The sequence below is a fragment of the Homalodisca vitripennis genome, chromosome 4 (assembly GCF_021130785.1).
Source record: "Homalodisca vitripennis isolate AUS2020 chromosome 4, UT_GWSS_2.1, whole genome shotgun sequence".
NCBI lineage: Eukaryota > Metazoa > Arthropoda > Insecta > Hemiptera > Cicadellidae > Homalodisca > Homalodisca vitripennis.
The window spans coordinates 24,871,364-24,943,452 of record NC_060210.1 but is presented as its reverse complement, the minus strand read 5'-3'; the positions used below and the strand labels follow the sequence as shown (position 1 = coordinate 24,943,452).

At 35.2% G+C, this 72,089-nt stretch overlaps 3 protein-coding genes across 8 annotated transcripts in view; all 3 read right to left on the bottom strand.

Moving 5' to 3' along the window:
* The window catches only part of LOC124359053 (facilitated trehalose transporter Tret1-like), a 21,528-nt gene extending 9,585 nt beyond the window's left edge, over positions 1–11,943 (bottom strand). For 2 of the 6 annotated variants that reach the window (XR_006922098.1, XM_046811454.1), the window contains exons 1-3: positions 11,610–11,858; positions 10,149–10,477; positions 5,456–5,731 (exon numbers count right to left, since the gene is read on the bottom strand). Coding sequence is in view for 3 of the 6 variants with exons in the window: in XM_046811454.1 (XP_046667410.1) it covers positions 5,456–5,731; positions 10,149–10,477; positions 11,610–11,655 (651 nt within the window). In the remaining 3 variants the exon portion in view is untranslated. Of the gene's footprint in view, positions 1–3,468; positions 3,779–5,455; positions 5,732–10,148; positions 10,478–11,609 lie in introns of all 6 variants that reach the window. The other 4 variants (XR_006922100.1, XR_006922099.1, XM_046811455.1 and 1 more) reach the window with 4 other exon arrangements.
* A 7,579-nt stretch (positions 11,944–19,522) lies between these two features.
* Positions 19,523–68,852, bottom strand: LOC124360965. Its single transcript, XM_046815000.1, has 20 exons — positions 68,771–68,852; positions 68,398–68,726; positions 67,622–67,897; positions 66,194–66,502; positions 63,619–63,727; positions 62,513–62,798; positions 58,762–58,787; positions 52,393–52,721; positions 47,864–48,139; positions 45,615–45,923; positions 45,422–45,530; positions 40,607–41,466; positions 39,394–39,458; positions 34,993–35,096; positions 33,225–33,389; positions 31,190–31,518; positions 27,905–28,180; positions 25,581–25,889; positions 24,128–24,236; positions 19,523–20,097 (listed from the first exon to the last, which is right to left on the bottom strand). The coding sequence occupies exons 1-20, from the start codon at positions 68,850–68,852 to the stop codon at positions 19,766–19,768; spliced, it is 4,989 nt and encodes a 1,662-aa protein (XP_046670956.1). The 3' UTR covers positions 19,523–19,765.
* LOC124359052 (facilitated trehalose transporter Tret1-like) lies at positions 40,269–57,118 on the bottom strand. Its single transcript, XM_046811453.1, has 6 exons — positions 56,922–57,118; positions 52,393–52,721; positions 47,864–48,139; positions 45,615–45,923; positions 45,422–45,530; positions 40,269–40,926 (listed from the first exon to the last, which is right to left on the bottom strand). Exons 1-6 carry the CDS (start codon positions 57,034–57,036, stop codon positions 40,595–40,597), a joined length of 1,470 nt encoding a protein of 489 aa, XP_046667409.1. The 5' UTR covers positions 57,037–57,118; the 3' UTR covers positions 40,269–40,594.
* Positions 68,853–72,089: the final 3,237 nt, after the last annotated feature.

Sequence of the window (72,089 nt, the reverse complement as noted above, 5' to 3'; positions counted from 1 at the left end):
CATCGGCAATAGCAACAATAAAATGAGCAATCAAAACTGAATAAGTGATAATAGATAATGGAATTGATAATACAGTAACTTATTACAGTTCTAAAATATTTATATTTATATCTAAAACTCATAAGTTCGTTCAAAGGATTTTATGAAGTTAAATTACTGTTAAATTAATTTAAAAACTAAAACAAATAAATTAAATTAGCGAGTGTTAAAGCTAGCTTCTTAGCTGAACAATTACTTAGTTGATGTATATTGAATGCAGAATAGAATGAATAAAAATAATTAGACTAGCTTCATGACCATTATAACACACTGACGCTACAAATTACATTTCACTGCAGTCAATCACTAATTTAGTGTGTCAAGCTCTACATTTTAATACATCAAAGATTACACTTATTTTTTTATGCTTTTAGTTTGCATTTAGTGAATTAAATTTCTTTATTAAGAGAAAGAGAAAAGCTCAAAATATTTCTCTGCTATAGAAACTTTTAATTATATTCAGCGACTGTGTAGTAACCGCGAACTCGAGAGCTTTTATTGACGCAGATGAGAGCAGTTTTGTTTACTTGCTCTGCTGCAGGAGAGAGAATTTGTTTTTAAATATGTGGGTTTCTGGTGTCAAAGTTCATGTACAGTGCAATAATATATTATAGTTCCAATTAATGAGAAATTGAGTCATTCTTCTTTTACGCCTATGGCCGTTGTAACAAGATAATACTTCTCATAATAAGCCTAACATGGCTTTATAACTCCTGTTGCAGAAATAATAATGGTTTTTGTGTTACAATTATATGACACGGGAAAGAGTCATTAACCAATCATAAACCTACAAAGTACTATTATACATACAATCAACGATTCTACCTACCAGCGTCACTTTAAGAACTTGTCTAACATATCCGATAATGCATAGTGAAAAGCTATAAAAAACAAATGCTACTACATACTACCAACCATTCTACACACCAGCGTTATTCTTAGAACTAGTGTCTATAATATCCGACAATGGAAAGTGATAAGGCTGTAAGAACCAAATACTACCAAACACAACCAACCATTCTACACACCAACGTTACTTTTAGAACTAGTGTCTAAAATATCTGACAATCGACAGAGTTAACCCTGTTATAAACTAAATACTACCAAACGTACAACCAATGATGCTATACACCAACGCTGCTTTTGGAACTTCCGTCTAACATATTTTGACAAGGGACACAGTGATAGCAGAGTTATAAACTACGTACTATAGTAATACATACAACCGAACATTCTACACACCATTGCTGTTTTATGAACTTGTATCTAAAATAAAATATCTGACAATCGACAGAGTGATAACCCTGTTATAAACTAAATACTACCAAACGTACAACCAATGATGCTATACACCAACGCTGCTTTTGGAACTTCCGTCTAACATATTTTGACAAGGGACACAGTGATAGCAGAGATATAAACTACGTACTATAGTAATACATACAACCGAACATTCTACACACCATTGCTGTTTTATGAACTTGTATCTAAAATAAAATATCTGACAATCGACAGAGTGATAACCCTGTTATAAACTAAATACTACCAAACGCACAACCAATGATGGCACACACTAACGCTGCTTTTGGAACTTCCGTCTAACATATTTGACAAGGGACACAGTGATAGCAGAGTTATAAACTACGTACTATAGTAATACATACAACCGAACATTCTACACACCATTGCTGTTTTATAAACTTGTATCTAAAATAAAATATCTGACAATCGACAGAGTGATAACCCTGTTATAAACTAAGTACTAGCAAACGTACAACCAATGATGCTATACACGAACGCTGCTTTTGGAACTTCCGTCTAACATATTTGACAAGGGACACAGTGATAGCAGGGTTACAAACTACGTACTATAGTAATACATACAACCGAACATTCTACACACCATTGCTGTTTTATGAACTTGTATCTAAAATAAAATATCTGACAATCGACAGAGTGATAACCCTGTTATAAACTAAGTACTAGCAAACGTACAACCAATGATGCTATACACCAACGCTGCTTTTGGAACTTCCGTCTAACATATTTGACAAGGGACACAGTGATAGCAGGGTTACAAACTACGTACTATAGTAATACATACAACCGAACATTCTACACACCATTGCTGTTTTATGAACTTGTATCTAAAATAAAATATCTGACAATCGACAGAGTGATAACCCTGTTATAAACTAAGTACTAGCAAACGTACAACCAATGATGCTATACACCAACGCTGCTTTTGGAACTTCCGTCTAACATATTTGACAAGGGACACAGTGATAGCAGAGATATAAACTACGTACTATAGTAATACATACAACCGAACATTCTACACACCATTGCTGTTTTATGAACTTGTATCTAAAATAAAATATCTGACAATCGACAGAGTGATAACCCTGTTATAAACTAAGTACTAGCAAACGTACAACCAATGATGCTATACACCAACGCTGCTTTTGGAACTTCCGTCTAACATATTTGACAAGGGACACAGTGATAGCAGGGTTACAAACTACGTACTATAGTAATACATACAACCGAACATTCTACACACCATTGCTGTTTTATGAACTTGTATCTAAAATAAAATATCTGACAATCGACAGAGTGATAACCCTGTTATAAACTAAGTACTAGCAAACGTACAACCAATGATGCTATACACCAACGCTGCTTTTGGAACTTCCGTCTAACATATTTGACAAGGGACACAGTGATAGCATAGTTATAAACTACGTACTATAGTAATACATACAACCGAACATTCTACACACCATTGCTGTTTTATGAACTTGTATCTAAAATAAAATATCTGACAATCGACAGAGTGATAACCCTGTTATAAACTAAGTACTAGCAAACGTACAACCAATGATGCTATACACCAACGCTGCTTTTGGAACTTCCGTCTAACATATTTGACAAGGGACACAGTGATAGCATAGTTATAAACTACGTACTATAGTAATACATACAACCGAACATTCTACACACCATTGCTGTTTTATGAACTTCTATCTAAAATAAAATATCTGACAATTGACAGAGTGATAACCCTGTTATAAACTAAGTACTAGCAAACGTACAACCAATGATGCTACACACCAACGCTGCTTTTGGAACTTCCGTCTAACATATTTGACAAGGGACACAGTGATAGCAGAGTTATAAACTACGTACTATAGTAATACATACAACCGAACATTCTACACACCATTGCTGTTTTATGAACTTGTATCTAAAATATCTGACAACGGACAATGGACAGAGTGATAATGTTATTATCATTTAGACAAAGTACTACTATACATACTACCAACCATTCCTAAGACTAATGCTGCTTTTCAACAACAGAATTGGTTTCTTGTGTTTAAAAAGACAGAACGATAATGCCGTCATAAAACCAAAAGTAATGCGTACCATGCCTATTCCCATGCCTGTTGCAGATATCAACAACGGTTTCTTGTATCCCAAATGTTTCACAGCGACAGGCGTTATGAAACTAGAGACCGTGGTAATAACTCCGATAGTTATAGAGCATAAAACTGCTGGACAAGCTGGTTCCAGTCATCTGGAAGATCTTCTCCGTATAAAATACCAGCACCGAAACTCCAGTAATTTGTTGGAACACCAGCAGAGTCGCACATATCGTCAGAGCTCGTCGATTTCCTCTTGACGTGAACAGTTCTGCTACAGATCCTGACTGGCCTTTACTCTCCTGTATCATGTCCTGAAATAATTACAACAATATGAAACTGTTATTCTTAAAATCTATAATCTGATTTCCAAAGTTGATTGTTTTGTTAGTATTTAAAGTTACTTTTCGAATTTTTTGGTAACAGTTGGCCTACATTTTTTGCATTGGATTTTTAAAGTTTGGAGTATTCAGTTTAATGTTAAATCAATCATTTAAAATACAACCTCCTAACCATAAATTATAGATAAAAAAGCAAATCTTTCAGCATTAGTAGTATTTTTTAATGCCTAATTGAAAAATGAAATTGTACTTGGCTCAGTGTAATTATTGTATTTTAAGGGGTCTAACGTCACTGATTGTAAATTCACAATATTATTTTGTTTTTTTTTTATTATATAGCGAAATTTTATTTATGTATAATTTATTATTCTTTTAAGAATGTTTTATATCGTCATTCCCTTAAGCCATCTAATACATAATGTATAAAATTCGCAGCCTTATTTCTGTGGGTCTGGTTATAAAGTGGCCTTAAGTGTAATTTGAAATGTCTACACTTCCTCGTGAAATCATTAAAATTATATTAAGATTTTTCTGTTTACAAAAAAGTTATCTTATAGGTTTTGACTATAAAATGTAGAAAGATTTTGTTGAAGTAACTTAATCGAACATCGATCGTACAAACCTCTAACTGAAGTTGAGTCATTTTTAGTAAGTTTTGTGAAAACCGCTTGTGTATTTACTCAATGTACTAAATGTATTACCTTTTTATTTTGGATAATTAATCCTTATATTTCCAATTTCCAAGTAGGTCTCCAACTGGCCAGAGATTTTGAGTTGTAGCCTCTCTCAAGCGCGACTGTAATCACGACAAATGTGACATTTACGCGTTCCCAATGAACAAACTTAATTACTTGACTTTGACAACTTGTAAAGTAGTTGCATAGTTGGCGCCAGACGCAAAGTTGTAAGAAGGGTATAACAAGTACCTACATTTCCTAAAGAAGTTTAAATTATGTATTATGTATCAATAGAAAGCCTAAATTCTACATAATATGAAATTTATTGAATTTGCAAAAGTAATTTTTTACAAAACAATATCAACTTCATGAATATAAACAAAATATTTATAATTTTAAAGTTTATTTTAAAAATATTCAACTTTTTGCTCTTTGAATTATATTTGCATGTCCGTAATAGAACATAAATCCAAATTAGGTTAGGTTACTAAAATATACAATTGGCTACAATCGTATGTAGTAATATTTTATAGTAGCCTATCGAAAAAGATTGTATTTTTGTTAAGTTTGCTACTTTTTTTATATTTTAGTACGATATGAACATCTTATTTATTTTGAAACAATGTGTTATATTTAATTATGAAATGATAAATTCAGTGTCTTTTGGATTGTTGTTAAAACAAATTTATACACGACCAGAAAACTAATTATTTGTAGTTTTGTTCTAAAATTGCTTATCAACCACTAATTTTTGCAAGGAAACGTTTTTGATAAATATTTATGTATTGTTTCAGTTCACTATTCAAATTCTGTATTCATTGGCAAAAATAAATTTATATAATAAGTGTACCTCTGCATAAAGCATGTAGGTTTTATAGAAGTTAAGAAAAATCACCCGATATGGACTTGCTAGTATAGAGGTACTGTATGGGTTGGGGGGTGGGTGAGGGGGGGTTGCGGATGACATTGTTACCTGTATTACCAGCAGCTCCCTCTCAACTTGGGAAACAGCACTACCCTCTCTCAGCCACAACAGGGTGTCTCTGGCTTCACAGACTTTGTTCTTCTTGAGGAGCGAGTAAGGAGACTGAGGAAGAAGAGGGAACAGTAAGAAGAAGACGCCGCAGATACCGAGCATGATGTAGTGAAGGTCAGCGTAACTGATGTAGGGTCCTAGAGAGTACATCAGGAGAGACCCAAAGTTCACTGAGATCTGGTTAAGGGTGTTCAGAAACCCCCGAGCTGAATCCTGGAACAAGTTTTGTATAATTAGAATTAGAATTTTAAATAAAATAGCCATTGTCAATAGATGGGACAAGCAGTAGTCTGCTTTTATTATTTCAGAAAAAGTTGACATTAAATATTCTAAAGTTTTCGGATTTTTTCGGACTGATGATAAAAACTTGCAGTCCACGTAGCTCCTGAACCATTAGAGATATAGAAAAACTCTAAAATGCAAAAATGTCTTATTTTGTAGTGTAGAATATAAAAACAACATAAAATACAAGGTGTTCCATAAAATATTTTAAAGTTGGCCGCCATATTGACAAAAATTATGAAAACTTCCAGTCCACGTAGCTCCAGAACAATTAGAGATATTGAAAAACTCTCAAAAGCAAAAATGTATTATTTTGTTGAGTAGAATCTAAAAAAAACATAAAATACAGGGTGTTCCATAAGAGATTTTAAAGTTGACCGCCATATTGGAAAATGGCGGCCATCTTCAAAAAATTTGAAAGTGTATCCCTGAGTGAAACTTAAAATTGAGCAAGTTCCAAATTTAAAGTGTGGTGCTAAGTCGTGTAATTAAAAAGTTAGCTATTGGATCACTTTAAAAAACTCACCCTGTATATATAATTTCGAGCTCATTGACTACATACGTTAATATAAATGCAAGATGTCACAACATATTTTGAGGGGTGATAATGGATAATGGATAATGGTCAGCTAATGGATTTTTCAAATAACAAAACATTAGCTTAGCAAAGTTGCTTAGTTTCCGAGATATAAAATTTTTTTGACAAACTTGCTACTATTGGTTATATTTTTATAATATATCATGGACAAATATCACAGTACTATGCGTTTTGTTATAATGTTTTCATTGAATTAATGTCACAGTGATATAAAATCTGGCGCGATTGAAAAACAGATGAAATCGCGACTTTTTTCTAATTAAAATTAAACGTAATTCATTTTAAAGTATTAGACACGATTATTATTCTGATTTAATCAAAATAATAAATAATATAATAATATTTTCGAGTGTACTTCATGTTCCCGACAGAAACTAATAGTAAAATGTAATATTATAAACAAATGTATATGTTCTATAGGGATTTAAAATTTGTACAATAAGACTTTATAAATATGAATATATATATATATATATATATATATATATATATATATATATATATATATATATATATATATATATATATATATTTCATTTTATTACTACAGAATAAATACTGTAATGAGCTTTGAAAAATGTTAATAACATTTATCGAAGTACAAAAGAGTAGCTTTTTCCTTACGAAGTGTTTTTTCTGTAGCTCATCTCGCCTTATAATAAGTTTTCAAACTGCTGTCCCACACATTGGGTACATACGTAGTATCTTCTAATACACTCTTCCCGAACTTCTGGAAGCATTCAATTCTTGAGCAGCGTGTCAAATACGTTATCGGAGTTCATCAATTTCTAATGGTTCAGCAGAATTTTTGTTTGATAAGATTTCAATAGTAAATATCCAATGGATTCAAGTCAGAGATCTAGAAAAATATAGAGTTGGCTCTGATAGGTCGATTCACCTGCCTGGGAAGATCACATTCGAGAAGTTGCATAACGAGATGGGCAACCGTCGTTATGAAACCACATTTTTTGCCATGTAGTCAGACTCATATCATCCAAAATAATTTGAAAATCATTTTCTAGAATATCCAAGTAAACTTGAACATCTGGAGACCATTTGGCTGTAAAATATACTTGTCACTTGTCCACATATTTAGTTTTAATTAATTTAAACGACGTAAATTGAAAATTAAGGATTCTCAATTGTCCAGGTTATGGATTCTCAACTAAATGCACTTCCATCTGATCATAAAATATTATTATAAACCTTGGATCTTCTTTATGTTTTTGTAACGTTCGACGAAAAAAATATTCATGGGGAAGTAAAATTTGCACCCGCTGTACTAGACATTGACAGGCTTGTTGCTTATGTGAAAATTTGTGGACTGTAGATCTCGATATTCTAATTCTTTGTTGGAAGTTTGTTTTTGACGATGGAAGGATTGTGAAGGAAACAGGATTATTTACCATACATTTACCATCGTTTATTGATAAAAAAAATGAGTAATACTACGTTTAGAGATCTGCAATATGATCTCTTCTTCAGGTAAATAACCAACCTAACACATAATTACAAACTAGGTTAAAATAAACAAATAATACCAGAGTTGTGACACGCGTAAGTCAAGAATCACAACCACCATTTTGTGTGTCAACTTTACTAGCTATAAAACGTGCAAGTAATTAAAAAAACTAAACACAACACTGGATTTCTTGGATTAAAAGGCGAATTTAAGAAAGTTTAATAGGATCTTAGACGCAATGGATATCCTCAATTAGTAATAAATAAGTAGTAAATAATAAAAATCTGTTTTATGTAAATATTTTCAGAACCCCATAAACCAACAGAATGAGAGAGATGTGGACAAATAAGAGCATAGTACGTAGTGAGTATCATGTCAGTATTTGTAAAAGAAGACAATCTGCAAAGGACAAATAATCCTGAGCTCAACTTTGCAGCTACATTTTATTTGTGAGAATGATGATTTAGGTTTCTATCTATTAAGATCCTTAAGAATTTTACAAATTGAACGGATTCAACCACATCTCCAACATGTAGACTCAATGTATCAACTGATCGAGATGATACTTTAATATTGATTAAGCTGGTCTTTTCTGTATTAAAAACAAGATCGTTACTATAAAACTACTGTAGGATGTTGTTTGTATGATCGAAGGCATCCATCTCCATGACATTATGACATTTATCATTAATTACCAAGAAAGTATCATCTTCGAACATATATAATCCAGACCTGCTACGGGGCTTCTATTGTCATTTACAAAGATGAATGGTAAAGGCCCCAATATGGAGCCCTGGGTCACACCACCTCTGAGAAATTTGACGTCAGAGCAGCATTTCTTTAAAACATCATCCTCACTGGATTGAACGTTGACAGATTGACAACGACCAATCAAATAAGATCGAAACCATTCTCCAGCTACACCTCCCACACCGATCCCAGACTCTCGTTAAGATCCATGTTAAATACTTTTCGTAGGTTAAAAATAAACTTCTGATGTAGATTCATCTCTATCTAGTGCTTGGGAAATTCTGTTAGTTAATGCAAAAATCGCATTAACAGTTTATCTGTCCTTTTCATACAATATAAAAGTAGCAATGGTACAGAGCCCGATTAGGAGTTTTTTTTTTAATTGCTTGCCAAATAAATCCATATCATAACTCAATAGAATAATAGAATAAAAAATTCAGTAATTAATTAATATTCAAGTGCTAAATTTTTAGGCTATACAGTTTTAATTCCGTAAAATTTGTATAAGGTTTTTATTAACCAAAATCGAATTTTATTGTTTATTTATCCTTAAAGACAGTTTTTAATTCAGGATTATTATATTAAATACCTTAAAATATCATTCGTAATTTTATGAGAAAATAGTAATAGTAATTTAATAACTCTTTATTAAATACTCATCTTATTTTATATTACTACATTATTACATTATTCCAAAGAAAACATTATGTAGCAGTAGTGTATGAAATATTTAAGTCTTTTTTAAGTCTCTATATCTATGAAACCTAGCAACTTTTACAAGATAATAACTATAGCTTGTGTTACTATCTTATTATTATTTATATTACAACTTGCTCATAATTTTATTAATTTTCAGTAAGTCGAAAATTTGTAAAACCATTTTGATTATAGTAAGAGTGAAATATTCTGTATTTCGTATGATATGTTGTTTATGATTGGTATTTTGAATGTAATTCAAACCTTACAATCATAAGTTGTGAGTTGTCGCTAATGTCAAGAGTAATATCCCTACAATTTTTATGTCAACTCTATCTCCAGAAATCAGTTTTTAACGTTACCTTATAAATAATAGCACGCCTTAAAATATATATATATATATATATATATATATATATATATATATATATATATATATATTACATTTACCAGAAAAATAGTAAATGTGTCACTTTTGATTCCAGCAAAGCTATGCGAGATTGTGTTCGTCATCTAGAGAAAATGAACACCTTAAGGCATTAATAAACAAATTAATTTACAGAAAATGCCCTTACGATGCTTTATGTTTTTTGAAACTGTATACACTTGTTCGTGTTAACGAACCGAATTTGTTTTATGAGAATTTATTTACTCGTTCAGTAACACAAAATTAGTATCACTACGTTTCGAGATCTGCAATCAGATCTCTTCCATAGATGCGGATTTCGAAACGTAATCTGTTTCCTTCTCAATCCTAACATCTACTAGAGTCTGTGAAATCCATGACATCGTCAAAAGAAAACTTCAAAGAAAGAATTTACTCAATAAAAGCCAAAACTTACCTCAGAAATTTCAGCGATGTACATTGGCAAAGCAGAGAAGGCCATGCCGCAGGCCACACCTCCCAGAAACCTGCCCACAGACAAGACGATGACTCCGCTGCCCTCGGCTAGAGTGAGGTAGGACGCCGTCTCCAGCGCCATGGCGAGGCCCACGGTGTACTTGCGGCCCAGGGAGTCGAGGACGGCACCGGACACGAAGGGCCCCAGCACGCTGCCCAGAGACAGCATGGAGGCGACGGTGCTGCCCTCGGTGTCAGTTAGGGTCAACTTCACCAACACCGGAGACGACCACACGAACGTTGTCCCGCATATCAGGTATAAAATATTCACTAAAAAAAATTATTTTCCCTATTATGATTCAAGTTATACTCTCTCTGATACATAAGAACGTAGAATCTGTACCTTTTGCTTGTCAAGCATACATGACAGGACACGTGGCTCTGTGGTGTAATGGTAGCACATTCACCCGGCAAGTGAGAGATCCGGGTTCGAGTCCCAGCGGAGCAAGTACTTTTTGCGATTCAATATTTATTGAAAATAAATTAGGCTATTGCCACTTACACAAATTTAATGAATGCAAATAGAAGTCATTTGACAGGTATTTGGTCTTCCGATCATATTTAGTTAGTTTGGTTATTTAAACACATATGTGAAAGAAACGGCCAAATACAAAATAATTGAATCGTAAAAAGTGAGGGCTCTGTGGTGTAATGGTAGCACATTCACCCGGCAAGTGAGAGATCTGGGTTCGAGTCCCGGCGGAGCAAGTACATTTTGCGATTCAATATTTATTGAAAATAAATTAGGCTATTGCCACTTATACAAATTTAATGAATGTATGTATATATATATATATATATATATATATATATATATTATATATATTATATATATATACAAGTTGTTAACACCGTGGAAAGTTACAATTTGTAAATGACTGTTAAGATAAGATTACTAATTTTCTGCATTTAGGATAGTTACTATTACTATAGCTAATACTATAGCTAATGTGCTACTACTAGCTATACTACTATAAGAGCACAATTCGATTCCTAGACTGTGTAAAAAGTTCTAATATTGTAGTTTTAAATTAAACTAAAAATAAGAATTAATTGTTCTTCCCATCTTAGTCACTTTTCGTTCCTACATGTCTATCAATATTTAACACTGTTGCAGTAGATACACAGAGCACAGTTATGTACGATTTAACGCAATTAAAGTTTTCTTAGCACATTACAAACACACAAATCATTTGTTATAAAGTATCGTCACAAACAATGCTTCGCCATAACTTAGTGTAGTAGGTTGAAGAACTTTTTGGAAATTGTATTTCTTATTCAGCGTATTTATTTAAACATTTACGGTGTTTTAGTCATTGCTTGCAGTCCCTGGAGAGTCCGCTGTTTACATTTCTGTTAGGAAATCCAAACAAACACATTTCACCACAAAGTGTAAACTTACATATTGCGACGCTTATATACAAATGGGTTCGCTTGGGAGAGCCCATGTCGCTACCACTGGGTTCGGCCTCCTTACGGAACTACGATTTCCGCTTTGACACCGAGTCAAGATCGGCTTGTACAAACAAACACATTTCACCACAAAGTGTAAACTTACATATTGCGACGCTTATATACAAATGGGTTCGCTTGGGAGAACCCATGTCGCTACCACTGGGTTCGGCCTCCTTACGGAACTACGATTTCCGCCTTGACACCGAGTCAAGATCGGCTTGTGCAAACAAACACATTTCACCACAAAGTGTAAACTTACATATTGCGACGCTTATATACAAATGGGTTCGCTTGGGAGAGCCCATGTCGCTACCACTGGGTTCGGCCTCCTTACGGAACTACGATTTCCGCTTTGACACCGAGTCAAGATCGGCTTGTACAAACAAACACATTTCACCACAAAGTGTAAACTTACATATTGCGACGCTTATATACAAATGGGTTCGCTTGGGAGAACCCATGTCGCTACCACTGGGTTCGGCCTCCTTACGGAACTACGATTTCCGCTTTGACACCGAGTCAAGATCGGCTTGTACAAACAAACACATTTCACCACAAAGTGTAAACTTACATATTGCGACGCTTATATACAAATGGGTTCGCTTGGGAGAGCCCATGTCGCTACCACTGGGTTCGGCCTCCTTACGGAACTACGATTTCCGCTTTGACACCGAGTCAAGATCGGCTTGTACAAACAAACACATTTCACCACAAAGTGTAAACTTACATATTGCGACGCTTATATACAAATGGGTTCGCTTGGGAGAACCCATGTCGCTACCACTGGGTTCGGCCTCCTTACGGAACTACGATTTCCGCCTTGACACCGAGTCAAGATCGGCTTGTACAAAGAAAGATAACGTCTGAACTAGTCATCATAACTAGTCATGACCTTTTACTATGTAAACACTAAACTCGTCTTCTGTCGTCTTTCTGTTTTCCTCAACAACAATATACGCAAATCCACCCACCAAGTTCATCCTTTAATTACAAGTTCACCAGAGAGACCTCACCCTGCTGGCTGAACGATCTTGTGCTTACTTACGTACAGGAATTTTGTTGTTACAGTTTAACAGCGCTAATCATTAAAATGCTTTATCCTACTTTTTCTTTCCCTTTTCTATCTCCATTTTCTATTTTTATCATTGTCATACCTAGGATATACTATAGGTTTTCTTGATGTAGTATGTATACAGGTTAGCCTTTAAGTATTTGTCCTTTAAAAATATTTGGAAGCAAATTCCAAAGCTGTGACGTCATAGAGTTGGTGATGATTTTGCAGGCTCATTTAATTATGATGATTCTCTAGAGATCAAAGTTCTAAACTACGTAAATTTAATTTTAATCTTTTAACGAATACTCATTAGCCAATAACTCTTCCTACCAAAATAGAACGTTTATTTCAAACTGCAGAATCAACACAATAATAAAAATATTGTTGTTAACTATTAAAAATCATTGCAGAAAGAATATAATAAAGAAAATTAAATAAATCCTGTATCTTACAGATGACTTGGTCCAATTGTAAACTTATTCAATAGTTGGAAATTAAATTCAAAAGTGAACCTTAAAATTGTAATTTCAATGTATATATATATATATATATATATATATATATATATATATATATATATCGTTGTCACACAATATATATATATATTGTGTGACAACGCCTGTGGTAATTTCGGAATACTGTATTATGTCATCGGCAATTCTAAAACTTACTAGGCTTTTAAAAGCACTAACACGCCCGATATGCCAGTTTATTATCAAGCTCAAAGATACACTTGTATAGATTGTAATTTGTTCAAATCACGATTTTTGACAGATTTGTACTAATTGTGGAAGAGTGCTTGAAGAAAACAAAATCAGTTCGTGGTGTTTTGTTGTTAGAAAATGACCCAAGTATGAAGTTATGTTTTAAAAGTTAAAATGAAATCAAATTCTCCTGTTTTCAAGTACTTTAAACATGGTTTTAAAACACGATATAATTATATAATTTTAACTTAAACACATTTCTACTCTATTCTTTTGTTGTAATACAGTACGATGTATATTTTCAAGGTACAGTAAAAATGCATAATTTGTATCCTTTAGTTCATTCTTCCCTAATTCTGCGACCTTTTTGCACTTTCGACTACCGTTTGGTTCAGTAGTTGCCGGACAATCGAGGTGCTACTGTAATTAATTAAGAACTATTATACTGATCCACGATTTTAATTTCAGACTGCTCAAAACCGATGAATTGACTAGCGTAACCTAAAAGATTAATACTTTTGCCTTGTGGCTTGTAAGTTATAACACTGCACACTCACGTGCAACTGGTTGTGATTGCAATATGCAATAACTATTTAACTACTGTAGGCTTTTTATGTAACTGGGACTAATAAATCGCTCAAAACCGGTCGTGTCTGAAGAATATTTTATTTCAATCAATTTTTTATATCGTTGATTACGCTTTAATCTTACCCCGTGGCAAAATTTGCATCTTCACATCTCATAGAAAGTTCAAATCGATTCCAAAAGTATCGTTTTGTATATAATACAAAAATATACAACCAACATACAACAATACAGTACATGGAACAATCAAGAAGCGTCATATAAAACTTTACAAATCCCACGGACACTCTCCAAGAAAGACCGAATGATTTTTAAGACCCAGATAGATTGCAGAATACAATGAATGAGTGATGGTATTTCAGATTAGTCTAAATTTTATCGTAATGGTTTAGTTGGTAGACACAATGATAACTAATACAATATATTCCGTTATGTCGTTAGATATCTTCTACAAATGCAATCCAATTACTTTTTCCGTCTCTTCCAAGACATAAAAATTAATTGTTAATTGTTATTGGCTAACCGTTAGCGAATGTTAAACTGCTGTCCCAGGACAATTTGACATTGTCCAAGCTTTGTTGTACAAACTTGAAACGGCACGCTGTATGGATTCACGCGAGACTTTTGAGTGTCCTCTACTATTAAGTCCCTAATGTCATTAATGCATTGGGGTTTTGTTTTATAGACGTTGTTTTTAATGTGACCCCAAACAAAGTAGTCAAGTGGAGATAGATCTGGCGATCTTGGTGGCCACTCGATATTACCTCTTCTGCCTTTCCAGCGATTTGGAAAACATATTGTTTAAATACTCGCGGACATGCAGGCCATAGTGTAGAGGTACTCCGTCATGCTAGAACAGTTCATTACAGTTGTTACTTCATTACAGTTGTTGGTTGCTACTTGGATAGCTGGATAAACCTGATTTTGTAACATTTCCTGGTATACCTCGGCATAGAGACAAACTTTAAATGTAGAAAATGTTTATTTTTTAAAGACCTTTCTAATGATGTACAACACAACCTAGGTTGCTATTTGAGTTTTTTTAGATTGGGGCTGTTAAGTATTTCAAAATTCTATGTATTTTTAAAATGTGTAAATTTTGGGGTAGGGTGGCATTTGATGATATTTTTTTATAAGCCGTCTCATCATTAGTTTTGAATAAAAATATCGTCTCTCTACATTAGTGCACGTAATTGCAATAAATTTACCCACAAACCCCTGATTTTATAACGTTTTGGTGTACCCTGTACATAAGCGGCGAGATAAGTTCAAACTTTTTGCATCAAAATAATCAGTGAAGAAATACCTTTAAAATGTGGTATAACTCAACATACCTTTACATTTGAAAATTGTCCAAAAACCACCCCTACCCCCCAAAAACTACCCTTTTGGGGAGTTTTAGAGATTTCAAAATAATTTCTCCTAACTCTTTGGGATGGAAATAGGGGGGTTTAAGTTGTTACGAATAATTTACCTCGTTTGGTTTGGCCGCTATACGTACTGTACGGGTGGTCTGCCTCACCCTGTATAAATTAACAAGTAGCCAATACAAGCTCCATCTTCAACATTTCTATTGCTTCTAGTTACACAAGATTTCCTAAAGTTATGAGGAAAGTTATTGAATTCCATTTTTGCGTTATCAAAGAATGGTGCATGTATGATACTCGATCCATGCAGGATGCTTTGGGACAAACCAACAAATAAAATTTGTTTTAAATTGTTAAATATTTAAAAAAATTACGAATTACATATAGTTAAAACAATTAAAAATTTTAAAAATTAATTCAACTATACCTGAGTAAGCATAACTGTGCTGCAGTCAATCAAAATAGTGATTCCCGATGCTTTTTTTATCTAGCTGCCATGTAACAGTTAACGGACAGAAAAAGGCAAACCCTTGTGAGCAATAGTGTGATCAACTAGTGTCTTGCCTTCAATAAATGTAAAACAAAAGTAGAACAAAGTCTACATCTATTTCATTTTAAAATAGTATTTTAACCTTAACCAGTTTAGTTTAATTCAACTACATGTTTAATTCTGTATCTGCTTATTATTTTCTACTGTTTTTTAAATACATTTTGGCATGTAAACAAACTTAAACCGATAAAATTATATCACATATTCTGGAAAATTTATAATAATCTATTTAATTTATTTCATGTATCCGGGGAGTAATTTAGTAAGAAAGAGGTTTTGAGTAAGTGCCTCAATAAATGAAGCGGCGAGATAAGTTCAAAATTTTTGCATCAAAATAATCAGTGAAGAAATACCTTTAAAATGTGGTATAACTCAACATACCTTTACATTTGAAAATTGTCCAAAAACCACCCCTACCCCCCAAAAACTACCCTTTTGGGGAGTTTTAGAGATTTCAAAATAATTTCTCCTAACTCTTTGGGATGGAAATAGGGGGGTTTAAGTTGTTACGAATAATCTACCTCGTTTGGTTTGGCCGCTATACGTACTGTACGGGTGGTCTGCCTCACCCTTGTATACATTCAAACACATAAACCAATATTTAAAACTTTAATTTTGTGAGGTCTTTCGATAGCAAGGCTATCTTCGTCAGACACATTACACTTTTGTAATGCACTCATAGTAGTGTATTTATAATAACACCGTGTAGTGTTTTATTGAGGGGATAAAGAAGAGTATTTAGAAGAGATTGAGTGAGAGGAATAGACAAACGTGTTTGCGAAGATGAAGGAAGACAGAAGTTCAGGCGAGGCTACTTCATAGACTAGGCTTAGCTTACAGTGTGTTGTTTTATTTATGTGTAAAATAAACATTTTAAAAACTTAAATCTACTGTTTAAAAATCTCCTGATAAGTTATATAACTAGGTATAGTAAAAAGTATCAGAGTGTAAAACCAACTTAGACTGTAGGATAACGGTTGTACATCTTGCTATTATCCGAAAGTTTGGGTTTTTGTGTTTTCTTATTAAAAAATGTATATTTCTCTAAAATTATAAATCATAGAGTGTGAAATATTCTCGAATACATAGTTTAAAGTCCTATGAATTTGCATGATTCTATTCTTTATAGAAATAATTAACAATTTATAGATAAACATTAAAGGTTTTATTGACTATTCTTCACGGAATATCAATTTTAAAATATATATTTTACCCAAAATAAGAAACGCAACGTTTATTGTTATTGCACATAATACTAAAGATATATTTTTAAAACGTATTCAGCTTATTGTTTTTTATGTTGGAAACCTAATAAATAACAAAAAATATAAAAACTGTAAATAAAAAATTACCCTTCAAGAAGCAAAACATTTTAAATTGGAAACTTTATTTATATTATTTATATTAAAACAATTGAGATTCATGCTGATTTATATATGAATAGTAGACGTTCATTATGTTAAACAAATTTGAAAACATTTTTGACTCCAATAAAATATATAACATTAACGAAAATGGGTAACTTGAACGAACTTATTTTAGCGGCATTTTGAAAGAACTTCAGATAATCTAAGACGTATCCATTAAGTTAGGCAATGACGATGTGGAAATAGTCAAAGCGATTACCAAATAAATTAGGGTCCGAGGTCAGTCAGGGGTCAGAGGTTACAGAGGTTACAGATTTTTACTCAACTTGCCAGCCAATAGTTAGCCTATACAGATGTGAGCTTTATAAAAAATTATCATAACTAATGTAGAAATTAATCAATAGATTTTGTATAAAATCGCATACTTTTGAAAACAATTAAGTTTTGCAATCAATAAGTTGTGTACACATAAGAGAACTTTAAGGGTATTATTTATTTTGGACTAAAATCATTATACTTTAATATCGTGTTTGAAGCTTACGGTTGAAGTTTGTGAAGTTTAATACCGTTAAAACTAAAAAATGTATGACGATGTGCATAGAATAACACCCGTTACTAAATCTGATTACAAATATCTTGGCATTTACAGCATAAAACTCGGCCAAAAGCGATTCGTAGATGTAATCTTGTAACTGCTGTAAAGCAAGGCAAAGTTTTCATTGATACATTTTTTCCCCCATAATTAACCGTAAATATTCTAAAGTTTCTGTACAGAGTTTTGTTACTCTGTATATTTTATAATAAACCTATTTTAAAATCAAGTAAACTAATTTTACGTAATATCACTATTAACAGAAACAAATTTATTTTGATTCGCCTACGACTGATTAAACACAATAAATGAAGGCCGGCTTTAAAAACGTAAATACTATACTTGGGATTGTTATACTCACATTTGTGTTTGGTAGCCTATACATAATTGTGATCCAATACTAATGTTTCGTTACTTTGGTTTCGTTCTTTTAGTTCAGATGGACAGAGAAGTAAATATTTGTATGAAAGTTACAAGATTGATTATACTTTTAACCGATAATATTCATAATATTTTTGAAAACACCAGAAATCCGTGCTTCACAAACAACTGTAGTGTAATCTCAATTCTTACATATTTGAAAACTGCTGTATGAACATTCTAAAAAGAGGAATTAGCAATGCTGATAATTTTTATTTATAATTGACACTGATAATATACTTTTAGAGAATTTTATAAATTTTTTGGTTTAGGATATTTTCTGATCAGTCCAGCTTTTAGTTTGCGAAATATTAATCAATGGCGAACTGATTAAATAAGGTCACAGAGTGTATCAACATTCTAACAAAAAATAGCTGTGAAACTCGCCTCAAATCCCTTTTGGCATCTTATACATTCATTACTGATGATAGATGATGCATATATCCATTGTGTGTTTGAAGGAATGTATGATATGGAAGTATGGATGATTTTGAACGTTTGATGACGTTTATGATGAAATACTTTGTAGTTCTTTTTGAATATACAATATTCATTCAATAAAAGGTTCAAAATATATTTTAGTCACCATTTTACATGACCTAAGTCCATCTGAGCAAATCAGCAACATCTGCATCTGGACACAGCCTGCTTATGGCTGAGTCGCCTCACCAAGTTGAAATAATAACATTTTTGAGAAAAAATGCAAAGTAGATTTGAAAGGATTATCTACTCCAGATGTTGCATCGGTTTCTCAGAAGTAGACACTGTGCATACTGCTACACCGTTTGGTCTTCCCACTCTTTTATCAAGAAGTGAATGATGCAGTTTTATCTGCCATATTCCATCCCTCGCTCTCTGTCTCTCTTTCACTCCCCCTCCCCTCAACTCACCGCCCTCCCCCTCATTCCCCTATATCCCCTCTTACCACTCCTTTCTCACTCCCTCTCACCCTCTTACTCGCTCTCCTTCTCTCTCTCTCTCTCTCTCTCTCTCTCTCTTATTTTGATAAAAAATTAACACTATATAGATTGCGACTTTTTTATATAAAATATGATGTTTGTAACACACAGTTATTATTGAAATATTACTTACATAATCAAATACGCTAGGGTAGAGATTCAGAAAACTGTTCACGTTTGCGTGACGAACGTGCTCCGCTGCCTCACGTTCTGATGTTTAAAATGTTTCTATTACAGTCAAATAGTAAATAAGAAGTCAGTATCTATTACTGTATTAAGTTTGTATTATTTATGAAATTTTAAAAATCGTAAATATACTTACCCTTTATTTGAAAAATATCGATGACGTTAAAAGATTTATTAGATACAAATTATTTATCAATCACATTAAAAACCGCTAATGATTACTTTCAACCTATTTCGTTAAGCGGCACCGCGGTTATTTCGGTGTTGAAAGTCTACCTCTAATCGAGTTTGAAGTCACAACACATACACAGTTGACGTGTTACATATGCGTGGTATTGTCACTGGGCTCCGCAGGCCGTGATATCGTCAAGTGCTTCCTCTTGCGACCGTTCAGTATCTCTTGTATCTCGATGAAGGACAGGCCGCTGGTGTCCTGGACGACCAGCGTGACGAACAGCACGGTGATGCCGCAAAAGAACGAGCACGCCATGAACAGGAACTCGATCCCCAGGAGAGCGATGAGGTCGGGGAACAGTTTGGACGTGAGGAAAGCGACCAGACCGCAAGTCGCTGCGACTAGAGTCGTGGCTATCGGCTTTATGTTTCCGGGGAACAGTTCTCCAGACAGGGCCCAAGGGATGTTTGCGAACCCTGCAACAATATATAGTAATATCGGTACTGAATAATATTCATCTTTAGATATTTTCACTTCACAAAACAGGTATAACGTTGAGCGCGCAAACGTACACATGCTAACAAAACACTATTGTATTGTACTATTGTACGGCCAGGTGTTTTGAAAAGAAATATGTACTCGTACAGTATTCTGTACGAGTACATATTTCTTCAATAACACAAGAAAACGCTGGGACCTCCTCGGTCCATTAAGGCATTGATATTGTTCTTATACGAGTATTAATTTTGTATATTTCTTTACTTAAATTTCAAATGAGTAAATATTCAAAATACGGTGTGATATTCATATATGGTATATAACTGATAACCCAAGCTGATACCAAACCTTATTAGGTGAGGCGTGCCGCATCAGAACCAACAAGGCCATCAGCTGTTTATTTTAGTAAAATATTGTATGATTTTGTAAGAGAACTGCTGCGTTCTCAAACCGAAATGTACTCATGGCGTTTTGTAATTTTTCCTGACTGAGAATAGTTATTTTCGTGTACTACGAGAATTAACTTCCAAAACCAGTTGTTACAACCAACTTAAACGTAACCTCTATCCTTCCCATGTTAATTTTACCAACTTTATGTACCTTTTTCTCAAAAAATATAAAAAATGTGTGCTTGAAATTTTTACCCTATGTACTATACACCTTTTTGTACACATTTATAACTTTTTGTAATAATTGGTTCATAGTAGAAGTTTTGTTAATTTTATTTGTAAGTGTAAACAAAATTATTTAAAAAAATATGTTTTAATTTTGTAAAAAATGCTTAGGTATAATTTACAACAACCAAAAGTTATAAAAATGTAGAAGGCTATAAGACAAAACACAACAAAAAAAAACTGTATCTTGATATCTTGTATGGTTGCTGAGAAAAAGGTACATACATAATAAAAAAGTAAACTTTCGAAAAACGCAAAAGAAAGAAAACAAAGAGAATTTTTGACATTACTTATTTATTTAATACGGTCCAGATGCATATGATGGTTGGTCTGGCCCCTCTTCCTCAGCATACAACTCCTCCAGTTTCTTTTTAGATAGTTGTTTTGACTGTCTGGCTTTTTTTTTGAATTTCTGCATTTAGTCGATCCGCTCTCCATATGCGCTGGTCATCAAAGGTTTTGAATACTTTTGCAGAGTGTTTTACAACTTGAAGGCCCAAATTATTCAGAACCAAGCACTTGTTGATGTTTCCTTTGTTGAAGGCACTAACTGCATCATCAGCTCCCAGTTGAAGTGTTTTTAGTTGAACAAATGTATTCTTCGGAATTCGGTTCCATACTACATTGTTGAAGGATTCATTGGGGTTCTGGCTTTTTCCATGCAAGCATTTTTTTAGTAAATCAGTTGCAGCTAGATCCTTGTATATAGGCTTTACAACCTCCATGATAGCTTCAGGCAGATGAAAATGTGAAGTATGGTCATATTTTTCTTTATTTTACTGATATTTACACCATGATGATTCTCCTTTAGGACACAGCCCATGGCTTGGTTTATCGTGTATAGCAAACTTCAAAAAATTGTTTCAAGCATTTATACTTATCATATTTTTATAATTTATACATCATTTTAAACAGGAAAAAGAGTAGAATTATTTTAAATTATAACCTGAAAATTGACAATTTTTCGATTTTTTTGGTTACACGGTTCCCTTAAAAAACAAATATATTCTTGGTTCTTACTACAAATAAATATAGAATTTACTGAATAAATTATTTATAGAATAAATATTTAATTAATAGAAAACCTGTTCAGCTTAGTATAAGAATTAATAAAGGTAAATTTAATGAGATTTCAGTGCGAAGGAAAGTGTTCAGTTTTCACAAAGATGGCGATGAAAACAAGAAATTACAAGCATAAAGAGCCAGTCAATAGTTTGGCCAAAAACATGTCAAACAGCTGATATATATCTGTGATTGTGCGTGTGTTTTTATAACTAGCAACTAAACGATATATGTCCAACGAACTATACTACTGGAACGCGCACTGCCCATAAGCCACATGTTGTGTATTCCGGTCGCACACAGCTGTGCGTTACTGGTGTATCCATGGATTTGCAGGCGCTCGAAGTGGGCAAGAACTCACCGAGTTGTGCGGCGATCAACAGGACGATACGGCATCACACCTTTTCATGCCGAAACACAAATCATTGTTGTTATTTGCGTTGATGGCAACTCTTCCTGTTTATTACGTCAAAAAGTCTGATCTGAGCATCTCAACTAGTTTGTTTCCTTTTTATTTGTCAATGTTAGTAATGTTTGTTATTTCGTGACATGGTGAAGAGTTACTCTGCGTAAAACTGTACGTCCAGATGGACTAAAGGCAGCCACATTTCTTTTCACAAGTAAATTATTACTGTATTAACCATGTCAATATTTATTTCCATCTTTCAAAATAGTAATTTTCACCAATATTATTATGTGTATTGCCAAATTATTAAATGGGTTACCCAAATAATTAAAAGTACGGTAAAACATGCTTATCACTCAATTATTTCATCCGCATTAATCCAAGATATCAATGTTGGTCGTTATAGCATTTATAAATGCATAAACTTATAAATCATTGCTAAAAACAATATCTACTGGCCTACTCTACTTTATAATTATTGGATCTTTGCGATTTTCAGCTACCTGTATTTTATTATTTGTTAATTTGTTTGTTTTTGCTTTCCATTGAATGATGACAATTTACTAAAAAAGAGTATTACGGCGACAAAGAGAAAAAAAATGTTAAGCCAACAAACCATACTGTTTTATGCAGTAAACATTTTGCCGAACATGATCACCATTTAATTTTGCCTGACACACTAAGAAAATGTCTAAACAATGAAGCAGTTCCAACAATTTTTTATTTTCCATCTCATATGCATCAGCCGTTGGAGAAACGAAAGAGGATTATTGTCAGAAAGAAGCATCCATTGAACTACCTAATGCTGATAGGTGTGATTTGGATTTGTCTTTGGATGATGCAATTGAGAGTGCCATGTATATCATGGAAAATTATGATAGTTCTAGTGTTAAGAATGAAATGTTATACTGTATTTGTAGCGTCATTGTAAGACGTATTGAAAAATGCATTAAATGTAACGATTGTAGTTCTGTACTCCGTGCCAATGATTCTGATCTTATTATTGATCGTATCTGATTCTGAGCACATTCACTTTTTATTGATTTTAAATCTAAGGGTAAATTAAGTTGATCAAGAGATGATGTATTGAAAATTGTAAAATATTGTTATTTGCTCTAGTTATCTCAAACAAATGCGACCACTTCTAAATTGACATTGAGAGTTTGTAACCAGTTTACTGGTAATGTTTTCAAGGGGCATTGAACTAATGACGAATTCACTGGAAACCACGAGTTATTTTAATTAAAACTGTGACTAAACTATTTTTTTTAAATAATATTTCGTCACATCAAACATAACAAACATAAAACTTTTGATATTAAAAAAATCCAACTTAGGAATAAGGAAAAAATTTGTAAAAATAATTTTATTTCCTAACACGTAGATTAAGTATGTCATGTTTGTACATTTTACGTAGTTCACTTTAAAATAAAATACTGTCAATAAAAGAGTTGTTTTTTTTCACCTGGGAAATATTTTAATGTAATGGCAATACTATTTAAACGCTGTTATAAAAAATATCTTTTTGTACAAAGCTGTAAATGCACATAAGTTAATCGAACCTCGTCAGCTCCCTTGACATCGTGTATGGCATTTTTACTGTAGTTAAAGAAAATCAAATGGATAACACCCTCTTCCCCTTTTACCAGAAGCATATGCCCTTATACATATTTGTTGCTCAGTGAGAACGTCAAAATCACTTCAGCACCAAATATTAATCTAAGTTGAATTCCAAAATCAACAAATGTTATATTTTTCTTGGTCTGTGAAACAGTATAATTCAACTGTAGAACCGTAAATAAATTAGACCGGGAGTGAATTTAAACTGCTAGTAGGACTATATAAATAAAGTGTTATATGACTTGCCTGTGTTGAAGAAAAGGATGTAAATAACGATGCTAAACAGTGGAAGCCAACCTATAGAATCCACTTCGAAATGGTTGACCTTCAGTATGAAAAACATCGCAAGGCCACCCTGAAAACCAAGAAATAATATTATATAATACAATAGTTTTAATTTCAATTATGTATAAAGTATCAGTGTCAACCTATGGCAGCCGATAAGATCCATCCCTATCACGGCACTCTTGATGTCTGCGGACAAGTTGAAATGGGCCATTTGAGTCTTTATTCCGGTGAAGTTTCTATGGAGAATCTTATTCCTTCTTTAAATTTAACTTGGTTTCTCAAAAGGCTGTTGAAAACAAGAATAGCTTCTAGTACCAGGAAGACAGTTCGTGTTACACTGGGAAACTGTTTGTACTAAGCAAACACCTCACCTAGATTCAGCATGGTAGTTACCCCGGTGTACATTCAGTGAAGGCATCGCTTCTCAGCATACAAAGGGACATGGTGTGATTATCCGGATTCGAGTTCCGGCGGAGCAAGTACTTTTTGCGATTCAATGTTTATTGAAATTAAATAAGGCTATTGCCATTTATACAAATTAAATGTAAATAAAGTCATTTGACAGGTATTTGGTCTTCCCAATCACATGTTAGTTTGGTTATTTAAACACATATGTGAAAGAAACACCCAAATACAAAATAATTGAATCGTAAAAAGTGAGGGCTCTGTGGTTTAATGGTAGCACATTCACCCGGCAAGTGAGAGATCCGGGTTCGAGTCCCGGCGGAGCAAGTACTTTTTGCGATTCAATATTTATTGATATTATATATATATATATATATATTTATATAGTTTGGAAGTTTTCGGATTTTTTCGAACTGATGGTGAAAACTTTCAGTCCACGTAGCTCCTGAACCATTAGAGATATAGAAAAACTTTCAGAAGCAAAAATGTCTTATTTTGTAGAGTAGAATCTAAAAACAACATAAAATACAGCGTGTTCCATAAAAGATTTTAAAGTTGGCCACCATATTGGAAAATGGCGACCATCTTCAAAAAATTTGAAAGTGTATTCCTGAGTGAAACTTAAAATTGAGCAAGTTCCAAATTTAAAGTGTGGTGCTAAGTCATGTAATTAAAAAGTTAGCTATTGGATCACTTTAAAAAACTCACCCTGTATATATATATATATATATATATACATATATATATATATATATATATATATATATATATATAAAGTCCGTGTCATGATGAATATGTGATGCTTATAGATGCAAAATAGTACATGAAAACCTGTCTAAACGCAATCTGTGGACATAAGTTTCATAATTCTATTAAAAAAGATTAATTTTTTAATTTCAATTGGAAAATTAGCGTACCCTAGTGAAAATTTTCTAATGAAGGTGTTAGTTCAATAACTTTGAAGTTTCCCCAGCTATTTGTGTTCAGAGAGATCGACCGCACTCACCATTCCTATAGCCATGCCGGCAGCAGACGTGAGGAGAGGTTTTTTGTAACCGAACTTTTTGACTGCTACAGGACAAATGACGGCGGATCCTGCCATGACGGCGCCCACGATGATGGAAGAAGCACTGCTAGAGAGGCTAGATCCTGACATACTGAAGATCTTCTCTGAGTAGAAGAACACTATGGTGACTCCGGAGATTTGCTGCAGCATGAGAAGAGTGCAGCAGATGATCAGAGCCCGTCTGTTACCTCTGCAGGTGAAAAGTTCCTTCACTGAGCTCGACTCTGCCTCATTCTCACGTACGGTGTTCTGAAACCATTTTTATCAAGATGAGAAATAAGAAGAACAAAAAACTATAAAAAAATTCTGATTATTTGGTATAATATGTACTCAACAGACGAATCGCATGGGAGTGGAGATGTATGAGGTCGTAGTAATAAATACAAACATTGCAAAAATTTCTCGTATAAGTTTAATTGCGGACATAAAACTCACAAGCAAAAGTAAAATAAAAGTATAGCTTTGCCCTGCTGTTACCAACATTGAGTAATAGTGAACCAAACGGACAATCTGGTCGTAGTATGTCCAGTATTCTTTGGAGTTTTAACAAGGAAACTTAATTATTTAATAAAATTTAAAACAATTAATATTGGCGTCGATTTGCATACCGCGGCGTCTGCATTCTTGCAGTTATAGTCGCAATTGGGAAGAAACAATAAAAGTACTCAAATAAGACTCAAACTCTCGGACAAGGCGTGAGAGCTGTTCTCGATAAGCTGGCAATCGGCTACAAAGTTCAAGAGAGAAGATTAGGCTCGTTTCAATTTGTAGGTTATTATTACAGCAAGAATTTTGATCCAAGAACATCGGAGAAAAATAATGCAAACCAGTGACGAGTAACAGGGTTGCGAAAATGTGTGTAGTATAACTAAATAACGGTGCAAACATTTGAAAATTGGATGCTTGGCTATTATTTTTTGGTTTTCAAATCAAAAAGCTTTGATTACATAAAACTTTTTGCGAAAGATGTTCATATAACGCTAATATATCTAAGCATTTAGTTACGCGGTATCTAACAACAAAATACATGATTATGAAACGTATTATAGAAAAGTTTTAAGCATGATATATTGAGAAAATTGTAATAATAATAATAAAGAAAATATATAAATCATAAAAATTAGTTCTGTACTAAAAGATTTAAATGATTATTTTACACAAAAGGTTTTACGTTTTAACGCAGTCTACAGATCGTCACACGGAACAAACCTTTACGCACAAAATCCTCATTTAGGCGGAAGTTAAACCAATAAGTACACTGTAAAGGTATTATACTGTGAGACTGGTTGCTTTAATAAAACACACAATGTTACTTTGAGGTCGGTATCTTAGAAAATAAAGGCAGAGCGTAAGTATGTCACAGTTTGTTGGACCTTTGAATTTTCAATAAGACTTAATGGGCTCCAAAAACTAAACAACGTACTCCATCATCACAAAATAATTATTATTTATAAAAAATCTTTTCTATAAATCTGGCATCGCATACTCTACAGTTTTAGAATATGGATTTTTGGTAGTAGCATAATACGTTCTTGTGATAGTGAATACATAAACACTACGTACGTGTTAAAGGGTCCAAAAACAGGCAAACTAGTAAAGGCATAGAAGGGAAACCTTCAACACTATTAGTCTCAAAACGACGATTCAAACTAAAAATAATTTAGGCATCAATGAAATTCAGTTTAAATCACACTGCTTGTAACGAAGTGATGGTTTGTTATCAATTATGATTTTGGCTTGTTCACAGCAATGTTTTTGGTTTGTTAATATGACATGCTTAGGCTTAACATAAAAATCACTCACGTATTTTAGAATTTGAAATATAGCAAGGGGGTATATATAAATCTCTAAATGTTGTGTTCCGGTTTTGATCATAGTGATGACTCATATGTGTAATTCTGTTATACATTATAAATAATAAGCATAATATATTATGCTCATAATGATTGTTTGCCGTTGAGCCGCGTCAGTGTCGAATGTATGCTTGGAATAGGCGCCGAATTGATCTGGCTCTCTATAAACATTTGATAAATCTTCCATGTGAAGTTGTTGTTACAATGTATTTTAAGCTTTGAGATTTTATTTAAAACATTTCAGATTATTAAACAAACCGAATTTACAGTTTGTTTTACATTGAAAGACAATAATTTATGGAAATACTGAGTAAATTACTGGACAACATTAACCGCTGTTGATGTTACCACAGTTTCTTGCAGTAAACATAATAACGCGTTATCAAAAAGTACGGAACAGACAAAACCAACCTGAATGAGTTGTAGCTCCTTCACGACAAAAGATCGTGGCACGTTCTTTCTAAGCCACAAGAGTGTTTTCTCTGCTTGGGCGATCTGATTGCTCATGACGAGTTCGTACGGAGAGCGAGGCAGCAGAGGGAACAGCAGGAAGAACATAGCGCATATTCCGAGCATTATATAGTGCAGAGCAGCATAGCTGGTGTACGGACCAACCACGTACATCAGCAGTGACCCGGAGCAGATCGACAGCTGACTCAGTGTGTTCAGCAGCCCTCGCACAGAGTCCTGGGACATTGGACATATTTCATTACTGGAACAGGTTGCAATCAACCGGGGATCAAATCGACAGCTGACTCAGCTTGTTCAGCAGCCCTCGCACAGAGTCCTGGACATTGGAAATATTTCATCACTGGAACAGGTTGCAATCAACCGAGGATCAGATCGACAGCTGACTCAGCAAGTTCAGCAGCCCTCGCACGGAGTCCTGGACATTGGAAATATTTCATTACTGGAACAGGTTGCAATCAACCGAGGATCAGATCGACAGCTGACTCAGCTTGTTCAGCAGCCCTCGCACAGAGTCCTGGACATTGGAAATATTTCATTACTGGAACAGGTTGCAATCAACCGAGGATCAGATCGACAGCTGACTCAGTGTGTTCAGCAGCCCTCGCACAGAGTCCTGGGACATTGGAAATATTTCATTACTGGAAGAGGTTGCAATCAACCGGGGATCAAATCGACAGCTGACTCAGCTTGTTCAGCAGCCCTCGCACAGAGTCCTGGACATTGGAAATATTTCATTACTGGAACAGGTTGCAATCAACCGAGGATCAGATCAACAGCTGACTCAGCTTGTTCAGCAGCCCTCGCACAGAGTCCTGGACATTGGAAATATTTCATTACTGGAACAGGTTGCAATCAACCGAGGATCAGATCGACAGCTGACTCAGCTTGTTCAGCAGCCCTCGCACAGAGTCCTGGACATTGGAAATATCTCATTACGGGAACAGGTTGCAATCAACCGAGGATCAGATCGACAGCTGACTCAGTGTGTTCAGCAGCCCTCGCACAGAGTCCTGGGACATTGGAAATATTTCATTACCGGAACAGGTTGCAATCAACCGAGGATCAGATCGACAGCTGACTCAGTGTGTTCAGCAGCCCTCGCACAGAGTCCTGGACATTGGAAATATTTCATTACTGGAACAGGTTGCAATCAACCGAGGATCAGATCGACAGCTGACTCAGTGTGTTCAGCAGCCCTCGCACAGAGTCCTGGGACATTGGAAATATTTCATTACTGGAACAGGTTGCAATCAACCGAGGATCAGATCGACAGCTGACTCAGTGTGTTCAGCAGCCCTCGCACAGAGTCCTGGGACATTGGAAATATTTCATTACTGGAACAGGTTGCAATCAACCGGGGATCAAATCGACAGCTGACTCAGCTTGTTCAGCAGCCCTCGCACAGAGTCCTGGACATTGGAAATATTTCATTACTGGAACAGGTTGCAATCAACCGAGGATCAGATCAACAGCTGACTCAGCTTGTTCAGCAGCCCTCGCACAGAGTCCTGGACATTGGAAATATTTCATTACTGGAACAGGTTGCAATCAACCGAGGATCAGATCGACAGCTGACTCAGCTTGTTCAGCAGCCCTCGCACAGAGTCCTGGACATTGGAAATATCTCATTACGGGAACAGGTTGCAATCAACCGAGGATCAGATCGACAGCTGACTCAGTGTGTTCAGCAGCCCTCGCACAGAGTCCTGGGACATTGGAAATATTTCATTACCGGAACAGGTTGCAATCAACCGAGGATCAGATCGACAGCTGACTCAGTGTGTTCAGCAGCCCTCGCACAGAGTCCTGGACATTGGAAATATTTCATTACTGGAACAGGTTGCAATCAACCGAGGATCAGATCGACAGCTGACTCAGTGTGTTCAGCAGCCCTCGCACAGAGTCCTGGGACATTGGAAATATTTCATTACTGGAACAGGTTGCAATCAACCGAGGATCAGATCGACAGCTGACTCAGCTTGTTCAGCAGCCCTCGCACAGAGTCCTGGACATTGGAAATATTTCATTACTGGAACAGGTTGCAATCAACCGAGGATCAGATCAACAGCTGACTCAGCGCTTGTTCAGCAGCCCTCGCACAGAGTCCTGGACATTGGAAATATTTCATTACTGGAACAGGTTGCAATCAACCGAGGATCAGATCGACAGCTGACTCAGCTTGTTCAGCAGCCCTCGCACAGAGTCCTGGACATTGGAAATATTTCATTACTGGAACAGGTTGCAATCAACCGAGGATCAGATCGACAGCTGACTCAGTGTGTTCAGCAGCCCTCGCACAGAGTCCTGGACATTGGAAATATCTCATTACTTGAACAGGTTGCAATCAACCGAGGATCAGATCGACAGCTGACTCAGCGTGTTCAGCAGCCCTCGCACAGAGTCCTGGACATTGGAAATATCTCATTTCGGGAACAGGTTGCAATCAACCGAGGAGCAGATCGACAGCTGACAGATCGACAGCTGACTCAGAGTGTTCAGCAGCCCTCGCACAGAGCCCTGGACATTGGAAATATCTCATTACGGGAACAGGTTGCAATCAACCGAGGAGCAGATCGACAGCTGACTCAGCGTGTTCAGCAGCCCTCGCACAGAGTCCTGGACATTGGAAATATCTCATTTCGGGAACAGGTTGCAATCAACCGAGGAGCAGATCGACAGCTGACAGATCGACAGCTGACTCAGAGTGTTCAGCAGCCCTCGCACAGAGCCCTGGACATTGGAAATATCTCATTACGGGAACAGGTTACAATCAACCGAGGAGCAGATCGACAGCTGACTCAGCGTGTTCAGCAGCCCTCGCTCAGAGTCCTGGACATTGGAAATATCTCATTACTTAAACAGGTTGCAATCAACCGAGGATCAGATCGACAGCTGACTCAGCGTGTTCAGCAGCCCTCTCACAGAGTTCTGGACATTGGAAATATCTCATTACGGGAACAGGTTGCAATCATCCTAGGGTTATTATTTCGCCCGTACGTTGTTTGTTTTTTGTAAATCTATTATTTGGCAATCATGAAGTCTACTACACTCAGTGTTGTCCCTCAGTGGGATAAATCATCAATCCTCGTATAGACTAGCACGAAATAGTATAAAATGTAAACGTAGAGCAATAAATTTGTTATTTTAATATGGTTTAAATACTAAAAATTGTATTATGTGTTCTCATATTAAAAAACGGATGTTTTGTATGACGACTCACCTTACCTCAGAGATCTCCGCGATATACATGGGCACTGCAGAGAAGGCCATACCGCAGGCCACACCTCCCAGAAACCTGCCCACAGACAAGACGATGACTCCGCTGCCCTCGGCAAGAGTGAGGTAGGACGCCGTCTCCAGCGCCATGGCGAGGCCCACGGTGTACTTGCGGCCCAGGGAGTCGAGGACGGCCCCGGACACGAAGGGCCCCAGCACGCTGCCCAGAGACAGCATGGAGGCGACGGTGCTTCCCTCGGTGTCAGTTAGTGTCAACTTCACCAACACCGGAGACGACCACACGAACGTTGTCCCGCATATCAGGTATAAAATATTCACTAAAAAACATGAAAACATTTAGTGCTTACCAGATTATACCAAATGAAAGACGCAACAGATAAATTATATTTGCACGATGTTAATTAAAATTGTGTACCAAGTATTGAGTTACTTATGTCGAGTATGATGCTGAAGGTACAGGTCTAATTCATGTTTTAAACCTTGTAGTCGTGGTTATTTTGCATGTGTTCATAGACTGCAACGTAATCTTCCGCTATTGGAATTACTATTATATATTACGTAATTACTGCTTCAAGATCGCTGGAAAAGGTGGGCCTTGATGCTAACGTGGAGTTTAGTGAATTAAAGCAAGTATCTTACCGGACTGGCTAAACAATTTTCATATATACATACATTCATGGCATGCATCGTCATTGTTGTCAGCTAAGAGGCATCAGCTGTTCTGACGTGTTTGTTGCTCCCGGTTTGTGTAATCATGCATGTAAAGTCGTCGTGCCCGCTTATGCTTTTACAGATTTCATTAAAAAAGGTACGTTAGAATTGCAATACAAATTTGAAAATAGTTGGTATCTTGTAAGTTTCTTTATAATAGTTATAGTATTATAGTATATTACTGGGTTTTTGTTATTTGACTTTACAATTTTTCGACAAGCACTATTTTTTTAAATATTGAAACAAATAACATAATGGTGTTTTTGAATTTTCCTCTGATTTGTCATAACCTATCTGCAAAGTATGCTACCGGATCTGTAACTTTACTAGTTCTAAAGATGATAATTTTTTGATAAAAAATGCAAAATGGTGGCTAAAGGCTAAACGATAGATTTCTTGACCCATGTTTTTATGACACACTCTGACAACACCCTGTATTTGTATATCAACAAATAAACAATTTAAAAAGTAATATAACCAACCAATTATATCCTATCAAAGGACATATCAACTGTGACACTAAAAACCTTATTTAACAATTTGATTGTGTAAACTCAAATGATAAATATATAACATCAAACGTACAAATAATAATTTTAAATAATTAACATCTGAATTACAACAGGTGCTGAAGAACATCGAGTAATTAAATTGACCCAATATTGAGGCCATTTGGTTGTTCGTGATTTTAGAACGAGTTTCTGTTTGTGACTCAATTCTGTTGTACTTACTTTGCTTGCGTTCTTAAAATAATTTTCTTTGCCGTTACATTTTTTTCTCTCGTAGCGTTCAATCTTTTTACACTTTTTTAATTTCTATTTTCTTTTGAAGAGTGTTTAACAGCACTAATATGGTCCAGTATTATTATATCATAATTATTAAAATGACAGGATTTTACTTTTATACAGAATTGTAAGTAAAGTAATATCTTATATTAAGCAAAAACTATGAATTGTTTAGTAATAATAATATTGTAAAAATCAATTGTGCTATATAACTAATTGTTATCATTTGAAGATTCTACGATTGTGGAGATTTCCCACCAATTTGGTATAATATGTACTTTAAATTAATTAATTAATGCACATTCGTTCTGATATTTCCATGTGATACACATTACTTTTGATATTTCCATGTGATACACATTACTTCTGATATTTCCACGAGATACACATTACTTCTGATATTTCCATGTAATACACATTACTTCTGATATTTCCATATGATACACATTACTCATGATATTTCTATATGATAGCTGTTAAAGAAATGTTCGTTTCCCAACTACTCGTGACTCTTGAGTATAACTTACAGATAGCTACGCTGAGGTACAAGTGAGTACGGTCGGGCTGGGGATCCATGTCGTGGTGTCTGCTGCTCGGTGCTGGGGAGGGCTCCAACACAAACACTGATAACTTGTTCTCAGAACTCATTAGGTTAAGTAAACAAGCTTTAGGGAGTCGAGAGGAAGAGATAACTTATGAACTATGACTGTAGTAAGATTCGTACAGTGATACTCGTATAAATACCAGCACTAATTCTACTTTATTGTTTAACCTGTTCCACATAATTGGAAGAGGGAAACAAAACCTAGTCGATCAATTTATAGAAATGCTTCGTCTATTTATCATTGGTTTCTATTCCTTTTAGTACTCAAACTACTAAGTTAAATTTTCGATTGAAAAGCGTGCAATACAGTACAACTGTGAAATGTGTTTTGTAGATGGGATCACAAAAAGCAAAATACGTCACACAGCAAAAAGTATCCACACGTAATTTGGTCTTATCATTTGACGGAGTGAAAACACAATATAGTATATTACCCGATGTGCGTGTATGTTTTTTTATTACTTTTACAAACAGCTGTATATTGCATGGTTATTAAATCTCTTAAGAAAATAACATTATGACTTCATGAAAAAATAACTGATTTGTTATTGTTTAGTTAAAGGCATTCTATGGTATATGTATTTAGTAAGTAGAAAAAATTCGCTTTCGCAGTTAATTCCCATCTGATCCTCACCTAAAAATATTTCTCTTTAATAACAAACACATGAAAAAATGCTACAGTTTTCATGTGATAAAATTGTTTTTCATCTGGATTCCATGTTTTTTTTTTTCATTGCAAAAACTGTTTTCAATAAGACAATGTAAGTAGGTATGTTTCCTTGAGAGATAAAAATTGGGACTATCAAAAGCGTTTAAAACATTTCAACCCTAACCTTCATAGCAAGCCTACAGTAAAGAGATTTACACTGTAGTTTATTGACTGAGGTTACTGATAAAAACATTAATGGGATGGATCTTATTACTTTCAAATACAAATTTACTTTCATCATAACAGGTAGAATAATTTAAAACTATGAAAAATACAATTTTAAAGGCGGGGAGGGGGAAAGGATAATCTTTTTTATGCGTAGACCGTTTGGTTGCCTAGATGTTAAAATGTACTGATGTTTAATTTTAACATTCCTTAAATATCTTATATCAATCCTTGGTTTAGAATGTTATTTGCAAGTTCAATTTTATTATAAGTTTCTATTACGTTACAGCTATTTACGAAATTATTTTGGTTATTTAGATAAACAGATAATGTTCTTTCACAATTGTGATGGAGTTAGCCATTCTTGTTCTTAAAGGATTGATTGTTTCGTCATTTCTTTTTGGGGAAAGAATCCCCCTACGTGAGCTGATAGATTAAATGTTTATACATTTGTATAAATATTTACATTTAAAACGATATTATGTTTCCAGTTTACCTAATTCAAAATATTCAGAATTAACTAAATTTTATTCAATTCATTAATACTAACGTTAATATAAAATCAAAACTAATTACTAACATCATGATTAATATATAATATTTAACTGTTGATGAACAAAAAAGTTCTCGAACTACAGGGACTGAACAGGGTCTCCTGCTGGGAAGAGGTTAATAATTACACTACAGTGTTGGTTATTTGTTATTTCTAACACTCGAGATGAAAGGACCTAATTGGCTCATTCTAACAACAACAAAATTAAATGAAGCGAACTAAAGGCATATAAAATGTTAGAACGTATATTTGCTTACTACGAACAACACAATTTAAAAATTATATTCTTATTTTCCACAAATCGGACCTTCTCGTCTAGTATTGCAACGAGGTAACTGCTGCTGATATGGCTCTTGGTGTCATCCAACCTGTGGGCAATACATGACAATACTAATAACATGAGGCATATATTGTATTTAGAATTAAATGCCTCAGAAGTTTAAATTAACTAATCAGCTGTGTACAATGTAATTAATTTTTATTGTACCTATTTTAACCTATGTTTGTAACTGTTTGATATTCCATCCAATTGATTGTTTGTTCCTATTTATTTCATGTGCATATATTTATTACTAATTTTTGTTGTTATCATTGATACATTTATTATTACTGTTATGGATTGTTATAGATTTATTTATTCTCTTTTGTTAACTTATAAGTTAAAAGTTATAGATTATATAAGTTACAGGCAATAGCCTGTAGGTAAATTTTTTTTATGTTATCACATAATTTAAAACTATATATAAAGTGAAGTGAGTGAAGAACATTCCCACAGTCAATTGTTTATATGTAATAACTGCTTTATTTTAAATGGTCAATACTGTTATAAAGCATGCAAATAAAATAAAATAAAATAAAATAAAAATAAAATAAAATACTAACAGCCTAACAAAGATTTATAACTTAATGGCAGCAGAATGTTATTACTGGAGGAGACTCTGTATGTATAGAGTTCCTATGTCCGTTGTAACGCAGATGTTCTAATAGTTGTAATATTTCATTTAAAACCCCCAGGAAATTAAATTCCAACTTATTTTAGAGCAATGAAGATAGTTAGTAGTATTTATTAGTTGCGAAAGTTATTTGTCTTTTGTATTTGAGTTACGGTTAAATCTGCAATTTAAACATCATTTGGTCCTGTTTATTTGCTATATATAACTAAATATAAATAAAAAATTTGATCGTAAAGTCAAATATATATGTGTAATAAAACATGTCGTAATTATCTGAAAATAATAGTGTGTATCTTTATAAATTCCTCAGTTTATTTCGCCGTACGTACATCTGAACAAAACTTGTAACATTCTAGAGATTAGTAATCGCGAAATTTTAAATGTGTGAGTACACATTTAGGAAAATTGTTCATAAAAATAAATGGCAAAGTTATTCAAAATGTAGCGTTTTTTATAAAGGCAGAAATATGATACATCAGGAATTTCCGAACCTTTTCCTTCATTAATACGTGAAATCAGTAACACTATGTTTCGAGGTCTGCAAACGTATTTTATCCTTTTTTTTTCCTTCACATTCTTTCGTGTTAAAACAAACTTTAACAAGGAAGCAATTAGCTATTTATTCACGCGTTTAGCCTACATATGATCTTTCAGAACCAATAGGAAAAAAGTAAACGAAAGAACAGTTTCCTACAAGTTACATATAGTTTTAACATTTTTGTAGTACAATTGCATTCAGTTTTGCTATCAATGTGTTCAGATTTTATAAAAAAGGCTTTAATTTAAACAATAATCAATTCCCCAGTTTTAAAAAGTTATGTAAAGTGATTGATGTTGGCGCAGCCGACTAAGACTGTTCCTTAGTCCTCTTCGCTCCTTGGCCACCAAACACGTTCATTTTCTTTGAGAATAATTAAGAACTCTGATTTTTCTCGACAACATACCCCCAAAATGTATCAAAGATATTTTCATAGTACTTACCTGTAGTGATCCAGAAACCTAGGAACATTTCTTTAAATCTTGATAGTATTATATATAAACTTAGGTCATATTCATCTCTGAAAAAATCGCGCCTAGAAATATTTGGTAGAGAGAACCTATATTTTACTTAAAAATAGGGGTTTACTGTTCAACATAGTGAAAAAAGAGAACAACAAAGCAAATGTTTTTTTAACGATATTTAAAACTATTCCCCATACGATCGAGTTTACAAATATGCTGTAAGTAAGTGAACCGTTTCAATTCCAATTTCGGGAACACAATACGAGTATGGGGTAGAGTATGATAAGCGGACCCGGTATTTTATATCGAAGAATGTAATCATCGATACCTATTATTCGTATCTCAAATCCTAGACCATCAATCGATATAAAAGTATAGTCCTCAATAACAATCATATGTTTTATATTAAAATATTAACTTAATATTTACAGTGATTAAACAAATTATTATAACAAAAATTAGGAAAACTGAAAACAACCATATTTGCTCCTCTCACAGTTACAGTTGTTTCTTTCCCACAAATTTAACATAATGGATTTTTCGGTACGAGTCCAACATGATGAAATCACGTAAAATATGTCTTATAATTTTTCAAAGCAATGTCGTGTATTTTTCTAAAATTGACTGCCATTTGTAATGATCAAATGTCACTTATGTAAAATTGAAATATTACGTGTATTATTTGAAAGTGTTTACAGCTGTTGATATAGATTATTTATGTTAACTGTTCAAAATAATTAATCAGTATCGATTGATTATATCTATTGTTATGGTTAATTAATATCGTTTGCCAATTTCGATATAAAAAACCGAGTCCGCTTATCGTACCCTCCTCCGAATATGTCGTAAAAGTCAACATTTTTTTTATTGAACGAAATTTTTACAAGGACCATGTTTGTACTTAATCTTCGACTCTACACGTAAATTTTTAGTTAAATAACAGTAGATTATCTGTTTTACATTAGGTATATCAAAACTACAGGTTTGCTTATAATAAACAGAACCTTGATGATAATGATGTTAATAATCAATAGGTGTATTGCTGTTGGCGATATTATTATATGGCCAGATTTTAGCAATATGACGGTTATTCCAATTTTAAACTTATGTCTGTTTATTTGTTGTACTAAATACTCACTCACCCACTCACTGACATATAGATACAAATTCTAACATACTTCTAGTGCTAGATACTTGAAATTTGGCACAAAGATGCCTTTTGCCGTATGACCAAAATGAAAAAAAATACAACTGTGGAACACCTCAAAAGATTCGCAAAAATTCGAATATTTTTCAATGACTATTTGAATATTTGAAAATTGAATATTTTTTTCATTTTTTTAAAACCCGATAGCAGGTGAACCGTCAGACATAGCTCGGATCTGACGAAATACCGTTATTCAGGAATGACATGAACTACAAAAAGGACAAGTGACTTTTCTTTATTTTTTTTATTTCCTATAGATAAAAGACAAACCACTCGCATAATTGAATTCCAATGATTTTCAAGATGTATTAATGATTTCATTAAAAATAATGGTTTGAGCTCGATAGCCGCTGAACAGTTAGTAGTAGCTCAAATATAATTTACTCTTTAAATTAGCAAATGACGTGATCTACAGAAAAGGACTGGTAGCTGGTTCCCCTATCTCTATTTGCTAAGTCGCAACACGCATTTAAATTAAAACATTTTTTAATTTTAACGTAACAATTTTGTTATGTTGTCCGAAACCTTACAGTTTCCGAACTGTTGGCCGAAGCTCAAATTCAATTATTTTTTGGAAATTAGAAAATTATATAATGCATAAAACTGACCTGTGGATTTTTGACCTATTTATTTTGGTTTTCACGTTAAAATTATTGATTTGAGCCCGATAGCGGCTGAATGATCAGGAGTAGCTCAAATTTAGTTTTGCTGTTAATTAGAAAAATTGGGCGATCTGAAAACGGCATTGAGACTTCATTGCAATACAGCCAATTAGAAGGTATAAAAGTGGTAATATACTATTGCTATTGGTCCGAATTTACTTTGTACAGTATTAATATATAACGGCAGTGAGACTTCATTGCAATACAGCCAATTAGAAGGTATAAAAGTGGTAATATACTATTGCCATTGGTCCGAATTTACTTTGTACAGTATTAATATATAACGGCAGTGAGACTTCATTGCAATACAGCCAATTAGAAGGTATAAAAGTGGTAATATACTATTGCCATTGGTCCGAATTTACTTTGTACAGTATTAATATATAACGGCAGTGATACTTTACTCCACTAAAACCATAGTACATAGAAATAGAGGACTTTATTCAGTTTGGGTCACCAGAATATTTGTCATTCAAATTATTTCACGAACTTAACGCTCCGATCAAAGAGTGATACATGTGGCATTAATATACTCGTATAAGGACAAAACGTATTAATACTAAATGTTTCTTTCTTAATTACTTTCACCCAATTTCGTCGACTCCTGACGTAATTGTATTCCCCAGCATTAATTATATTAACTGCATTATTGTAATCCCCGTTTGACTCAAACACCATGTCCTAGTAAGGCCAGCCAGCCCCTAGCATGAACAACATGTGTTCTATACGTGGAAACCTTTCCAGTTACTTAATGTCGTAAGTCAACGGTTAAGCCACAAACCTTGGTTAAATCGAGAACATTGAACCAACTGCGGTCTACACACTTAATTCCCTGACCAACCTTATCTCCGGACTCTTGACAACCATACGAGTACGCATGGTCTTGTACCGGTCTATATGATCGGACTACAAGAATACCATATCACAATATCACATGATTTCATACCATTCGTTCGTCGTCCTTCTGCCGTACGTCGTATTCAGCGAGAACATTTATTAAACTCTTAAATATATTAAACTCCAATAGAGTCACATCTATTGGAAAATACATTTTGAAATCCGAATAGGCTTCAATATTTTTGCTTAATCATAGATCATATTGAACATAGCTCATACATTTGTCAATTAAATTTGGTATGCCAAGTGTTTCAAATTTACACATTGTATGATTTCGTAACTCTAGTTTGTTTATTTATTTTGGCGTATACACAACTAAAAAGTTATGATTACTACATGTTCTAAGGAGGAGGAAGTTCTGTAAGAGTTCTCAGAATTTTAAAACTATAATGATATCTAATTTTCGAGTAAACACAATCTTGCTTTGTTTGACAGAGGTTTCATTTGTTTGTTAACTTGCGCTATCTAAAGCCACGCCAAAAGTTAGCGGAATGCTTTCGTCGGAATTTGATGAGTGAACATGTGCTCAAACAAACAAACCTCTGAAAATCAAAACCCAACGACTACTAAACTCTTTACTCTTAAACTCAAAACATTATTTTGTTACAAAGGTAATTCCGCTGATCTCAATCTGCTATCTTTTCATTTATTATCATTCCTTCTAGGCCAATCATCTTCTACTTGAAAAGAAGGCTGATTTTATTTAAATAAAATCATAAATATAATTAAGGTGAGTCAAGATCTTGATGGCCTCATAAAAACCATTTGTAAATTGAAAAAATTACAGTAATATAGTATAACTAGAGATAAACAATTGTAAATTTTTTATAGTGTTTATGTATTTGTAGGCATTAAAAAAAACTCAAATTTATTTGTTAATCATGGCTTACATATTGGACTATAAACAAAGCTAAACAAATGATTGGATATAAACGTATAAATGCTTAAATGAGACATTTCTCACATTTCTGTTTCCTGTAATATAAGCTTGCGAGTGCTTGAGGTTCGTCATAATTCTTATGGAGTCGTTTTACAGCAGCAGGCCCATAACTACCATACCAAGATTCATTCCATTATAAAGCACAAAACCGATAACTTCGCCCCCCAGGCAAGGTGGTCACAGTTTATTGTTTGATGACATAATTTCAGAGTTCTACATCTGCAAGAGGACTTTTCAGTGGTTTATTGAGTGAAAGGTCTATTCTCTTATGGCCGTTCAACATGAGCTGGATCTCAACGAACGACATGCTACTCGTATCTTGCACGACCAGCCACATAAAGACGACAGTGAGCAGGCACATGAGGCTGCACACGCAGAACAAGAAGTGAAGACCCAGCAACAGAGTGAGGTACGGGAACAGTTTCACCGTGAGGAAGGCGAAGAGCCCGCTCGTTGACGCGATCATTGTCACAGCGTTGGACTTGACATTGTTGGGGAACAGCTCTCCTGCCAACGCCCACGGGATGTTAGCGAAGCCTGTGAACAGTAGATTCTTTATTACTAGGTGGAAGGCGAAGAGCCCGCTTGTTGACGCGATCATTGTCACAGCGTTGGACTTGACGTTGTTGGGGAACAGCTCTCCTGCCAACGCCCACGGGATTTTAGCGAAGCCTGAGAACAGTAGATTCTTTATTACTAGGTGGAAGGCGAATAGTACGCTCGTTGACGCGATCATTGTCACAGCGTTGGACTTGACGTTGTTGGGGAACAGCTCTCCTGCCAACGCCCACGGGATGTTAGCGAAGCCTGAGAACAGTAGATTCTTTATTACTAGGTGGAAGGCGAATAGTACGCTCGTTGACGCGATCATTGTCACAGCGTTGGACTTGACGTTGTTGGGGAACAGCTCTCCTGCCAACGCCCACGGGATGTTAGCGAAGCCTGAGAACAGTAGATTCTTTATTACTAGGTGGAAGGCGAATAGTACGCTCGTTGACGCGATCATTGTCACAGCGTTGGACTTGACGTTTTTGGGTAACAGCTCTCCTGCCAACGCCCACGGGATGTTAGCGATGCCTGAGAACATAAGTCTACAGTGACCAATAGTAAATGTGAACACATAAAAACTCAATCTGAAGTAAATAATTCAGACACTGTAAAGAAAAGATCAGGAGTGATCAATTTCAAGAATAAATATGTCAGACACAGAGCAACATCACATATTGCTTGCAGATAATGCAAAAAGTACTAAAATAAAAATATATAAATGAACAATTTAAAGGAAACCCCCTGAGTTAGTGCTGAAGGATATGAGATTAAAAAAGGGGGAAGGTCAAAAGTCAGGCCCGCCTGTACTCATTTGGGGCAATTACATTGGCCTCTTCAATAATGATATGAGACAACCATTCATGCCAACGTTTCTTACATATAAGTATGATTGTGTAAAGATCATATTCACAATGAGTAATGTAGTTTCATTAAAATGTCATGTTTTTTATTTAATAACAAAATAGGTACTAAAGTAAGCTATATATAGATACTTATTACTAAACGACCAAATGACTTTTCGAGGTTAAACAGAACACAATTGGAATCTAATAGTTTATAACCTCAAATAGACGTGGGCAGCATTAGAACAATGCAGATTTATTGTTATAGTTTTATTTTTACTTATTCAGTTGAAGCAAAATTTGAAATGGAATAGGAAAAACTGTAGCCAGAAAGAGTCTTTTCAGTATGAAAGAATTAATTGTAGCAACAAGGAAAACAGTATCCCGCACCATCTGAAAGAGTCTCTACAAACTGCAGCATTTTATGTATTCGCGTGGCATATTAAGCTTAGGAATTCTTTAGTATAATTGAACAAACTGCAGTCATCACAAAATCAAATTGAATAAAATTTTTAATAAGCAATCCCGCTTAATGGGACTTGAAAAAGTAAATGTTATTTAAATAATTGTTTATAAAATCTAAGGTATAGTTGTTTACTGATAAAACTTGTAAGTAAAGTATAGCATAGTAAATATCTGATAATGGCGGGATAATCTTGGAAATTTTATTTTACTTTAGATTTATACCGAAAATAGCATGAGTCTAGATATTAATAATGTAATATTATTATTATTATTATTTATAATAATAATATTATTAAAGAGGAGCTCTCCGGATTTCATCTGCCTATCGTACAGTTTCGGAGCCGGCCGTCCTTGTGATTGCGGGGGTAATTCCCATCGATCTTCTTGCTCTTGAGCGGAAGCGTGTATACGATGGGAATGGCACTGTCAGCCGTGCTACTGCCCGTTCACACACAATGGATGAGTGGCAAACTCGCTGGGAGACGGAGAGTCGAGGACGTTGGTCTTTTAGGCTCATAGGTGATCTGAGGGGATGGACCGAAAGAGAGCATGGAGAGGTAGACTTCTTCATTTGAAGAGGTACCCAGCTTCTCACTGGGCACGGTTGTTTCGGCTTCTACCTTAACAGAATGGGGAAGATCCCGAGTCCGGAATGCCAGTACGGGGATTCGGATGCGGACGATGCCTTGCACACCTTCTTCAAATGTAGAAGGTGGGAAACGGAGAGAAGGGAGCTGGAGGCAGCTATCGGGCATGTTTCGCCGGAGACCCTTATAGAAGAGATGTTGTCCAGTCCCGAATCGTGGAACGCTGTCGCTGCGTTCTGCAAGAGGGTGCTAAGGCAAAAAAGAAGAGAGCAGCTATAAAGCACCAGAATAGCTCATGCTGGTGGATTTTAGAATGAAGTAATGCCCATTGGGCGAACGATGGCACCCTCTTGAAGTAGTTGCAGAGATGCGTTCCCGAGAGGGTTTCCAATGCCTGGACCGGTAGGTTTTTAGTGGGTGAGAGTCCCACACACCAGGGCGAACACCTGTCCCTGACGGTGCATAATGCATTTTCCTATCGTAAAAAAAAAAACATACAGGCAGTCAGACAGAGAAGTGATATTTACAGCTCACAGACTGACACAAGAGAAATAAGCCAGCCTAATGAGCAATACACTTCAGTGAAGCTCAGTGACATCCTGTAGATTGAAATTTAATAGTACACCATGCCACGTGTCACGTACAGACAGGCAGTCAGACAGAGAAGTGATATTTACAGCTCACAGACTGACACAAGAGAAATAAGCCAGCCTAATGAGCAATACACTTCAGTGAAGCTCAGTGACATCCTGTAGATTGAAATTTAATAGTACACCATGCCACGTGTCACGTACAGGCAGGCAATCAGACAGAGAAGTGATATTTATAACTCACAGACTGATACAAAAGAAATAAGCCAGCCTAATGAGCAATACACTTCAGTGAAGCTCAGTGACATCCTGTAGATTGAAATTTAATAGTACACCATGCCACGTGTCACGTACAGACAGGCAGTCAGACAGAGAAGGGATATTTACAGCTCACAGACTGACACAAGAGAAATAAGCCAGCCTAATGAGCAATACACTTCAGTGAAGCTCAGTGACATCCTGTAGATTGAAATTTAATAGTACACCATGCCACGTGTCACGTACAGACAGGCAGTCAGACAGAGAAGGGATATTTACAGCTCACAGACTGACACAAGAGAAATAAGCCAGCCTAATGAGCAATACACTTAAAAACAACCTTCAATCTATAGGAAGCTCAGTGACATCCTATAGATAGAAATTAACCTTCATTGAATTAAATCTTGCCCATGTACACATGAAGTTTAATGCAAAACTTTAAGCCTAAAGATGAAACTTTTCTGGAGATACCGTAATAATGGTTATGCTAGATAGTCCTCACTAAACACTTCTTTGCAAAAAGTCCTTGGCTTAATTCTTTCCTGAGATATCCAGCGGAAACAGACACAAAGGCAGATAGATAAAAGGAATTGACATAAAAATTAGTGAAAGCTAACCAAAATGTACAAAATTTCATTTACAATTGTATTTTACTAACACTCCCTTGCCAGAGTCAACAATGTGACCGTTTGTTGCGTTCCTGGTCATGGGGGGATCCCTGGGAACAAAATATCTGATGCCCTGGCCAACCGGGGCTCAGCGTCAATTATAACGGACCCTCAATCGTTCTGTTCCAAAGTGTGAATCAAAGGATTCAAACCAAAAGAGGGCTGTATCGAAATGGGTTCGCCCGGAACATGAGAGAAGGTGGAGGTTGCATCCGGGCTTGAGAATGAGCAGAATGGTAATACAGTCGCCTTCCTCCAGAGTGGCGTCTGACCTTCTCTCATTAAATAGATTAATGTCTTCTCGGGTTATGGGTCTTATCAAGGGACATGGTCACCTGAAGAAGCATCTTCACAGAGTCGGCATCCTTTAGGAGGATCCGCTCTGTAGAATGTGTGATGAACAGAATGAAACTGCTGAGCACCTGCTCTTTGATTGCCCTTCAATAGCAAGGGTGCGGTATGCCATCTTTGGTAGTTTGGACAAAGGTTGTGTATTTCCCCAGGAGGACCTGATAGGTTGTTTTCTGCGGTTTTTTTAACTGCTGAAATCATAGACTGGTAGGCCTCATGGTGTGTTTCCGGGATGCGCAAAAAGCCCTTGAGGCTTAAGTGCATGGCAGTAGGCCGCCCCAAGCGAAAAAACCAGCCAAATACCATGAAAGGATATGCACAATCATAGAACTCCCTTTTTTCTAAATACAAATAATTTCATCAATGGAGAATTGAAGAACAAGACAAATTTTAACGAAATTCTTGCCAAACCAAATGATTTAGCTCAGTGTTAATACAAATTTGTTTATTCTATGATTTATTTGTTGGCAACCTTGTTAACCATGAGACTAAGTAAAAATCTTCACCGATGCTCAGACAAATACCTGTTAACGATTAGATGTAACAACAAATGTCCAGAGTTTATATACAAACTGTTACTGTTACCACGATTTTATATAACTCTTCTGTTGTAACACTTTATTTATTTACTTATTAATTATTTTGACATCCTTTTTGGACAACGTTATTCACAGTTGATTTCCCAGAAGTGATTCTTACAGGTATGCTCTTGATATACTTACCGATATTGAAGGATACAATATACACCACCACACTGAGGAGTGGTAACCAATTGAAAGAAGTCACGTTCACTCCATAAAACTTCATAGCTAAGTAAGCTCCGAGATTTCCCTGTAAGCAAGTAAGCAGATGTAAGCGAGTTTCAAAAATTCCAAGAAATAGTGAGAATCGGTGAAATTTTAGTGTGAAACATACCATTCCTAAAGCCATGCCGGAGGTGGATACCAAAAGAGGCTTTTTGTAGCCGAAGTATTTGACTGCGAGGGGGGAGATGCCGCCCGAGATAACGAGTATGAAGCCGACCACGGTGGAGCAAGTGCTGCTGGAGATGTTGGTCCCCGTCATCTGGAATATTTGCTCCAGATACAGGAAGACGATGGAGACTCCGCAGAGCTGCTGGGACACTAACAACACCAGGCAGATGGTTAGGGCCAGGCGGTTACCACGTGAACTGACCAACTCTCTCACAGACGTTGATCCTTCTTGGCCCTCAGTGATTGATTTCTAGAACCATCACCGATTAACTTTAGGAAATGGTTTTATGTTATTGCCACTTTGGATATTAATATCGCGTATAATACGTAAATTTAGCAAACGTCTTACGTTATACTTAATGAGGTAAGACCAAACCAATTTGTATGGAATTGGAGCTTGCCATAGTATTTGCTTTAATGGAAGTGTAACTTACATTCATTTCAAGGTCGTAAACATTGAAGTTACCATCACTATCTAAATGTTGTAATATCTCTTATCTAAGTTTCCAACAAAGAGGTCGAAATAAAAAAAACACTTCACAATTTATGTAAATAGCAATTAGATTCTTTCGGTTTTAATTTTGGATTTCAAATACATGAACAAAGACAGCCTATACACCTGAAAATAAAAATCTAGAAACATTCCTGTAAATCTGAAATAGTACATGTTAGTAAAGTATTAAATACATCCGTATACAATACTAAGGTGACTTTAAACTTAAAACAAATTAAACGTTGAACAAAAAAACCGTTATTTTGTTTTTATTTTTTAATTGACTACATCGCTTTTTCATCTTCTTACAACCATAATATGAGAAAGACTTACACGTCATTAATATTTTCGCAACAGAAGCTTTCATTCAACTAAATTATAACAAAATGGTACCATTTAACTTTTACAAACTTTCTCCAATATAAAAAATCCAGTATTTAGAAGTGGAACTAAAAAGGTCTAGAAGACAAATAAATAATAACTAAATAAATCTTTTAGTTATACTACATTTTCGCTTACCAGACTTCAGAGAAAGTATTGATATTACACAGGCAAAACTTAGTTGTATTAACAAAGCGGTAACTCCCAAAAGAGATACATAACTGAAGTCGAATGAGAGTTTAGCTCCAGTTCACCTTCCTCTTACGTGCAGCATCTGAAATCTAACGTGTCGCAGACTTGACTCCTGAAGTCTGGGGTCAGGTTCGTCTACAGGGATCCAAAAAATTTCTGACGACGAAGAACGAAGAAGTTCAAAACGAACTCGTTGCATCATTTTCACAATAGATACACCCATATTACAGAGTTTAGTGCAATCTAGGTGAATTGGCAATCTCATTGTCTCATCAGGTGCAATAGTTTCAATAATGATACTCTTATCAGTACAAACTAAAAAGTATAAATAAAGCACCTTCCGTACCTTCAAGTTACCCACGTTATGCTATATCACTGAAATTAACAGGCAGTTGAATGATATTTGTCGGCATTGAAAGTGACAAAACATGGCAACCAACATAGAGAAAATTTCAGCCATACTTCAAGTTGCCCACGTTATGCTATATCACTGAAATTAACAGACAGTTGAATGATATTTGTCGGCATTGAAAGTGACAAAACATGGCAACAAACATAGAGTAAATTTCAGCCATACTTCAAGTTGCCCACGTTATGCTATATCACTGAAATTAACAGACAGTAGAATGATATTTGTCGGTATTGAAAGTGACAAAACATGGCAACCAACATAGAGTAAATTTCACCCATACTTCAAGTTGCCCACGTTATGCTATATCACTGAAATTAACAGACAGTTGAATGATATTTGTCGGCATTGAAAGTGACAAAACATGGCAACCAACATTGATTCAATTTCAGCCATACAAACTGTTAAAGAAGGTAGAATTTTGTATTTGAGGATAACGTGATGTCTAAAGCACACACCGTTTAAAGGTGACATGGCAGCACAAGGGTGAAGAGTCAAGGAGACAAATACTACAGGAGACAACTAAAATATATGCTTTATACGAGTAGCTGTATTAAGGAAAAACTTTATTTTATATAGTTCCATCCAAGATTCAATGCTTCTTGGATCCTTAAAAATATGAGAGAAAAAGCAACGATTGCACCTCAATGTTCAGGAAATCGATTTACAAGGTCTTCTTCTATAGGTTATACTTTGCATGATCGACAAAACGAACCTGTATTACTTGGAGTTCCTTTTCTATCAACGATACCGATGAATTCCCTCTGAGCTTGGCAAGTGTTCGCTCTGCCTCCGTAACCTTTCCCCTCGTGACTAGAGAGTACGGAGAGTCAGGCAGGAGAGGGAAGAGTACAAAGAAGGTAGCACACAATCCCAGCAACATGTAGTGGAGGTAGGCGTAGCTGACGAGAGGGCCGACTGCGTACATCAACAGACTTCCGGACCCCACCGAGAACTGGTTCATTGTGTTCAGAAAACCTCGAACAGAATCCTGGGAAACCCAGTCAGTGGTCATTTGTTAATATAGAATCACTAAATGCAACCAAATTAATAATATAAACAGTGTTTCTGCCAAAGTTTTACGAGTGCATTAATACAATGTATATTTGTTTAAACTAAACGTGGGTCTGAAATTTATTTTTACCACATTTTATGTGTAATTAAATTTCTATTTGTAACAATTAAGAGTAATTTAAGTGGCATTTTAAAATGACAGTATGACAAAATGACAGCAGGTGACTTCATTGTCACTGTGTTGGCTTAAATGGTGTGCATATAAAGCCTTACACTTTTTTACTCCAAAATGTAATACCTAATAAAAAACGTAACAATTTACTTTATTTATAACTTCAATTTAAATGTCTTGTACTTATTTAACACAGAAGTTAATCCGGTTTACAAACCAAGGATAAATTTTGATCTTATATTTTCTCTCGAAACGTTAATGACAAATGAATATGAAACTTTTAATTTTAAACTTACCTACTATTCTGGAGGTTATTGGAAGTAAATCATATGAAACTAAGGTGCTGTATCAGTAAAAAAATATTATATTACTGCATGTAGGGTGTAGTTTGAGTTTCGTTAACTAATATCAATAATATGTAAAATACTAACTTCTTAGAAAATTACCACAAACACTCAGCATTTTGAAAATAATATTAGCATTTTCGATGGCCATATTATGTTTTCAGAAAACTCATAAAAGGTAAAATTTCTTGTGCATCTGTTACCTTTAAATATTAGAGTAAAAACAATACTTGTTTTGAAATTTTGTTGATGCTAGAAGCCAGTTACAACAGATAATACTAGAGCAATGTGCCATGCATGTCTGAGAAATAACAGCAATCATGTTGTGCAATCATGCACTCAAAACCAACACCGATTATTATAATCTGACCTATACTCTTATAATGCAGATCTGAATACACTTGTTCAGAATAACCAACCAGTAACAACAGATAATACTAGAGCAATGTGCCATGCATGTCTGAGGAATAACAGCAATCATGTTGTGCAATCATGCACTCAAAACCAACACCGATTATTATAATCTGACCTATACTCTTATAATGCAGATCTGAATACACTTGTTCAGAATAACCAACCAGTAACAACAGATAATACTAGAGCAATGTGCCATGCATGTCTGAGGAATAACAGCAATCATGTTGTGCAATCATGCACTCAAAACCAACACCGATTATTATATAATCTGACCTATACTCTTATAATGCAGATCTGAATACACTTGTTCAGAGAATAACCAACCACTTAACAACAGATAATACTAGAGCAATGTGCCATGCATGTCTGAGGAATAACAGCAATCATGTTGTGCAATCATGCACTCAAAACCAACACCGATTATTATAATCTGACCTATACTCTTATAATGCAGATCTGAATACACTTGTTCAGAATAACCAACCACTTACAACAGATAATACTAGAGCAATGTGCCATGCATGTCTGAGAAATAACAGCAATCATGTTGTGCAATCATGCACTCAAAACCAACACCGATTATTATAATCTGGCCTATACTCTTATAATGCAGATCTGAATACACTTGTTCAGAATAACCAATCACTTACAACAGTTTGTGGCAAATCTGGGCACAGGTTGGCCCTCTTTATTGTTAGTTCATTCTAAAGAAACTTAATAAAACTGTAAAGTGACTGAAAATTGATTTATCTAAATTCTCTACTTTGTTTGGTCTTTAATATTCATTTTTAGTAAGTTTTTCAAAAATGTAGTGATACTGATTGTTTTATCATTGAACGATGGCAATGTTGGAAATCCTGTTTCCTTCCTAATCCTTTGGATACATAGAGGTAATCGCCGAACGCAAGGACGATCAAAGCAATTCAACAATATCAACTTCCTGAAATTTATTTACGAAGCAAATAACAACTATGAGAAAGAAAATAATGGAAATAAGTGTAAACCTACGACACTTCAAAGAAGCCCTAAAGTTGTTCGGACAAGATGCAACTGGATAACCAAACTCAGAGGTAACACCATCCCGCAGAAGCAGGAAATAAACTCTCTTATTTTGGGACTTAAGGAGCTAATACTACTTATAATCTTATCTTATCTTCTTATCTTTGCTGGTTGGGACATAACTGTGTGTCACTATAACTTATCTCACCAGATTCCAATTTGTCTGAAGTTCCTATTTATTTTCCGGAAAGAGAAGATCGTGAGCAATATTGAACTATTGACACGCTGTTTTTAATTCTGCGTCCTTACCGGGAACCTTAACAGTACACAAGGGAGCCGGCGACGACGATTCACCCTGCGTTTTCTCAAAGCCCGTACAAGAAACTTGGAATCTCTTGTAACAACTGCTAAAATAGTCGAATCCTTTTATTGATGCTTTAAACTCCAAATCTGACACACAAAAATTAGTAGGAACCTGAATCTTCAAAGAATTACGTTTGTATTTAAGGCGTGATGCTTACAAATTCAATGTCTGGTATCTCAAAGAATCAAATTTTTACAACGAGAAGTAGTCCTGTTAGCGATATAACTGTCTGAGAAGCTGCCAGATCCAAGACTAAGATTTAATAAAATGGATAAAACTGCATTTCACTGCGATATGAGTATTGACACCTGGTTCAGATGTATCGATTAAGGGATTTCTCTTACGAGAAAATAATTAAAAATCACCGGATTCCAAAGGAAGAGAAAAAGGGGGGATTTTGATTTTCAATTTTTAGTTTTCTCTCTCCTTGATCGCAAACTCATTAAATAACAATAACTGTAGTCTTACGTTATCTAAATTGAAGGTTTTTATCCCCGTTCATTGAACAGTTGGGAGGTAAGACTCTTTAGTCACTCGGCATGATTTCCCAACATTTGAACTCGCACCTGCTCAAAATCTTATACGATATCAAGCACTGTAGACACACAACTAAAACTTTAAATAAATGAAAGCATCTTAACATTAATTTATAACACTGTACAATAAATTGTCACAGCTTATCGTTGATGTTACTCTGAAGAACACTGGAACATATTAATACACAATAAAAACTGTTTAAATTTTCTGCAATTGTTCGATTGAATTAAATTTTATGATTATAGATCATATTTTGAACTGATGAACACGGTAAATATACAAAACATGTGAAAACAATACATAAGTTGCTGCATCGAATAATATTAGTGATAAAAAGTGTTTTTTGTATTTTCGAAAGCTCGCAATATGCTTATAAATTATAACTCTTAGGTTGGTTTTGTTTTTAGAATTTATAGCCGAAGGAAAGTTGTGACGGATTTTCTGAAAATTTTGTTATTAGGATATCGAAAATAGGTATATTTCCACGAAAACCACAAAAAGTACTGTTTAAAGTCATACATAAACAATTTGAATGTATTTTGAGATATTTTTACAGAAACTTTTGATTTTTAGGTTAATAAATATGTACTTATGTATTGAACAAAACCATATGAGTTCAAAATATTGTAAATAATTAAAATATTTGTATAAAAAATAATTATGTTGAGGATGATGTATATGATATTTATTACAGCACGCAATTAGAAGTCAATAATAATAACTAACATGAATAATTTAGCCAGAATTTCGGAAGCACAGAGAATACAAACAAAATCTTTGTATTTTTCCCCTGTGCCTGAAGTTCAATGCCTTCATTTTCAATTTGTAGTGCCGATGACCTATAGGTTTTTGTTGTAGGACTTTGGTACTATACTATAAATAGGGCAGGTTCAAATCCTGTCTGAAACACAGCATTTTTTAGCACCGATGACTTTACTCGGTATTCTTCCTCTTATTCCATTTGATAATTTGGGCAATGGACTAAGAAATCATGAAGAATAACGTTTAAAAGTGGAAATAGAAGATACCTCTTTTTGAAAAATTATAATTTTAAAATACTTCTAATAGTTCAAACCATGATATATATTTTATACATATTGTTGTGTACTCAGATGTACATATACTTATGAGTATTACAGACTGCAAGGCTGACCTCAGATATTTCTGCAATGTACAGCGGCACAGAGGCAAAGGTGATACCACAGGTTATACTGTCTTATGGTTATGTACTCAGATCTACATATACTTATGAGTATTACAGACTGCAAGGCTGACCTCAGATATTTCTGCAATGTACAGCGGCACAGAGGCGAAGGTGATACCACAGGTTATACTGTCTTATGGTTATGTACTCAGATCTACATATACTTATGAGTATTACAGACTGCAAGGCTGACCTCAGATATTTCTGCAATGTACAGCGGCACAGAGGCGAAGGTGATACCACAGGTTACTCCCGCCATGAATCTGCCAAGGGAGAGGAGGCTGACGCTGCTGACTAGAGTTAAGATGACGTAACAGCAAGTGATGATCCCCATGCTGAGGCCTACTGTGGCTTTCCTGCCGATCCTGTCCAGCAGGACCCCCGACACGAACGGCCCCAGGACGATACCCAGCGGCAAGGCGGAGGCTATGGTGCTGCCGTCGGTGGCGGAGAGTTCAAGTTTCATCAGCATCGGTGACGACCATCCAAACGCAGTGCCACACATGAGGAACTGTAGGTTCACTGGAAAGTATTTACCGAAAGATTTCACTTCTGCGATGGAATGGCATGATTTAATAAACACATAGTAAGATTATTTCCGTCTAATTTTGGCCTAAAAGGAAGAAATAATTTTACATACAACATCAAGATTAGAAATGATGTAAACTTGATCATGTATATCAATAACTTTGTCATACCCCACAGATGGTAGGGTCTCTCGAATGTTACACTACCAGTAAGTAGTTGTTTCATATTAGTTTATGTCACGCATCAAGTGTGGGTCGATTGCTTTCAATTTCTGACCGGTCTCTAAGGAACGTGCGACACTAGTCTCTTTGTTTACTTTATATAAGCTATATATCAGTGATGACAAATTCCAAAACTTCTATCGTTGTATGTGAATAGAAAACGATAACTGTTAGCGCTCGGTGCCAATCTTTTGTGCAATAATAACTTTGAGGTTGACAAAGAATTTGTTGCACAGTGGAAAATTACAAATTGTTTCTGCCCAGTCGTGTAAAAAAATCAAACAGTAAAATACAATATTTTTAATAAGTCTAATTATTAAAACATATTTTAAAATGAAAAAAACTTAAGTAAAAATGTATTAAAATAGAAATACAATAAATAATGTATAAAAAATGCAGGAATAACAAAGTAATAATGATCACACAAATACATCTCAAAGAGAGTAAAAAGTCCTCTCAGAATGTGACATTTTAATATGGACATAAAATATTTAATATTTTGAAATATTATCAGACTTGAAGCTAGGATATTAAACAGCTTGGTCCGTACAGAGACAATTGAGTTTTTAGTAATATCCAGTGTAAACCTTCCGATGAATAAATTTTGTCCTATGTCTGGTGTTATAAGAAATGATTGAAAGTATGAAAGATACGTTGATTATTCAATGCAAAGATTCTGGAATGTCAGACAAGAAGACTTGGCAAGTGTAAGGATGTCACTTGACTGAAACAACTGTCCCCCTACAACTATCCTGTCCTGACTACAGTGCTTTGGACAATCCTCAAAGTCTCTCTTCCTCCAAGATCATTCTTTGGAGAGAAGCCTCACAACAGAAACCCCAGAAATAAAAACCAAATCCCAGTCTGGATTCAATTAGACCATTGTGGCCCAAGTCAAGAGCTCTCCTTGAGGCAGATTCTGAAAAGCACCTTAAAGCAAAGACATCTGAGTTTAATAGCTTAACAAGCATGTAAATGTAGTCAAACAATCCGATATCAAAATGAGAATAATAAAAGAATAATGATTTATTCCTTCAAAACATTACAAAAACAGTACAAAAATAAAATCTTAGGAATAGCCTAATCACATGTCCAGTAGCGTGATTAGGATTAACAAAATAAAATAAACTTAATATTACTTTTAGAGTTCAGTTTGCATTAAATTACATGCTGGCCACTCTCCGAGGTGCCTGAAACTACAAATGAACTAAAAATAAGAATACAAAAAATATAACCAATATAAAAATAACTAGTAATTACTTATCCATATAATGTCAGAATAAAAATTATCTAATATTAACAGTAAAAACAACATAACAATTAGTATCCTCTTTATACAATTCGAATTAAAAGAAAACAAAACAAATTAAAAACATAGCAGCAAAAAATAGTACATTAAAAAAAAATCAACATTATAAACATATAAATAACTTCTGTCAAAGAAAAAAATCAATGCGCTATTTAGGCACATTCACTATTACAAAATGCATGTACATGCATTCAATAACACACAGTACATTATACATTATATGCAATAACCAAAGTGAATACCAAGGAAATTTGTTGTTAAATTATTAACATGATGTTGCTCATAAAAAAGTAAAGGGAAACATGTTTTATCTTTAGGAGTGAATCTGAATTGTTTGTCTTTGAAATGTGCAAGAAAAGTGTATTTACATAGAAAGAATTACACAAGTCTTCAGATAGTGAAAATATTGAACAAATTCTTCTAAATCATTGTAACCAAGTACAATGATACCCGAACAACGTCAGCAAGCACTCAAGAGAATTGAATGGTCGACAAGGTCGAAAGCTTTTTTGAGACAGATAAGTAAGGATTCTTCTCGAAGCAAACGTAGTGGCATCAGATTGTATTTAACCTGATCGAAAACCAAACTGACATGGGGACAGTATATTTTCTAAACAAAAACTCAATAAGTCTATTGAAAACAATATTTTCAAACCCCTTAGAGAAAATTGGTTTAATAGAAATATGCCTGAATACATAGTATATTTTTAGATAAAAGAGTTTTTTTACTTACTTTCAAGGGAAGTTCCATCAGGGATGCAAGCATTAAACAGGGCAGTGAAGACAGGAACAAGCACGCTGGTAATTTTTTTGATGAACTTTGTTGATAGGCGAAAAAAATTCCCTATATGCATTAGACTTCTAAGAAGAAATCGCATTTAAAGTTTAAGAGTGGACAATTTTGCAAAAAATAAAGAACTTTGAAAAAATCATACGAAAATCATTATCTAATGGAGGATGAGATCATTGAACTTTTTTTTCATAAAGCATGGTTAATTATCCGGTAAGCACGCAAACTATTGTGTGTGTGTGTGTGTGTGTGTGTGTGTGTGTGTGTGTTCTATTAGGACAAGAAGCTTAGATATTGCACCTAGTCCTAGTCCTATAAAGACTTTTGCGCTGCTTCCGGAGTGACAAGATATTCTGAGTTGGGGGTAGGGGCCGCCTCCTATCGAGACCCATGATGAAGAATTTAGGCATGAGGAAGATCCAAAGCAGGCAGGGAGTGGCACACCCTTATGTTGAGGCTAGCAAGAACCTTTGACACTTAGGTATTGAATCCCACCAACTCCATCAGTCATCTTCCGAAGTAGACTAAACCTATCGAATAACCAAGAATCTCGACATTTACGGTTAGTGATGTACCGCTCCTGGTAATCCATAAGGTTGACAGATTTAAGTGACACATTAGATTTTGTTGCGCACAGTGGTAGGTTCAACTGGAAGGTATAGACCAGCCAGAAGTGATCCCTGCTGGGTGAATTTAGTTTTATACACTAAACACCTGCATTCAGACCGAAAATCACCACTTTAATAGCTAGTACATAATTTATTTTACCTGTAACACTCTAGTGTATCCGTATGGAACAGTGATATTGTGACTCTTTATATTCTCTTTTTATTATCCTCTCTGATATTGGTTAAGGGTCTGTATATTTGTAAATGACGATAATTTAACATTTAATTGCGTGTTAAACGTTTATTTTTAAGGGAGTCAAGCTAAAAAAACTTAATCTAGGATAACACTTTTTGTTACTTATTTTACCTCTTTTCAGGGGATATTTTACCCCCATTCAATTTCGACTTCCCCTAAAATTAGTGTTGCTGACAATCAGTTTCTTTCTTATAACACACATTTCTGTCAACTTCAAGAGCGACCGTTTTGAATATTGTGTGCTTAAGCAATGGACCTTGGCTCTTGACTCCTACACTATTGGATATCACGAGCTCCCTGTCCTATTGTGAACTCAAATACAGGTGAGCTTGTCATATCGCTTTGCTATGATTTGTTATTTTCAGTTTGATGTAGTTGGATCTACATGATTAAGAGATTAGATTAGCCTACAGATCTCGAAACGCAGTGCTATTATTTGTTTTCATATTATTGAACGATGGTAAATGTCTAAGAAAACTCATGCCATCTTCGTAAACCACCCATAGTAAATACGAACTTTAAATAAAGTATTATTTAAATCTGTTAAGATAACTTTGACATTATCTACAAGTTGAAATTATTTAAAATATCATAAAAGTCATTAATTACTAAATATGTAACAGGAATACTTATATAAGAAGACTTTATACTGGATACTGTATATTGTATATCTATGCTTGAATAATATTAAGTTGTTTAGTTTCTGCTTTAATAATTATAGTTATTAATAAAGCTATAATTGATGCTAATGAATTATTATATACATGGTTTTATGTTAGAATGTACTAAAAGTAATATTCTAAGATAACTGTCACTTTCTTTACAGTTTCAAAATATAATTTTATTTTAGATTTCACTTTGTCTCTCTCCCATTGTAAATTTAATGTTAATAGAATACTATAGTCTATTTGAGGATCAGGAAACTTTAACTTGTACGGGGTTACATCAACAAAAATAAAATCTTCTCATATAAAGATAAATCAGTAATGTTAAACTGCATTGATACTTACATATAGCAACACTTATGTAGAGATATTTGCGACTCGGCTTTGTCCATTGTTCACCGAGAGAAGGATGTTCTCCGGCAACAGGACTGTATTGGGCATCCTCTCTTTTCATCTCCATCTCTCTTTCTTACTCTCCTGGAAGAGGGTAACCAGATCAAGAAGAACAGTAAGAAACTGAAAAAGCCTAGCTAATGTCACATGCGGCATTGCTTACGGCAAATATTGTTCTAAGTTGAGCATTTCTCTACACACCCGTTATCTTGTCGCTACATTATATCAGATCTAGCAAATACTTTTCAAAGTCATTTGGTTTAAACCGAAGTTCTGCACAGTAAATGTTAGATAGTTGGTTCATTATGATATCTCTTATGTGGTCGCACCAACATGGTAAACAAAATATATCGGTACTATCAGTTGCCCGTAGCTTTGCACGCTATTGAGTATATTTTACGACATGGGCATACGAAATTTCAATAGTATAGCAAACATTCCTGAAAGTACGTTGCAGTCATTGAAACTTATTAAAATATCCTGATACATTTGTGTCAAATTTTAGACATCCAAGATGCATGTGTGTCATATTTCACTGATGTCCTAAACGTCGGGAATTTGAGAAAGAAAAATATAGTTCTTCTAGAGCTGCAATCTTATTTCAATCCATATTGGTGGTTGATCATCGTGAAAACTCTTAGATTATTCTTTTTAGAGAATAAAACAACTGTGTATCAAATTTCACTTTTACAGGACGAGAAGTTGGGAAACAATATACAGTTCTTCTATAAGTTGAAACCACATTTCAACCCTTATGAATTTTTAAAAATGCTTGAATTTTTCTAATTAAGTAAAACTACTTTCTGAGATACCTACAAGTTGGAGGATTAGTAAGTGAGTGGATGAGGGCTTTGCCTTTTATGTAGAGATTACATTTGCGTTCAACTTTTTTATGTTGCCACAAAACTAGTATAATACTTTAGTACTGAAATGCTAATGAGAACCAAGAAAACAATACTTATAATAGTTTGAACAAGATTATAAAGTTTCCGAACATACTGCCAATAATGCTTCCGACCATCAGCGTGGAGGCACTCCTGTGATGCCTGGCCATCAGTGTGGAGAACCAACGCACTCCTGTGATGCCCGGCCATCAGTGTGGAGAACCAACGCACTCCTGTGATGCCCGGCCATCAGTGTGGAGAATCAACGCACTCCTGTGATGCCCGGCCATCAGTGTGGAGAATCAACGCACTCCTGTGATGCCCGGCCATCAGTGTGGAGAATCACCGCACTCCTGTGATGCCCGGCCATCAGTGTGGAGAATCAACGCACTCCTGTGATGCCCGGCCATCAGTGTGGAGAATCAACGCACTCCTGTGATGCCTGGCCATCAGTGTGGAGAATCAACGCACTCCTGTGATACCCGGCCATCAGTGTGGAGAATCAACGCACTCCTGTGATGCCCGGCCATCAGTGTGGAGAATCAACGCACTCCTGTGATGCCTGGCCATCAGTGTGGAGAATCAACGCACTCCTGTGATGCCCGGCCATCAGTGTGGAGAATCAACGCACTCCTGTGATGCCTGGCCATCAGTGTGGAGAATCAACGCACTCCTGTGATGCCTGGCCATCAGTGTGGAGAATCAACGCACTCCTGTGATGCCTGGCCATCAGTGTGGAGAATCAACGCACTCCTGTGATGCCTGGCCATCAGTGTGGAGAATCAACGCACTCCTGTGATGCGTCATATGACGAGAGAGACATCTCTCGCAATAACAGAATAAAACTGTAGAGTCTGATCCCAAATACCTGAGAAAGCTTTCAAATAATACGAACTTATTTCACCTACCGGAACTTAACCTAGCCTTTCGCCATCTGCAACATCAGGCATCTTTGATTAGTATGACATGAAGATAAAATTTTCTCTAGTTTCCAGATTTTAATGTTTAACAACTTCACGAATATTTTTAACGTTTTAGGCGCAATGTATTATAGTATATTAAAAATATAAAATATACTATAATATAAATATAGTATAATATAAAATTTACCACAGCATGATTTTCTAGTTCTACTGTTTATATTATATTTGTAGTACTACAAACAAACAAAATGCTGTCATCGCAAGATCACCAGATCAAGCAACGTCGAGCGTGGCTGCTGCTAGGATGGGTGACCACTGAGCGATCCTGTCCTTGCAAGCAGCCCGCCTGCCCGGCAGTTGGTGGTGGTTCGAAAGTCACCTTTAAAGCCGTTGGTCCCCAGGTTAGTCTTAGTCCTAACGTCACCTGGTAAAATAAGACATCTTTACTTTACTTTTCCTTTAAAATGCTATATGTTGAACATACATGGTATATAAATAGTTTCGTACACAACTCATGAAGCATATTACAAAACTGACGAAGTAATCATTTCGGAAGCCAACCCTTTTTGTCCACTTCAGTTTGCCAACCCTTACATAGAGGGCCAACACACATTTTGTAGATACTCGTGCAATGTGTGCATTAAACTCTGATATACTGAAAACTTCAAGGAAAAAGGATACTAAAATAAGTCAAATGCAAACCAAATTTCAAGGAATTAAGTATTTATGACGGATTTAAGAATGCTAGAATCTCTAAATGTGTGAACTTCTCGACTCCTTCCCTGCTCAGTGCCAAGAGAATGGTGAAACAGCTAAATCATAAGCCTCATCTTTTATTCTGTGGTGATTTCTTCGCTCCTTGTATGTATTGATTTCTGTTACTGAGTTATGTATTCTTCTTTGTTACATATTTATTCTTAGTTGTCTGTTACTTAGTGTTATTTATGACACTTTAAATTGCTGTTTTGTTCTGCATATTATGTTGTTACTGATATACTAATACTTAGTTTCGTATCAGTTAGTGTTATTTGTCGTATATAAAAATTTATGTTATCATAATTAATTATGTATTGTGCTGCATTGTATTGCTGTTACTTATTCATTTATTTTTAGCTATATACTGTATAGTTAGTGTTATTTCTCATTTTAATTTATGCTGACGTTATCATTGTTTGTTTTTGTGCTGCATCTTTCACTGTTTACATTAAACCTTATTCATGCTTGTAGATTATCGTTTTCTCTAAACAAGACTCCAACTATGTTTTCCTTGTTCTTCAAATATGAAACAGCATTTACATCACTCTTGTTTTATCTGTGGAATGGGTGTTCCTTGAAATATGCTAATAAATAATAATTGGCCAAGGTTTATTTTTTTAATAAGTTTATTTAAAAATATAATTCAACATGAACAATAATTCATCATGACATCGTGATGTTTATCGTTTTAAACTAATAAAGCCATATAATTAACTATCGCAAATTGAAAGTAAAAACATAAATTAAAAGAAGAGGTAGTAACTAAAAGCATCTCTTAAATTATAAAAGGCGAGAAAAAATCTCTTATATTTACAATGTGTTCACTTTACTATTTAAATCTAGGAACATTGTATACTATATGTAAATATACCTATTATGAATATAATAACGGCATATTTTAAATCAAACGGAGGATATTTTGAATGTAACAAAAGAATCCACCACGGACCTCCTAGAATCAGTGGAAAGTTGGTAAATAATTTGCTACATCAATATTTATTTCTCTTAATTTCTTTCCCTTACACACTTTTAGTTATACTCATTTACACTATTTACGCTTATTTATTAAACCGAATTTAACTCGCATGAAATGTATAAAAATTGAAGGATGGGGTTATTGTTTTACCTAGATTAAAATTTAGAACCTAAAGTCTATCTTGAGAATATGGTCTGCGCAAGGGGAAACAACATGGCTTCTCCACACTCGTTTAAAGGAAATATGAAAATTACTTATTATGGAATTTGCTTATAAATTACATTTTGAAATTGTCCTTTCGGAAACTGGGTGAAAGGCAACTCAAAATTACAAAATGCAACTCTCTTTTATAATCATCAAATAAAACAATACAACCCTAAACACAATATTATTTACATATAATACATTCAGTGGCGTAGTAAAGGGGGGGCTTCGGGGACGGGCCGCACCGGGTGTCACCTTTTTTGGGGTGACGCCCACATGGTCTCTCAACTTTAATAGCAATGTATAAACAAACAAAAAATAAATCGCTAGCACAAAAATTTCTTTTTCGGGGATTCCTCCACTAGCCCTAGCTCAGCTCTATGTATAATTCGGGGATTTCCGCAAAAGAGCCTGACGCTGTCATGAGGGATTCCCCGCCCCATACTCGCGGTCTTTGACGTTTCAGTTGCAACATTTCTTATTTGGTCCGTGAAATGTGTTGTGTTTGGTTGGCGGGAATTTTTAAACGTGTATTATTCTACAGTGATAGATAATAAAAAGGAAAAAAATATTATATTCATGACCTTTATCATATTATAATATGTATTGCTTTTTACTTTCGATGTGATAACACCACCAACTTCCAAACAGGGTGCCACCCAAGGTAGCTACGCCACTGAATACATTTACAAATAGTATAATACTTACAGGATTATACTTAATTGTCATAATTAAAAAAGAAATAAATGAGGGCGGTGGAACATATTTTCGTACTCGTAATTACGTTTGTAAGATTAGCGTAAAAATTCTGCAAATTCCTGAACTAAAGCTTTTCTCTAAGAGAGCGAACCTTAATACGAAAATACTGTATAAAAAATGAGTCTTAACTAGATACAAACCACACTATTTAAAATCAGGATATACAATAATGTGATTTATTTTAACTAACAGTATGCTACTAAACAAGGCGATGTTTAATAGTACTCGTATGCAGGCGTGCTTTGTTTAATTCATGACGTGAATTCATGTCTGGAGATTCCCAGCGGTTAGTTGTCTATATCAGTGAGGACCAACAATTACAAGTTTTTTAGGTGAAGCAGCTATTTTAGCGTAAGTATTTCAGAGACATGTGTATAAAGAGACCATCGAAAAACTTTGTGGTAAAAGTTCAATAATATAGTAGATTATTGAATATGAACTATCTAAACCGTCAATAAGTTAGCAAAATGTCACTTGTATAAATGTATAAATTAACATCGCAAAATTCCAGCAATTATTAATGCATCACAAAAACGAAGGAGAATATGTATAACAGTTTAAAGTTAAGTAAAACTTCAATTATCCAAGCAAAGAGTGAGTTAGAAATATTTCAAAAATATTTAGTGCAAATAAACTTTATAAAATACGAAACACGAGACACTTTAAAGTGAGTTATACAAACTCATGAGAGGTTTGAATTTTATTTGTGTGGCGTACAGTAAGTTAAAATAAAATAATTAAAAGGACCTAAGTACTTTAGTACTACAAACAAACCATAATTTAGCAGTATTTTTACTGGTAATCTATTAATTAAGATTATTAGTTTATTAAGATTAATAAAATGTGTGGTTTATATAAGACCTCGTAAATAAGATATTCTTTTGAAGGCAACTTATTATTATTATATAGCTTATTAGCTAGCTAAATTAGCTTATAATATATACCTCTTTATCTTTCATATTAATTGAACTTTTGGGCTGTACAAAATCAGATGAATATCATCTTTAAATAATATAGGATACCCCTACTGTTCAATCTTACACTGATTGACAAAGCCTGTGTCCATTCAGCATCTTCTGGATCTCCACAAAGGACATCCCACTGGTGTCCATAACGGCAAACAGTATGAACACGCCACTGACACAGCAGAAGAAAGCGCATGACAGGAACAGGTAGTCTAGTCCGATATAAAACATGAAGACCGCGAACATCCGAATGAAGAGGAATGTTGTGAAGCCAGATGTTGTACCTACGACTGCCGATGCGAGAGGTTTCAGGGTGCTGGGGAAATACTCTCCTGTCAATGCCCACGGGATATTCGCGAATCCTGGAAAAAACAACATCAAACATTAACCCTATGAAGCGAAACGTTAAGTTAAAGGGTTAACGCATACGTTAACTCTATCGAGAGTTATTGTGCGTACAGACAGGTACACACAAAGAAAGAACTCTAAACTCTTCGGCACAGAATACTCCGTAGTGGCGAATTATAAATATAAAAACACTAGATTTTACAATATATTGGTTTATTTCAATATTCCTTCAAACACATCCTTTACACAAATGGACAAAACTCGAGTTCTCTTTGGCCTGCAAAACCAAGCACATAAATAAAAACTCTATTATCGAGCGACTAAGATCCATTTTCAACTCCGATGTAGAGGTAAATTTTCACTGCAGATTTAACTATCCATGTGATCCAGTCAGAAAGTTATCTTGTGCGGACATACTGGCATTATCGGAAACTATCGGAGAGTTGTTGTTGTTAAAAACAATAACTACTGTTTGATTTTCACAATAATTTTTTTTTCATATTAATATACTTTATTCTACTTGTAAATGTGAATATTGACCTCCAGTTCACCTTTCTCTTAGAGCAGCCTTCCTCCTGGAATCCGGAATCATGTTTGTATGAAGAAATTCCAAAATTTTCGTCGAAAAAAAAGCCCAAAATGAAATCTTGATATTGTTTCAACATCAGAGACGCCTATACCACAAAGCATAGTGTAATCTTAGAGGTGAAGATAATCTAGATCTTCCAGTAGTTGCACTGAGAGGAAGGTGCACTGGAGTGTAATTCAACATCCATATTGAATAAACATTTCCCACTACATCTATGATATTTGTAAAGCTATCATATTACTTACCTGTGCTATAGAAAACGATATAGACGACGACACTAAGAAGTGGCAACCATTTGATTGAATCTAAGTCAAAATGGCCATTTTTAAACAGGAAAAATATACCTAGGCCAGCCTGAAACAATACACATTGTCAATACATTGGTTCAAATTTAAGTGAAAGATAAAACTAATTTTTATAATCCATTATGTGTTAAATATAAAAATTAATAGGAATTTCTGCCTACAATTGGGAAAGTTGGGCCTCGCATGAAATTAACCCCAAAACACATTAATTTGTAAATTATATTGCAAATCTCAATGATTTATGAATTTAATATTAGGTATTTCACAGTAATATTATTCATGGTCAATTGAAACTTTCTTTTAAACTAAGCATATTTAGATTTTATATCTTTACAATGTTCTGTTTAATACCAAACATTTTCCCTCTTTTTTATACATATTAGTTCTATACCTAAACTATTGGGAAGAGTGATTTTCATTCATATTTTGGAACGCACGTTTTATTCTGGGAAAATATTATAGTATTTTACCCTATAATGATATAGCAATTATAAGCTATGATGAAGCATTACTGTCTCCCTTTCATGAAATGTCAATTTCCCTTAACAGAACTTAGAACTGGCGTTTTTTAACGATAAATATATTGCGATGGGTCGAAATTGTTTGAAAGTAACGTGCAGAATGATGAAACGTAAAACATCATAATTATTGATATTTAGACAAAGCAAAATGCATGAGTTTATGCGAGATGCGTTTATGGGTGTCATAGTTTAAAACTATGGTAGTCATAACATTTACAATGGGATATTACTTAAATTCTGAAACTTGGTTGCCTTTTTAAAATATTTGAAACCTGTGCTAAAATTAGGCAAATACGTAAAAATATTTCTAATAATTTAGAAAATTTCCACGTTTATAATTGTTATACCAATTAATAATCGTCCTAAGTGTTTTAAGGATTTAAAATTAAGGAAATTACGTATTTTTGTCAAGAAGATGTAGGAACTCTAGAACCTACTCTAAATTTCAAAGATGATTGTAACTAGCATATATACTTTAAAATTTGAGTAGAAATAAAAATACGCTTATAAATTGGAAGTGGAATAAATATATTTTGATGGGTCGAAATTGCTTGAAAGTAACGTGCAGAATGATGAAACGTAAAACATCATAATTATTGATATTTAGACAAAGCAAAATGCATGAGTTTATGCGAGATGCGTTTATGGGTGTCATAGTTTAAAACTATGGTAGTCATAACATTTACAATGGGATATTATTTCAATTCTGAAACTTGGTTGCCTTCTTAAAATATTTGAAACCTGTGCTAAAATTAGGCAAATACGTAAAAATATTTCTAATAGTTTAGACAGTTACCACGTTTATAATTTGTATACCAATTAATAATCGTCCTAAGTGTTTTAAGGATTTAAAATTAAGGAAATTACGTATTTTTGTCAAGAAGATGTAGGAACTCTAGAACCTACTCTAAATTTCAAAGGTGATTGTAACTAGCATTTTTATATACTTTAAAATTTGAGTAGAAATAAAAATACGCTTATAAATTGGAATTGGAAATTTGAGAATAAGGAATTGTGAGTTGGCCGGTGTAGCGTTGTTCCAAAATATTAAGAATGAAAAACGTTTGTCTAACAAAGTGAGATTACAGGTTTTAATGCGCATAAATCGTTTACAAAAAGAAAGCTTGATTATAAACCAACCTGTACTAATTTCAACTATTATGTTATTGAGAAAATATTAGGCAATAAGTTGAAAAATAAATTATTTATGATTAAATGAATAAATGAAGGGTATTGAATAAAATCTTTTCTAGCAGTATTATGTGTAAAATCATGAGAATGTTGTTATTCAATTACGAATTTAAATTTTCCATAAAAATGATAAATAGTCACAATTACAATAATTATATTTAGGTGTCAATGGTTGGAATCTCCATCTGCCATATAACACGATCTCGACATTTCATATCCATAGCAACCTTGAGTGTATTTATATGGTTAAAATTTAGTGATTAAAAAGTTTCCAGGAAATTAATTAATGTTATAAAAATTACTCTGCCCACAATAAATTGTATATATCAGCGCTTTATAACATTTAAATGTACTTTTTTGACCCAATAATATGTTAAATGATGAGATTATACAAGTTGAGAGACATTTTCAACATTTAGCCGTGACTACCATTTAAGATGACAGCCCAACGTCAAAGTAGTTATTTAACCTGACCGTCTTAACAAATCTTGGACATTCAAGTTCAACAAAATTTCAAACAATAACATTTTAAAATGGGCGTTTGATTAAAATTCATATTACGTTAATATCATCTTACATCAAATGATGCCTATCCCACTGTCATTCATAATGAGCAATACGAAACAAATTTATTTTACATCGTATTGGTATTTCAGTGATGATGTTAACAAATAAACAGAGATACAAGGACCAGCACGGTAAGTACTGGTAGTGAGTGGTCTGATGTTAACGTTAGTTCACCTGAAAGGTAATAGCCAACACACATACAGTGGTAGGATAGTATCTATAACATCTATAATTACCATTCCCAAGCTCATCCCGAATGTAGAGACAATCATAGGTTTCTTATAGCCATATGTTTTGACGGCCACAGGACTGATGAAGGCTGAGGCAGTCTTGATGACTCCGATGATGATCGAGCAAGTGCTGCTGTGGTAGTCTGTGCGGGTCTTGTGGAATATCAGCTGCATGTAGTACAGCACCATGCCGATCCCAGACAACTGTTGTAACACCATCAGTAAACAGCAGATAGTTAGAGCGCGTCTGTTACCTCTGGACGAGAACAGTTGTCCGATGCTGTTTGTTTCGTTTTGGCTGATCTCGATTGATGTCTGGAACATGTATCATTTATAAATGATGTTTGCCCCTATAGGACAAACAGTTTTTTTATTCATCTTAAATAAATACGCTGATTATCGATATATTGTGACGTGTTTGTGCATGGCTAGAGCGTCACTTAGTACTTCTGAGCAGGATCCAATTTGTGGCCTACCAGGGAAAAGGTTCCTTATCATTCACCTAAGTGAAAATAAGGTTTCGGAATCCATTAAAAGAGCAGTAAATTCTGAATGTTTTGGTAAAATAATAACGGAAATGCATGAAAATTGAAGGTTATTTCTTAGAAGACAATATTAGTCTAAGTTTTACTTTGTCTATTCTTACTCTAAGGAGTAGTATACTACATAAAGCGCAGTACGTTTTGCACCATTACTTCAGGATTTAGTTTAATTTCTATTTCTTTTCTGATTTAAAAATTAATTTATCATTGCATTTTTTAATCACAAACATGTAATTAGTTGTTTAAAATAAACCTACAAATATATTAATGCATTTCTATAACATAATGCTGTTCATAAAATACAAAGGTTTAGGGGCTAGAAATGTTCAGTTACATATTTTACATTTTTATGGATTTTACTGTATTGATTTCATGAGGTTCTCTGTTGGAGGTGGAAGTGAATCATCAACAAGTCTGTCTTTATTATTATGATTTCATTTGATAGGAAACTTGCGCTGCAGTGTTTTATAATGCACAAAGTGAAAAACTTTAAACAAATCAGGAAATATTCCACCAAATTGTCTCTTCTATCTATAGTCTACCGACAACAGGATCCATAAGTTACGTAACTGTATTTATTGTGGATCTAAATAAAAACTGTTCTTGACAAAAGATTGCGTAAATATTTCCAGAAATAATGTTTCCACATAAAAGTTAATGTAAACTGGAAATATTGAAATAGGTGTGTAATTGCTTGAATTAAATGTGTCGCCCTTATCTCGCCCAGTATGTTCGGCTGTTGCGCTTCCGATGTGCGGCTATCAAACCTGAACTCGACTTATCATTTACAGTTGTATTGTGCTGCGTTCCTGATCACACACAGCCCTGAACAACTTTTTCAACGTCTATAACTAGCCGGGAAGTTCATATATTTGAACTGTAAGATAATTACCTGGATTTTTACCAGTTCATGTTCTACGCAGTAACCGGACTCGGCTCCTCTTAGCCAAATAAGAGTGTTTCTGGCACGATCATCTTGTTTTCTCAAGATCAGAAAGTACGGTGACTCCGGAAGCAGAGGGAACAACAGGAAGAAACAAACGCAGACTGCAATCATGATGTAGTGGAGAGTTGCGTAGGAGAGAAAAGGTCCTACACAGTACATCAGGAAACTGCCGCAGCAGCTGAACCCGAAACTCATTGTGTTGAGATATCCCCTTGTAGAGTCCTGAAACATGCATCATAGTACTTACATTACAAAACATAGAGATGTGTAGCTAAAATTGTGTTCATCTTGAAATTCGTATTTATTTATGTTGCTGTGATGTTATAATACACTTCTCATAAGTTAGTTCTGACGTACGGAAAAACTTAAAAGTACAATTTCCGTAAATAAATCAACCAATAATTCTTAAAGAAAAGTGTCCATTTTGTTACACAAAGACTAATAGGCGACATAAATACACCAATTTAATTCTTTATTAATAATCTATAAAAGGGCGAAATATACCATAGAGCTTTGTGATCAGTAGGGTAAGTAACCCCCGATTTTGTGCTCATCTACGTCAACCAACGTTCTAATCATGAAGGTGAAGCACTCGGTGATCACGAAGACTTCTTTCTCAACCACCACCAACTACTGGTGCAGATTACATGGGCTTAATAATGATTAATTTAAAAAATTACAGCCCTAGTTTATATGTATATGCGAGATTAAATATAACACACCTCTGAAATTTCTGCAATGTACGTGGGTATTGAACAATGGGCTATACCAACGGTCATCCCGGCCAGGAATCTGCCTACGGAGAGGAGAATGACGTCCCGCCCCACCAGCAGGACCAAACAGGATGCTGTCATGATGGTCATACCGATACCCAGAGTGTACTTGCGGCCCAGAATGTTCATCAGAGACGCTGACACTACTGGACCCGCCATAATACCCAGAGGCAACATGGAGGCAACCGTGCTGGCGTCGGAGTAGTTCAGTTGTAACTTCATCAACACTGGAGAGGACCAGGCTCCAGCTAACCCGCCAATTAGGAACATCTGATTCACTGTAACAATACAGATACGTAAACTCTAGCAAGCTCTTACTCACTCGGGTATAATACAACATGAACGCAACCGTGCTGGCGTCGGAGTAGTTCAGTTGCAACTTCATCAACACTGGAGAGGACCATGCTCCAGCTAATACGCCAATTAGGAACAATTGATTCACTGTAACAATACAGATACGTAAACTCTAGCAAGCTCTTACTCGGGTATAATACAACATGAACGCAACCGTGCTGGCGTCGGAGTAGTTCAGTTGCAACTTCATCAACACTGGAGAGGACCAGGCTCCAGCTAACCCACCAATTAGGAACATCTGATTCACTGTAACAATACAGATACGTAAACTCTAGCAAGCTATTACTCGGGTATAATACAACATGAACGCAACCGTGCTGGCGTCGGAGTAGTTCAATTGTAACTTCATTAACACTGGAGAGGACCAGGCTCCAACTAACCCGCCAATTAGGAACATCTGATTCACTGTAACAGTACAGATACGTAAAATCTAGCAAGCTATTACTCGGGTATAATACAAAATGAACACAACCGTGCTGGCGTCGGAGTAGTTCAGTTGTAACTTCATTAACACTGGAGAGGACCAGGCTCCAACTAACCCGCCAATTAGGAACATCTGATTCCACTGTAACAGTACAGATACGTAAAATCTAGCAAGCTATTACTCGGGTATAATACAAAATGAACGCAACCGTGCTGGCGTCGGAGTAGTTCAGTTGTAACTTCATTAACACTGGAGAGGACCAGGCTCCAACTAACCCGCCAATTAGGAACATCTGATTCACTGTAACAGTACAGATACGTAAAATCTAGCAAGCTATTACTCGGGTATAATACAACATGAACACAACCGTGCTGGCGTCGGAGTAGTTCATTTGTTACTTCAACAACACTGGAGAGGATCAGGCTCCGGCTAATCCACCAATTAGGAACATCTGATTCACTGTAACAATACAGATACGTAAACTCTAGCAAACTGTTACTAGGGTATAATACAACTTGGAGGCAACCGTGCTGGCGTCGGAGTAGTTCATTTGTAACTTCAACAACACTGGAGAGGATCAGGCTCCAGCTAAGCCACCAATTAAGTACATCTGATTCATTGTAACAATACAGATACGTAAACTCTAGCAAGCTGTTACTAGGGTGTAATACAACTTGGAGGCAACCGTGCTGGCGTCGGAGTAGTTCAGTTGTAACTTCATCAACACTGGAGAGGACCAGGCTCCAGCTAACCCGCCAATTAGGAACATCTGATTCACTGTAACAATACAGATACGTAAACTCTAGCAAGCTATTACTCGGGTATAATACAACATGAAGGCAACCGTGCTGGCGTCGGAGTAGTTCATTTGTTACTTCAACAACACTGGAGAGGATCAGGCTCCAGCTAACCCACCAATTAGGAACATCTGATTCACTGTAACAATACAGATACGTAAACTCTAGCAAGCTGTTACTAGGGTATAATACAACTTGGAGGCAACCGTGCTGGCGTCGGAGTAGTTCATTTGTAACTTCAACAACACTGGAGAGGATCAGGCTCCAGCTAACCCACCAATTAGGAACATCTGATTCACTGTAACAATACAGATACGTAAAATCTAGCAAGCTATTACTCGGGTATAATACAACATGAACACAACCGTGCTGGCGTCGGAGTAGTTCATTTGTTACTTCAACAACACTGGAGAGGATCAGGCTCCGGCTAACCCACCAATTAGGAACATCTGATTCACTGTAACAATACAGATACGTAAACTCTAGCAAACTGTTACTAGGGTATAATACAACTTGGAGGCAACCGTGCTGGCGTCGGAGTAGTTCATTTGTAACTTCAACAACACTGGAGAGGATCAGGCTCCAGCTAAGCCACCAATTAAGTACATCTGATTCATTGTAACAATACAGATACGTAAACTCTAGCAAGCTGTTACTAGGGTGTAATACAACTTGGAGGCAACCGTGCTGGCGTCGGAGTAGTTCAGTTGCAACTTCATCAACACTGGAGAGGACCAGGCTCCAGCTAACCCGCCAATTAAGAACATCTGATTCACTGTAACAATACAGATACGTAAACTCTAGCAAGCTATTACTCGGGTATAATACAAAATGAACGCAACCGTGCTGGCGTCGGAGTAGTTCATTTGTTACTTCAACAACACTGGAGAGGATCAGGCTCCAGCTAACCCACCAATTAAGTACATCTGATTCATTGTAACAATACAGATACGTAAACTCTAGCAAGCTGTTACTAGGGTGTAATACAACTTGGAGGCAACCGTGCTGGCGTCGGAGTAGTTCAGTTGCAACTTCATCAACACTGGAGAGGACCAGGCTCCAACTAACCCGCCAATTAGGAACATCTGATTCACTGTAACAATACAGATACGTAAACTCTAGCAAGCTGTTACTAGGGTGTAATACAACTTGGAGGCAACCGTGCTGGCGTCGGAGTAGTTCAGTTGCAACTTCATCAACACTGGAGAGGACCAGGCTCCAGCTAACCCGCCAATTAGGAACATCTGATTCACTGTAACAATACAGATACGTAAACTCTAGCAAGCTATTACTCGGGTATAATACAAAATGAACGCAACCGTGCTGGCGTCGGAGTAGTTCATTTGTTACTTCAACAACACTGGAGAGGATCAGGCTCCAGCTAACCCACCAATTAGGAAAATCTGATTCATTGTAACAATACAGATACGTAAACTCTAGCAAGCTGTTACTAGGGTGTAATACAACTTGGAGGCAACCGTGCTGGCGTCGGAGTAGTTCAGTTGTAACTTCATTAACACTGGAGAGGACCAGGCTCCAGCTAACCCGCCAATTAGGAACATCTGATTCACTGTAACAATACAGATACGTAAAATCTAGCAAGCTATTACTCGGGTATAATACAACATGAACACAACCGTGCTGGCGTCGGAGTAGTTCATTTGTTACTTCAACAACACTGGAGAGGATCAGGCTCCAGCTAAGCCACCAATTAAGTACATCTGATTCATTGTAACAATACAGATACGTAAACTCTAGCAAGCTGTTACTAGGGTGTAATACAACTTGGAGGCAACCGTGCTGGCGTCGGAGTAGTTCAGTTGCAACTTCATCAACACTGGAGAGGACCAGGCTCCAACTAACCCGCCAATTAGGAACATCTGATTCACTGTAACAATACAGATACGTAAACTCTAGCAAGCTGTTACTAGGGTGTAATACAACTTGGAGGCAACCGTGCTGGCGTCGGAGTAGTTCAGTTGCAACTTCATCAACACTGGAGAGGACCAGGCTCCAGCTAACCCGCCAATTAGGAACATCTGATTCACTGTAACAATACAGATACG

Coding starts and splice junctions, on each gene's coding strand:
- LOC124359052 (XM_046811453.1), bottom strand. CDS start 57,036: ATGGAGATGAAAAGAGAGGATGCCCAATACAGTCCTGTTGCCGGAGAA. Junction 45,924..47,863: donor AGGAACTCCAAGTAATACAG/GTTCGTTTTGTC, acceptor TGATGGTTCTAG/AAATCAATCACTGAGGGCCA. Junction 40,927..45,421: donor TATTGTATCCTTCAATATCG/GTAAGTATATCA, acceptor TACTGTTCACAG/GCTTCGCTAACATCCCGTGG.
- LOC124360965 (XM_046815000.1), bottom strand. CDS start 68,852: ATGGTCCTCTCCAGTGTTGATGAAGTTGCAACTGAACTACTCCGACGC. Junction 45,924..47,863: donor AGGAACTCCAAGTAATACAG/GTTCGTTTTGTC, acceptor TGATGGTTCTAG/AAATCAATCACTGAGGGCCA. Junction 24,237..25,580: donor CCGGCATGGCTATAGGAATG/GTGAGTGCGGTC, acceptor CTTGGTTTTCAG/GGTGGCCTTGCGATGTTTTT.